Below are 72089 nucleotides of genomic sequence, written 5' to 3'. Positions count from 1 at the left end.
CACACGCATTCGCGCTCAACACACACACGTTCACTTAGCACATGCTACGTGCGCTAAGGAGGCACTTTAATTTTTAATTAAAATGAACCAGCCGTCACATGAGCACGCGCTGGCAAAAAAGTGCTCCACATCACCTTAATTTGTAATAAATGAACTTGCATTTAGAGACCCAGTCGGGTATCGCAGTCCGGGATTCGAATAAAAGCACCGTTTTAACCTAATAATTGGTAATTTAATTTCTAATAAGGAACCGCCGTTTTCTTGCTAAGGTTTATCACCTAATCAAAATTCACCCATTCTTAATAATTTATTACAATAAACCCTTCATTAAATTAATTCCCCCTCACTGCACTTAATTCCCCTTTTTAATGAACCGTTTCGTGGGATGGGTATGCGCCGTCCTTAGAGTTATTTTCCTGGTCCAGTCCTGGTTTATCACCGATGTAGTCTTGATATGTGTTGGATATGGTATTGTTTTGGTTTCCTGTCTTTGTTACGGTTATGAGTATGGTATGCAGTTTTTTCTTTTCTTGCCTGATACGGGGTTCTGGGTATTTGTTTGCTGCATCGCATGAAGCTTTCGGTCGTATTTGTCTCAAGGTCATGTCGAATTTTTTCTAGGATGTGGTTTGCTTGGGGTTAGTTGGTCGAGTCACGTTTTCTTGTTTGGTTATTCTCTTATCCTTGGTTTTTTTTGTTTGTTGCTTTGCAGGCATTCTCCTTGATTGTCTGTGTTCGTGGTGTGTGTGTAACCATCTGAATGGCGCCTTCTCATGCTCCTCCCCCTATCCAGTACGTCCCACTAGTTAGTAGGGATTACTCTTCCCTACTTACTTTTGAGCCTCTCACGAAGGCGGGCCTTGCTGCTTTTGTGGCTACTTCTTTTCCCCTGCTTCCAGCGGATCCGTCGTTATGTGATGAGTTTCTGGCCTCTTACAGCAAGAAGACAGGACTAGTCCAGGGCATTTCTATGACTTTGACACCTTGAGGCTTAGGGAAGGCTCTGTCTCTATCCTTCAAAGGTGAACCTTTTGTGACCACTCGTCAGCTTTTCTCTAATGAAGAGATTCTAAAGCTGTTGCAAAAGCAGACAAGGGAAATGCTGGATGTTAAGAAGGTGATAAACTCTTCAGGAGTTTCCTTTTCTATGATCACTGATCCCGTATGGAAGACGATCTGTCAGTTTCTTCAAGACAAGTTTATGCCTGCCAAAACGCCATCCCAGTATTTGTCCAAAGAGCTTTTCACAGCTTCCAGGATGGTGTTAAAAGGAGTTGCTATTGATTGGAGCACTTACCTCCTCACTAAAATGGATCAGCATTTCGTCAAAGTCACCAGGGGTAATGTTACCAATGTCACATATGGATCATATTTGTCTGCCTTCTTGACCTATTCAGGTTTACAGAAGACTATGCCTCCACCTCCTCCATCAGATCCAGTACCTCCTCCTCCACCTTCAGATGAGTCAGAACCTATTGACATAGAGGATGATGATTCTCCGCCTTCCCTGGTTATACAGCACAAACGCTTGAAGAGGGTAGCGGATAAAGCTCCTTCAGTACTTCCTTCAGTGCCCATTCCTGCTACTTTTGGCAGTGAACTCCCTGGGTATCTCACTTGTACTAACCTGTTCAGAGCACATCGAGAAGGATCATTGGACATCTCAGTTCCCTCCCTGAACAATCTAGTGTCAGGAGATGCCATTCCTTTCCTCTGTAAAGATATTCAAAGTTCCATTGAATTGTCAGTGACAGCCTGTGTTCAACAGCTGTACGCGTCCTTTTATGAAGAACTCATGCAGTCTAAGGACCAGTTGCATAAGGCAACATCCGAGTTAGCTTCTGCTAAGGATACCCTAGCAGATTTGTTTAAGCAAATGGAACAACAAACCCAACTGGTTGCCACCCAAAGCGATGAGATTTCTTCTTTGAAGACCCAGTTACTCGAGGCTCAATCCCAGGTTACTAGCCTTTCAGAGGAGAAGGAGAAAATGTCCAGAGAAGCGAAGGAGTTCCAAGCTATCTTAGATGACAAACTTTCAGCTTTACAGATTGCTACTGACACAGTGGCCAACCAAGCCTCCCAAATCAAGCAATTGCAAGATCAACTTGCAAAGTCCCGCTTTGTTCCTCCAAGCCCTCATGTTCCATTGATTCCTTCTCTTTCACAGCAGGACTTGGCTGCTCTTCAGAGATAGGCTACTTTGCGCCCTTTATTCCAAGATAAAGTGGAAAGATTGCAGTCCAGAATGGATTTGTTATGGTCTACCTTTGAGCAGTTTCAGGAATATGTTCTACCAGACCATTCTTTCTTTTTCCACTACCACTTACAGAAGTTGGTCTTCTACATGAAGCTTTCCACGATGGATTTACCTTTTCCAGAGGATGGCTGGAGTGGGACTTGGTCTGCTGAGTTGTTGACAGAGGTAGTCAGAATGGTCTTTGAAGATTCTGTCACGCCAGATACCATGTTGATGTCATGCATGTATCTACGAGGAGACTTGTTAATTCCAGATGAGGTGGATATGGCATGGTATGTGGGGGATGTGGTCTTACAGGCTATTTTGTATGTCAATCATTTGGAGTTGCGCATAGCTGACATGTTCCAGAGTTATTCCTCCAAAGTAGCTGATTGTCATGATAATTCGTGGCATCCCATGATTGATTCGGTGGTCCTAAATCAAAGGCACAATACAGCTCCTACCTTTGCCCAGAGTACTAATCAACTAAGGACGGATCTCTTAGCCTATCTTTCAAAACATAATCCATTTGATGCTACCTTCTTTGATGCCTATCATCGACGATCTCTCTTAGGACCTTCTGTTCCTACCCTCCTCTATTACCAACAAATGGGTCACCGCTATGCTATATATCTTTCCCTTTGTCAATCTAATTCCACAATTATTTTACCCCTTCTTTTCCAACCTTCATCTTTCCCTCAAATTCCCATTTTTACATACTGTTCCTTTATTGAGGATAGGGTATTTTCCCCTTCTCCGCCCTGTCCTTCTCCCTCCATTAATGTACCCTCCACATTTCCTATTTATCAGTTAACACCGTTCCTTAGTGATTCCCTCCAAATTTCTACCACTCCTTCTTTAACCTTTTCTTCTTTTTATGATTTTTCCTATCCCTCCCTTCATCCACTTTTCCTTATTCCACTACCCTCTCCTAACACTTCCATATCTCAACCACCTCAGTTGGTTAGCGACTGTGACGGGTTTGATAATCAGATTTCCAGAAGAAGGGGATGGAGTTCGGATGATTGCCTTACAGGACCGCAGATCAATTGGCCAGTAATTCCAGGAGAATGGACAGCTTCCAGTCAAGCTTATCAGAACTATGTTCATTTTGCCTAGCAATATTCACAGTCTGTAGATCCTTCAGTGAGATTAACTGCTCACTTTGCTTGGTACCTGGTGTATATGCATAGGCACTCTCATAATGATTCCAAGCCTATTCCAAAGTTGTGCATGAATGTCAATGTAAGCATTGATTCCCAACAGTTGGATATATTGTATTTTCATGCCCTTTGTTTGCCTAGCAGATACTTGGTCCTGTTGGAAAGGATGTGTTGTCTCCAATTTTTCAAAATCCTCCCAAAAACTTTGTAGATGAATCCTTGTCTATGGATCGTTTCCGACAACATCAATATTTTAAGAGGGATCATCTTCATTGATACCTTTCCAATGTATGGTGGAAGCTTTTTAATGAAAATCTCTCTTTTTGAAGGAGTCATTCAGATGGTTGTGTTGTGTATTAGTGTTTGTGTTGTGAGTTCATTTATGTAATACGAACGTGGTGGTTTCCTATTGGATTTTGTGTATGAGCTACATTTTGGAGAATTGTAGTGATGGGTTCGTGGTTGGAGAGTTGAAGCTGATGTTGATGAAGAAGAAGAAAACTCTTATATCCTTTACACATTTGTTGTGATTTTCTTGTTTGCTAAGAGGTGTTAATGTATAAAGGGTTTTCCTTTCGTTGTATTTTTATATTAAAAACAAGTTATAAGTTGGGGTCGTGGTGGATGGATTCTTTTTTAGGAGATGACGATCAAAGTTGAGCTTTTAAATGAACTTGTATTCCCTTTTTCCTGGGTCGCGAGGACGCTTCCTTATTAAGTGTGGGGATATGTTGAGTGTTGAAATGACTTGTTTTTTGGCTGATTTTTATTGTTTTTGAGAGCTGAATGGTTGATTTTATGAGATGATTGATTAGTTTGGAAGTGGTTTGAGAGTGTTTTGGATTATATTGATTGTGTTTTGGAAGTTCATGATGTTTGTTGGTGGTTCTATGATGTTCTGATAGGTTCTGTATACCTTCTGTTTTGCTCTGTTTTGGTATGTTTTGTTCTGATTGTCTTCTGTAAGGAGGGATGGAGTATTGATTAATGAAGATTGAGATCTTGTGAAAGTTTATTGAATGGTTTGTGAGAGTTTGGAATGGTTTGAACGTGAGTTATGTGGTTTTGATAACCTTCTGTAACCTTCTGTAGGTCTTCTGTAGAGCTTCTGTTTCTGTTCTGTTCTGTATTGTAGCTGTTCTGGTACTGTTCTGTGACTGTTCTGTATGCTTCTGTATGTGTTCTGGTGGATGAGAGTGTAGCTTGGGAAAGTTTTCTAGCCTTGGAAAGAGGTGAATACAAGTGCAAAAGAGCTGGAGGAAGTGGAAGAAGTAGCTGCTAAAGACTCAAGTGAAAACTAGAGTGAAGTGACAGTAGTGAGCTATGAAAGGACACTGTAGTGGTTCTGGTGACTTTTCATATCAGACATACCTCTTGGGAGGGGTATCCACGACCTAAGAAGGATTATTGAGAGTGATTTTTGAGAGATTGTAGTGAGGATATGATGTATTATTGATGAAGAGAGAGAGAGAGAGTCAGAGATAGCCAATTTTACTCAAACAGAGTGATTGTATATGAGAGATTGAGAGAGCAGACTATGAAGATATTGAAGATGAATACTATGTAATATATTTCCATTCAAAGATGGTGTATTCCTTTGCTTTCTTTGTTCTATTGATGGATTTTGTAAAGATGTTGAAGAATATGGTTGATTCTATCAAATCCGTGGGAGATCTACATAATGCTGCATGAAGATTTGTTGTGCCTGGTGTTCTTTTCTTCATTGTGATCATATGAAACATGATAAACAAGCTTGTTGATGTTACAAGATAGATTTTCTTGCAAGAGAATTCCTTTTTCCTTGGTGTTCCTCTTGGGGCTCCACACTGACTCATTACTTATTATATTCAGGTTGGTACACCTATTTACAAGTGGCATAGTTATAGCACCAGTCGACTAGTGTAGTCGGTTATGCATTGTTTGACTTAGTAGGCCACTTTCCTTTATGTTGTATCTTATCTATACTTTGTGTATATTGTAAAGTGTGTGGAAGAAGAAGAAGAAACCAGCAAGCAAACGTTTTGGCCTCCATCTCTCTTCTTGTCTCTTGAGTGAGCTTCTCCTTGTGCATTCTGTGTGTGTTCGGTGCAGCATCTTGAGCAAGTCTCCCCACCACGCGATTCTTGACATGGTATCAGAGCTGGACCACTGATTGAGGCTAGTTTTGAAGGCTAAAGCGAAGGAGGGGAGCCAAGGATTCGAGCAAGCAAGCAACGGGTAAGAAGCTCTTCCATTCTCTACTTCTTCTCTTGGACAGTGCCTGTGGAGGCACTGGAAGCAGCGCAAAGCAAAAATCTCAGATTGCAGTGAGATTTGGTGTGCGCAAAGAGCATTGTGTATTCTGCAGATTAACCCTTTAGGGCTTTCCCGCTGCTATTTTGACCCCGTTTTAGACTCGCAAGGTTGTGGACAGCAGTTCGAGGTATCTTGTAATTTTAGCTGTGTCTGCCGTATACAGGTGCACAGGTTACAGATTTCAAATCTATAAGTTCAAAGGTGTTTACTAGAAAATAAACACAAGGTTTATCTGCAAACTGGTTGCAGATTGCATATATTTTTTAGCAGATAGTGAAAAAGGTTATCTAGTGTATTGTTGTGCACTACAGGTCGAGGGTTGCAGAAGATTTGCTTGTTGTTAGTTTTGTGATAATGGCAGAGAATAGTGGAAACCCCATCATTGAGAAGCTCGACAAGAACAACTACCCTTCATGGAAGTTCCATGTCACGAACTCCCTTATTGGAAAATGCCTCTATGAGTTTGTTTCAGGTGAAGAAAAGCAGCCATAGGTGAGTGATCCTCCAACTGTAGAAGAGACAAAGGCACGGAAGGAATCAAATGCAAAAGAAAAAAAGGTCATGTATTGGCTGTCTGCAGTAATTGACAATAATATGCTGGGACATATTAGAAATGTAGAGAATTCATATGCAGCTTGGACTATACTTGAAAGTATGTTTTCCGTAAATACAAAGGCACGAAAGATTCAACTCAAGCAAGAGTTGAATACATTAAAGAAAGGGAAGATGTCTATCAATGAGTATGCAATGAAGGTAAGGAGCATTGCAAATGCCTTGGCAGTGATTGATGCAATGCCCAATGATGATGATTTGGTGTGATCTACCTTGGGTGGACTTAAAAATGAAAAGGCTTGGAAGTCTTTTGTAACTTTCGTATATGTTAGAAAGCCATTTCCAGATTTCGATGAGTTGGTCTCCCTTATGATCACTGAAGAGATCAACATGTAGAGTGAGACATCTGAAAAAAGTGGTGAACAAGTCCAAGCTTTCTACTCCAGTTCAGGAAGGGGATGTGGCATGTCCTCTTTAAGAGGCCGTGGTACAGGACCTGGTAGTGACAACCAGCAAAATAGATTGAATCAATAATTTGGCGATATGTAGGTTTCAAGAGGTCGTGGTAAGTTTAGAGGCAGGGGTAGCTTTAGAGGAAGAGGTGAATGACAGAACAGAGGTTCTAACAACTTTGGTATTGTGTGCCACTACTGTGGCAAAACAGGTCATATTGCAGCCCAATGTTATGCTAAGAAAGATGATATTCGCACTGGTAAGTTGCAGCAAGGAAACTATGCATCATCTTCACGACATAATGAAGACAAAAATGAACGTCTGTTTGTTATGCAGCATATGCTGAATACTGTTACAAGAAAGGGAACACATGATGATGTTTGGTATGTTGATTCAGATGCATCCAATCATATGACCAGCCATGTAGAATGGTTTGGAGAGATGCATGATTTGCAAAATACAGGTTATGTGCAGATGGGTGATGATTCATGCCACCCAATTTCACACATTGAAAAAGTTCCCTTGTCTTGCATGATGGTAAGACAAAGAGTCTTTCAGATGTATTACATGTGCCATCTATTACAAAGAAATTGGTGTTAGTTGGTCAGATGGTAGTGCAAGGGCTGCAAGTCAGATTTAATGCAAAGGGCTGCTTTGTAGAAGACTTCAATGACAAGTGCAGGTTGGTTGCAAAGGGAAGTAGAGTTGGACGTATGTTTACTCTGGATGCTGTAATTCCTACTATGAATGCTGCTATGTATGCTAAAGGAAAAGGTGTTGTTGTAGATATTGAAATTTGGCACAAATGCATTGGACATACAAATGTACAAAGGCTGAAATTAATGCAATCCAAAGGGTTGGTTACAGGTTTGCCTACATTAAGAGTTGCAGAATTTCATAAGGTATGCGAAGCATGTCAGTTTGGTAAGCAGGCAAGTCAACCTTTTTCACATGATAGAGATGTAAGCAGAAATATCTTTGATGTTGTGCATACAGATATTTGGGGGCCTACACAAAATGTATCTCTTGGGGGCAGTTCATACTTTGTCTTATTCATTGATAATTGTTCTAGAAAGCTGTGGGTATATTTTATGAAGGAAAAGAGTGAAGCGTTTGAGCACTTTAAAACTTTCAAGGCTGCAGTTGAAAGAGAAACAGGCTTGAAAGTAAAGTGCTTGAGGTCAGATGGAGGGGGAGAGTACCTCTCGAATGAGTTCAGTGATTTTCTGAGGTCTCATGGGATAAAGAGACAGTTCACATGCAGGTATACCCCACAGCAAAATGGGATTGCAGAAAGGAAAAACAGGCATATTGCAGAAGTTGCACGCGCCTTGATGGGGCTGAAAAGAATATGCCTAAGCATTTTTGGTCTGAGGCTGTCGATACTGCTGCCTACATTATGAATAGAACTCCCACAGCTGTAGTTCATGGGATGACTCCTGAAGAATGCTTTATTGGCAAGAAGCTTGATGTATCGCACTTGAAGGTATTTGGTTGTGTTGCATATGTTCATGTGCCAGATGAGCTACGGAAGAAGCTTGATCCAAAGGTAGAAAAATGTGTCTTTATTGTATACTCTTTAAAGCAGAAAGGGTATCGCTGTTATAACCCTGTCACGTGTAAGTTTAGATTGAGCAAGGATGTCACCTTTGATGAAATGAGTAGTTGGTATGCATCTAGTGGTGATGCATTGGATGATGATGATGATCATGACACTCATGTGCAGGCTGAAAAGCAATAATCACGGACGCTTAGTGGACCACATACATCATCTGGTAGTCCTTGGTCTGGGAGACTAAGAAGTAGCTCTACATCTTCAAGTCCATCTAGTAGCACTACAAGTAAAGACAAACGAAAGAATAAAGTGTCAAATGGCATTGATGCAGTTCTTGATGGAGGCTCCAATGGCTTATAGAGCTTGGATGATGAGCTTGGTATTCCTTCTGTCAGGACACCAGGTGTACAGAGAGCTCATAGTAATGTAAAGGCTCTATTAAGTGATCCGGTGGTACGGAGATCTAGCAAGGTTAGATACCATATTAAAAGATTTGGTTTTGAAGGTTATGCAACTCACCATTATGCTTATATAGTGAAACTAGTTGAGGATGTTGAGCCCACTTGTTTTGAGGATGTTGTTGGTCATACTCATTAGGATGCAACAATGAATGAGGAGATGGCTGCATTAGAGGCCAATAAGACTTGGGATCTAGTATCATTGCCGAAGGGCAAGAAAGCTATTGGATGTAAGTGGGTTTATAAGATTAAGCAAAATGCAGATGGTTCTATTAGTAGGTACAAAGCTAGGCTGGTTGCAAAAGGCTATGCCCAAACATGTGGCATAGATTATGAAGAAACCTTCAGTCCAATTGCTAGAATGGCAACTGTCAGATGTGTGATTGCTTTGGCAGCAGCCAAAGGTTGGAGGTTGTAGCAAATGTATGTGAAGAATGCCTTCTTGCATGGTGATTTGCAGGAAGAAGTATATATGGATCATCCAGTAGGTTATGAAGGTTTAGAGCATCCCACGTATGTGTGCACGTTGAAGAAGGCACTCTATGGGCTCAAGCAAGCACCTAGAGCATGGTCTGACAAGATCAAAGAGTATCTTGTCAATATTGGCTTTTATGTTTCTGATGCTAATCACTCACCTTATGTGAGAAAGGGAGATACAGGTTTGGTCATCATAGTCATCTATGTGGATGACTTGATTATTACAGGTGATAGTGATAGTGGGATTGCTGAAGTCAAGGATGTTTTGAAGAATAAGTTTGAGATGAAGGATTTAGGTGAGCTAAGGTACTTCCTTGGCATTGAGGTGATCAGATGTGATGATGGTATATGGATGTACCAAAGACAGTATGGCTTGGATATGTTGTCCAAGTATGGTATGACAGCATGCAAACCACTTTCAATCCCATTGGAGCAGAATGTAAAGTTGAGTGCTGATGTTGGGGATGAGATAGAAGACCCTACTATGTTCAGGAGGATAGTGGGGAGTTTGATCTACATGACCATTACAAGGCCAGACTTGAGCTACGTTGTTGGTCTTGTGAGTGAGTTTATGCAAGTACCTAGAAAGCGACATTTGGATGCAGTCAGATGCATATTGAGATATGTGAAATCCACATTACATTATGGACTTTTCTATGAGGCAGGTACATATGTACAGGTGTTTGGATTCACATATGTAGATTGGGCTGGTAGTATGTCTAATAGAAGATCTACAAGCAGATACATATTCTCTCTTGGTAATGCAGTAGTTACTTGGAGTAGCAAAAATCAATCTATAGTTGCTTTGTCGAGTATAGAGGCTGAGTATAGAGGTGCTGCTATTGCAGCATGTGAGGTAGTATGACTGCAAAAGTTATTGGCTGATTTAGATGTGCAGGTGGAAGGTTCAGTTTGTCATTTATTGTGACAACATGAGTAGTATACATTTGGCTAGGAACCCTGTGTTCCATGCCAGGATAAAACATATTGAGGTATACTACCACTTTGTGAGAGAGAAGGTACTAGCAAGTGAGATTGACTTGGTGTATGTCAACACACATGATCAAATAGCTGACATCTTCACGAAGGCATTGGGTACAGAGAAGCTTCAAAAGTTTTGAAGCTTACTTGGAGTTGCAGAGATGCAGTTGAGCTTGAGGGGGAGTGTTGAAATGACAAGCTCAACATATGCAGACATTAATGATGGACTGCCTGGTTAGATGGGTCCACACGTCTACACTTAGCACGTCAGTGGTCATTATGACTCTCACATGGCCACTGACTCATTACTTATTATATTCAGGTTGTTACACCTATTTACAAGTGGCATAGTTATAGCGCTAGTCGAGTAGTGTAGTCGGTTATGCATTGTTTGACTTAGTAGGCCACTTTCCTTTATATTGTATCTTATCTATACTTTGTGTATATTGTAAAGTGTGTGGAAGAAGAAGAAGAAACCAGCAAGAAAACATTTTGGCCTCCATCTCTCTTCTTGTCTATTGAGTGAGCTTCTCCTTGTGCATTCTGTGTGTGTTCGGCGCAGCATCTTGAGCAAGTCCCCCCACCACGCGATTCTTGACAATGGGGCCAGTGTGAGTATATGACTTATGGGTATAGAAGGGTTGGCATTCTAATCCCTCTCATTTCTTACTATCATTGAACCAAGTGTGTGCTTTCCCTACATTTGATGTTTGATTGATCAAACAAGAGACGTTCTTAACCAAATGTTACAATCACATTGCAAGACCTTAATTGAGTCAAATCCTAGGTCAATCCCCTCGCAAGTCAGGTCAATTGCTTCCCTTATGGGGTAGACTTTGAAGTGCTCTAACTAAATAAGCATGCATGTTCCACAGGATCTGGGTGGTGCAGCTTAGTACATCATGAACAGAGAGAGGGGGGGAGGGAGGAGAGTTAAGTGAGAGATGAATTGAAGCTAAGAGTGTGGGGAACAACGGTAAATAAATATTGACTTCTCTCTCTCTATCTTCTTTATTATCTTCTTCCTCCTTATCTTGGCTATGGAGATGGATCTCTAAGTGAGCCAACCATGGACAAGCTCTTGGAGTGGAGGAGGTTACACAAGGATAGTGAGACCATGTCAACCTTTGGATTAGAACAACCATAATGAAAAGGGACTAAGGGATGTGTCTACTACAAGGTCAAAGCTATTTGGTTTTCTTGCTTGCTTGGTTATGAACTAACGGTTGGATCAAAGAGGAGAGTGTTGTCAATAGTGTAAAAGAGGTTGAATTCCTTAAAAAATAGGAATTTCACTCATATCCCATGTTTAAGTCTGTAGGTAGCTTGACATGATTAATTCATGCTCATTAATAAATCTTCCAACAAACCAAATTTCACATTTCCAATAAAAAGGGCATCACTAAATAAATTAGTATAGGACAAAGTAGTCTCCACTTTGGACTAAGAGGAAGATGAAGAAGAGTAGCACAAGAGAGACTACAAGGAGGAAGAGCAAGAGGTTGGTCGCCATGAGAAAGGAGAAAGTGGGAGACATGAAATAGAAAAAGGAGAGTTGAGCAATGAAGAGGAAAATAGAGAGATACAATAACTTCACACTATTCAAAACAAGATAACAGAGTTAAAGAAAAGAAAGGCCAAGAAAGAAGCCACAATCACCTCAAAAACTAGGTGGCCAATTGACTCAACAAATGACACAAAATACCAATTTGGAAAGATAACTTGCACACTAGAAAGCATGTTTTATCTTGGAGAGTCCCTACAAAAAACTCGAGCTAAATAAAAAGTGAGTATTTTAGGAGTGACAAGAGCTCTAACTATAGCTAGATGAAGAATGGGTGGGCCTATTGGGAGTATGTACAGAAATCCACATAGTAGCACTTGGAAGTATACGTAAACCTAGAGAAAAGAACCAAGGAACTAGAAGAAAATTCAACTTTGGTTTTGCTCACACAACCATGTCTCAGAGGTTTCTTCACCACATTGATAGTAACTATGCATTTAATAGAGGATTTAATCCTTGGCAAAATCTTGCCACTTGATCATCAACATCCATGATAGGGGCATATTTCTTAAGAGTGACAAAGTAAGAGTATTATGATTTGAGGTAAAGGTTTCGCTACTTTGAGTTGAAAATTTTGTTCATCTTGATAGACTTGTATGTAACAGGTAGATACCTTCCATATATAGCCTTCTTAATTTCATCCCAAGTAATCATAACTTCACAGGTGCCACTAGCTTTACACTATAGTTTCCACCAAGGGCTTGCTTCACCAATCAACTTAAGCTTGATGACTATCACTCTCATCAAATCACTAAGTTTTTCAAGAGTCCCTCTACCAAGAACTCTTGTGCTCAGCCTTATCCCCTCCTCTCTAATTCATTATAAATATGAGGCATGGGGAGGCACAAGGGAGCATAAGGAGACCTTGAGAGGCTACGAGAGAGAGGTAGAGAGAAGGATACCCCTCCAAGAGATTGTGTGCGAGAGCTTGATAGAGAGAGAAAGAGAGAGAGAGAGAGAGAGAGAGAGAGAGAGAGACAGAGAGAAGAGTTACCTCGAAAGGCTTCACAATTCTCTCTATCTCGATCCTCGACTTAACCATCTTCTCTTACACTATCCCATCTCGAATCTATTATGACTTCTTAATCTCTTGAGTCTACTTGCGGATGATGGCCTCCAAGTGAAGAATGTCGCATGCGGATGGCAATCTTACAACCAACAATGAGGCTTCGGGCGAAGGCATCACTGCCAATCCAACTACGGTTCCGGTTGTAAGTAATGTATTTCTAAATTGATAGATGCTTGCTTTGATTCTTGCATGAGATACATTAGGCCCATGCTATGATGTACGAGAATAGGTCATGGAAAGGGATAAGCCTCTTCTCACATATTTGAAAGATGGAGTTTGCAAAGCACATGTATAGGGAAGTTAATTGCACTTAGTTGCATATGGCTTATTCATTGATAGAGCAATCAATTAGGGGCTATGAATAGCATAATCGTAAAAAGAATGACATTAAGAACTGTGCATACAAGTATTAAGTAAATTTTGCATTGAATCGCTCTTTGATCCCAAGGGGAACAGCGAATATGCAATGGAATTATTATCGCGTCTATTCTTGTATTGTTTGGAAAAAAATACAATTAGTTTTGTTGGTTGATTGAACAACACCCTAAATACTCTTAGACTGCATGTGGGTCAGGTGGAGCTCTGGACACCCCTTGCCTATCCAGAATAGAGTTGAAGATCCTCGTGAGCCCAATGTCTGGGATGTTGGAAGATCTTATTCTAGATAAAGGGTGGAAATTTGGTGCCATGTGATTTGTACCAAGTACTTATGTTGGACAAAAGGGATACATAATTCTCCTGTATGGGTAGGAGGCAACGATTAAATTGAAGATAAGTTAAGGAACTTGTTTGTCAAAAGGACTGCTTGTTTTTTTTTCGTTTCTGTGTTGTAAATTACGCAAACAAACCCTGTGCCCTATAAGGCTTAATTAATGAAGCTGATTTTAAATGTTGCACATAAATGTGGTAGGATCTAATTAAAAAACTAAAGCTATCAAGGGAAGTTGGTGGGCAGAATCCCCGACGGGTTTGTCCTACGGCAGAGTGGTCCTAGAGAACTAGGAGGATTCTCACAAGGATTTATCGTCATTCGACTTTAGGTATTTTTAAGTTAGAACCCGATTCATGCCATTTTAGGGGATCAGAATGGGACTATGCCCTATGGGCAGAGAGGTTGAGCGGCACATCCCTCTCGTTTCCCATTCTCTTTGAACGCAGTGTGGTATGGATCCACTTCGGAGTGGGTATCTCTATGTAAAGTAGGATGCCCAAAACTCGACACTAGAATCCTATCAGTAGACCTTGACAACTAGGAACCTAGATTTCAGGTCGATCCTAGTGGGTTTGGCCACCACGAATGTTCCATTGCGAGGCGGACTCGAGAAACCCTAGGCCACAAACCCTGAAACATTCCATTGGAGTGCCAGGCGGCGACGCTTAGATTGGTTTCTCGATGGACCGCTAAAACGTGCTTGGACAGCCAATAGGCAGACACGTTACATTAAGTGATTAACTGCAATTTGCAATTTGATGCAAGAGAAAAGACTTGTTCAATTTCAACATGAGAAGCAATTTTCTAATAAAAATCAGAGTTATTTTTCATTATTTTAATTTAAAGAATAAAAGGACTTAAAGGAGTCATTTTATTAAGATCAAGATGAGGTACAAAGAGTTCAACTATGGAACTTGTTACTAGTAATTGGACTACAAGAAGGTGACTTTACAAAGACATTGAGAATATAGTACTAAGTTGCAAAGTCAAGAAATCTCTCCTTGACATAATTATTCCACCTAGGTTCTTGTTATACTGAAAGTGAATCAAAGGGATAGTACATAAGTCAATCACTTATCAATGTAGGGACTCTGACAAACTCCTTGATCATTAAAGTAAAAAGGGAATTAATTGTATCAAAGATGAAAACCTTGACTAGCTTAAGCTCCTCCATTAAACATATTCACTTAAGGTTTGTCTCATTACGCTAGGTAGCTTATGTCAAAAAAGATGACAATGACTACCTTTTTGGCTAAAGAAAAATAACTTTTCAAGGTCCAATTGTTCTTTCAAGGGGTGATGCTGGATCCTTGAAGAAACTTTCATCCACCTTCAAAAGTGGAATCCAACAAATTGTTTCCATAGCATTGCCATGTCAACTCACACCCCTTTTCTCAAGATTTTTTTATTCTCCTCTAACTCCCTCCTTCATATATCACACACACACACACACACACACACACATGAAGCTAAAAAAGGTCCAAAAATTCACTCATGCTATCCTTATAGGGTTGGAAATCAATTCTTGGACATGATGTGGTGGGTGTTGCTACATGTGATGTGAAGGGAATCCACAGAAATGCACAAGCCTATTTGTTTGCAAAAAAGAGAAATAATGTGTGGATGCAATTTGATGTGCTTTTAGAACATCTTTCACCATAATGCATGTGTTTACATAAGATTTGAATATTGTCAAGTCACATGGATGTGTTGCATATTGACCTTAGGTTCACTTTCACATTTTTCTTATTTACATGCTTAGAACACCTATCAATTTCTTAATGATTGCTTTTCCAACTTGAATTTATGAGGCTCACATAAGGGAAATTTTAGGTTTTACCTATTTGAGGGCAAGAAAATGAGTGGAAGTCCTTATGGCATAGTGTAATAGTGCCACTAGAATGTGATCTCATTCAACCATAGAGAAGTGGAAGTGAATTGATAAGTTGAATGACAAATGAGTGTAAAAGAGCCAATAGAATGTGATCTCATTCAACCATAGAGAAGTGGAAGAGAATTGATAAGTTGAATGACAATCTCATCCACCCAAGGAAATTGGATTAAATCTACATTGTCCTTCTAAAAATGAAACCCTTTTGAGATATAGGGTTATTTTTTCAGGTAGGGTAGGTGGCCTTGCTAACATTGCTACCTTTTATATGCACCATAAATGGAAGAAAAAATGTGAGAAAATTTGTGCAGTAGTGTCCCTAATACCATGAATATATTAGTTGGTATTAATGTCACTATGTGTATCACTAGAGTGACATAGCGATGCAAATACCAATGTTATTGGCAATGTAAATAGCGATGTCATACTCTGGAAACAATAAAATTTTGAACGTAGAGCATGGATTTTTTTCTTTGTGAAACGAGTGTTGAGAGAGAGAGAGAGAGAGAGAGAGAGAGAGAGAGAGAGAGAGAGAGAGAGAGAGAGAGAGAGAGAGAGAGAGAGAGAGAGAGAGAGAGAGAGAGAGAGAGAGAGAGAGAGAGAGAGAGAGAGAGAGAGAGAGGGAGGGGGAGGGGGAGGGAGATAGAGATAGAGATAGAGATAGAGATAGAGGTAGAGGTAGAGGTAGAGGTAGAGATAGAGATAGAGATAGAGAAAGAGACTGAGACTGAGACTGAGACTGACTGAGACTGAGACTGAGACTGAGATAGAGATAGAGATAGAGATAGAGATAGAGATAGAGATAGAGATAGAGATAGAGATAGAGATAGAGATAGAGATAGAGATAGGGAGGGAGGGAGAAATGAAGGGGGGGAGAGAGAAATAGGGAGAGGGAGAGGGAGAGGGAGAGGGAGAGGGAGAGGGAAAAATATAGAGAGGGAGGGAGATAAATAGAGAGAGATAGAGAGAGAGAGAGAGAGAGAGAGATAGAGAGAGTGAGGGAGAGAGAAATAAAGATAGAGATCGAGAGAGGAAGGAAGGGAGGAAGGGGGAGAGAGAGAAATAGAGAGAGGGAGAGGGAGAGGGAGAGGGAGAGGGAGAGGGAAAGGGAAAGTAAAAGGGAAAGGGTCAGAGAGGGAGGGAGATGTGAGAGTACACAACAGAAGAAGGAACAAGAACACACACACACACACACGCACACAAAATCCACAAGGAAAGAAGAAAAGAAACCTACACTAAATAAGGAAGAAATGATGAATACATAAGAAAGATTGATCAGTCCCTACACCTAGCACACAACATCCGTGGCACAGGTACTATTTCTTTTGTTGTTGCAAATGGTGAAGCCAAAAATATTTCAAATGTGTCGTATGTTCTTGAAATTAGGAGAAATCTGTAGGGACATAAGCAAAAAATGAAGTTTAGGGGATTAAGACCTTTCAGAGTTTGGGCTATCAACTAAAACTGACAATGTGCAACTCAAAACCCTGGAAGGTGAGGACATAGGCTTCTTCAATGGCAGCCGCATAAAGAAGTACTACCCTCCCACGCACCCACTGCATGAACCTCCAATGCTAGAGTCCCTTGTCAATGTATGAGTAGCCACTATCACTAAGATGGACGATGAGGATGAGGAAGCTATCAAACAATCTTACCTAAGCATAACGGTCATTGCCAAGCACACTTGCACCTTCAATATATTGATCGATGAGGGAGCTAACTTTAATGTCTAACACATGATCATTGGACCCAAATTGGCAAACCGCACTTATATCCCACTAATGCTAAACTCAGTCCGTATGGGGGCCAATTATATGCACTCTTGGGAAAGTGTAGGGCTCCAATTTCTATCGAGTATGAAAGCATGCCGATGATCTTCTATGTGTTGCCCAACACTAAAGATGTAGGCATGAAGTTGCTATTAGGATGAACCTTTACAAAGAAAGCTCTTTGTAATGTTGACTACAAGTCACAGCATATCCACCTAGCCATGGGTAGTGTGCGTACAGTCGTCGCTTTCAGCAAGGGCTGCACGACTCCTTCAAAGTCCACTAAGCCATCGGTAGAGAAACCCAGTTCCAAGTCTAAGGAGGGGGTAGTGCTTTGTCACCACCCACCAAGCCTCAAGACTAGCAAATCATTGAAGTCAAAGATAAGGCCCATGAGCCAAAGCTTCAATGATGCCTAAACTACAAGGACCGCCACCTAGGAGTAGACACCCACAACCCCATAAGACTAAGAACCCCACCTCGCGCCCTAGGAGGCCAAGACACAACTATAAAATTGGACGTACGGTCGAGCCACCGCAATGGGTCCACAAGACCCTATTGCAAACGCAAGGCTATTACGAGGGTAATGCCTGGATCTGGATTTCTAAAGTCAAAATGGCCAAAGGAACTAAATCAAACACCGCCCTTGACCACTCAAGCCTACATGACACATCTAAGGCCAAGGCCACAAAAGCCTCTGGATTCAAAGCCTTCAGAAGCATAAGCACACAAACCAGTGAAGACTGAATGAGTCTGTCAACCCAAACCATAGCCTACTACTTGCACACATGCCATTACTAGTCCTACATCTCATGAAATGTCACCTGACTGTCGCAGCATCCTATCAATAGATCCACAACCCAGTCTACTATACAAAAGGCCCAACCCCAAGTTTAAGTACAAGAAAAGTGGCCACCATCATCTCTACTAGACTCTCTAGTTCTGTCAAACCCCAACCACCCACTAGCCTTAGACCCTCTTATGAGCAATGATTGATTTTGAATATGGCCCTAGACTTAGCGAAGAACATAGGGGATGACTTAGTTGCCTGTCTTAGATGCTTAGATGCCACCTTCATGTCGCTTGCTAAAAACTATGATTGCTTAGACTTGGGACTCTTGGACGCCTATAATGACGGAAGTACGGACACTCCCTTATTCTTGGGAAGAATCAAAATTTGTGTTTGTCAAGGCTTTCGAGGCAATTAAGGAGCTCATTGTGGCCACTGATGTTTCCCGCAAACAAGCACAGAACCAACACCTCATCATCTCATATGACAAGCGCACAACTTATGCCAATGATCAAGAGATAGAAGACTTGAAAAAATTTGCTGCCAATGACTCCCCTTTCTTGAGGAAATGGTACACTCTTCGCCTTCAATGGGATCTCGAAGGATGTCAAATCATGACAAATTCAAAGCAACGATGCGCAATCAAAACATCAGAGTACGACCCAACTTATGTCTCCCCAACCTCTTATAGGGTATTGACGACCATTCGTGACCAACCCATGGAAGAACACATTCAGGGACACCCCTATTTGTATCGCATACTCACTGAGGAGGAACTACACATTGCTAGTCGCAGAGACTCTAGTGACTTCTTGCTTGATGTCCTTACTTACATCACCTAGGTAGGCATCCGACCCTTCGACATGGATATGCTCATATGGAATATTATCCAAACTTCTATGTTTGGCTCATGCAAAAGTAAAACACTAGACCCATGTGTTGAATGCGCTCTACTCTCTAACCTTCAATCCTAGGAAGGATTCTTCTCAATTCCAAAGGGGAGGGGGCAAGGTGAATCAAAATCAAATCAACCACACAAGGAATAAAGAAAAGGAAAAACATACCTTGAAAGCCTCAATCCACACCGAAGAATAGAAAAGGAAGGAAAACATTAACTTGCGATTGAGGAAAATGTCACAAAATTTTGAAGTAAAGCTTGAAGGGAAAGTCTAACTCTGTACTAGAAATGTTTCAATTCAGCAAGCATGGAGTCTTTTCTTTCAACAAGTAATTGTTTTGGAAAGGACTAATTGTGAACTATGGTTCATGACAGGAGCTGAAGATGTCACAGCAAGACTGAGCCCATCGCCTTCCCTTCACAAAAGAGGAAAGGGCAAAGTGTGGCCTTTCCCTTGAAAACTAGGCCAGCTCAAATGCAAGAGCATTCACAACATCGAAGAGGTGGTGGACAATGAGGAGGCTACCAAGAGGGTTGTAGAACAGTGCAACCTCACCAAGTATATCAAAAAGTTTGGGTGTGTGGAATTCTTAAGGACATATAACCCTAACAAGGAGTGTGGGAGAGTAACTGTGGGGAGTAGAGAAGGAATCAAGAAAGTCCAAATTCCACTCAGTAGAGAAGTAACTGTGGGGAGTAGAGAAGGAACCAAGAAAGTACAGATTCCGCTCAGTAAGGCCTTGGTAGAGAAGGCGTTGGGACTGGAACCAAAGGTGGAAAAGAGACAGAAGAGAGGTGTTTATGCCTTACTGAAGATAAAAAAGGAGGATGTCTTGACAAACGATGACATAAGCATCCAAGACATCCCCCACTCAGAGGTCAGATTGCAGGCTAAGGTGATCCACTCCCTCCTCTCTAGCGAAAGGTATAACTCACTTATATACAAGATCAACATGCTCATACTGGAGAGCATGGCGGCTCACTTGCTAGATGAGGTGGATTGGAATGGCTACGTACAGAAAACCATTAACCAATCCACTAAAGCACTAGCCCTTGGAAGCAGACCCGGCAGGTGGAGAGTCCCCAGCGTCAAAGGAAGCTGAGAGGAATAAGCCTTCAGCCAAAGCCTCGTTCATTGGGTATGGAGGAATCTTGATCACTATGATCCAAGAAGTGGTAAAGGAGGCATAGGATGGAGAGGAGGGAGTAAATGAAACATGTGATAGGTCACCCCCCATCATGAGCAAGGTCTATGAAGCAAAAGAATGGTTAGCAAAGAGGAGGGAGAGCTAGAAGCCCATCGGTCTAGCAAAAGGAAACCAAAACAACCTAAGAAAATGCTAACACAGGAGAAAGTAGACCTACAAAAGGCAAAGAAGGAGTCGAAGCAAAAGAAGAGGAAAGAGAAAGAAGAGTCTAAGAGATTGGAAGAAGAATCAAGGAAAGCCAAAGAGGAGAGAAAAAGAAAAGCTACTAAAAAGGAGGAGGACTTGAAGAGAAAGGAAGAGGAGGAGATTGAACTAGCCACGCGCTTGTCCATCGAACAACAAGGCAGGCAAGACAAGCTGGGTGCCTTGAGCCCATGAAGAGATGAAGGCTCAAGCTCAAGTGCACATGTGCCAGACATAATCCCACCAGACTGAAGGCAAGGGCAAAGCCCCTATTGGCCCCATCCCAACCCTCTTGATACCTACCATTGCAGCACAGCAATGCCCACTCAAGACACCACGGCCACAATAGATGCCAGCAATCTCATGGCCTGGGTGCAGTACTTCGTCAATAAGAAACTCACACAGGGGAGGAGTGTAGAAACCACAACCATTGGGCAGAAGAAACCGATGACAGCAGATGCCAAATCAAGACAAGACTCGAAACGACAAGACTTGAAACGACAAAGACTAGAAACCTCCACGACTCCCATCTCTACAATGATGACGCCAACTGCTGACTACGATGAATATGTCAAAGAGCTTCTCTCATAGCAGTTAGAAAAAGCTAAGGACGAGAAGAGAATAGCAGTGGTTGAGTTGGAAGCTGAGAAGGAGTCGGTGGCTTCCTTCGAGCTGGAAAAGACCATATAGGTGGCTAAAGGGGATGTAATGGCAGTGGAGAAGGAGAAGAGGAAGATGCGGGAGAGAAGAGCACACACAATGTAGGTGTTGTCAAACTGAACTAACACCCTTATTGCACTATCATATTATATATGAATAAATAATGGGCAGTCACAGTGTACATGGGCAGGCCCAGAGGCCTTTTACTCCAACAACCTCCCACTAAAAGGCCAATGTGGCTGGGGAGTGAAAACAAAGAAAAGAAGAGAAAAAACAAGGTGAGGAATCATGATATCTCACCCAACGCCCAATCGAAAAGCGAGTTGTGCAAGAAGTATCAGGAACCTCTACAGAAGAAGAGTCAAGTATCCTCGAGTCCATGACATCTAGGAGATAACGAATCCCGTAGCTCCATGCAATGGAGCAATACAAGAATGCTTCTCATGACGCAAGCACAACTCATTAGTGCACAGCTATAAATCATCAGAGTCGCACATAACATCAGCGTGGCGCATACAAGACAGCAAAGAGCAGTCAAACTCTCTAGAGTCAATCACTGAAAGAGAGCCAACATCCCGATCGTCCAACAGGGTCTCAAGACTACATGTGGCCTCAACGAAGCGGAAGACTAACATATGGCTGGCTGTCCAGCCTACAAAACTATAAGAAAACGGCTCTCATGAGCCTGCAAGGGATCTAGCAACTAACCACCAACATCCTAACCCTAACTGCTATGCATAGCTACGTCATTTGGGCCAATAAGTGCCTCATTTTCAGCATAAACAACTTGCTGTAATGGCATTGCAGTTGCTCTAAAATCAGCCATAAAGCGTACTGAACGCTCATCAAGAGGCCTGAGAGGTGTCTGCATCTCATACAAGACAACATGGTGGCTACGTATGACCTGTTGGGCATCCAAATCCCATAATCTATAGGCCTTAAAGTCACCATCTCCATAACCAAGGAGGATACATCTATGTGACATAGGCTCATGTGACATACAGATGCCTAGTAGCCAAACATCCTCAAGTAATCATAGGAGGGCTACATGCCACTCCATGCCTCATGGGGTGTACTCAGAAAAAAGGGGAGCACCACCTACTTTGACGAGGTCCTCTTAAGGATGAGGGAGGCCCTGTCAAGGATAAAGGATGCTCTCTTAAGGATGATGGTAAGCATTGAATATTCTAGCAAGCCTCTCTCAAGAATGAAGGAGAACCTCTGAAGGCCCTCACAAGGAAAGCACGAGGTGCAATGTAATTCATTTTATGAGGAATATAGGTTTCCTCTTGTGTGAATGGTGACCTCTGAATAGACATAGATGAAGAGATAAGGAAACTTGAAGGGAATGGGGAAATGCCAAGTTCCACTCATGTCATTGCAACCTCGACCGATGAGAAGGGCGATCCATCCAACACCATATTCAAGGGACAGATCCACTCCATGTCAGTGTCACCTGCTCCAACTATGTGATCAATTTCAAGACCAGTCCACCAAACACCATCCCCCGCAAGTGCTTATATATAAACTCAAAAAGCCATGCAGCCACACCCATACCAGCTTTCAATCACTACCCATCAGTGCCTTGGGACTAGCACTAAACTAGGAGGGGGTAATGTTAACCTCAGCACAAAAAGAAAGCACAAAAAAAAAGGAAAAGCACAAGCTAAGTCAAAGGTAGAAGCACATTCTTAAATGCAAGGCATCCCCAAAACTTTTTACAAAAGAGCACCAAGCTCCCTCTTGTGCAAATTGTAAAGGAAGATGGGTAGTGGAAAGGAAGCTAGGAAGATAGGAGGACTATGGGAAAGAGGGCCTAGGCGGCCATGTAAAAATAGGGATGACTGCCCAAAAGGGATTTAGGGTTTTTTATATAAAGTTGAAAAGTGAATGAAGAGCTCATTTTTTGGTGTGTGGCAAAGTGGACTCTTCTTCTTCTCTTCTTCTCTTCTCTTTGCTTGCTTGTGTGTACTCGAGAGAGGGAGTGTGGGAGTGTGAGGAAGTGAGTGTGTGAGGGTGAGGGATCAAGGAGGATGGAGCTTAGAGGAAGAGGCTTGAGGATGCTTGATCTTGCATGATGAAGGAGCTATCGGAGTGCTTGAGAGAGGAAGCAACTCAATTGGGCATCAAGGTAAGCTCACTACACTTGTAGAGAGGGATAGTGCATCGCCTATGTGAGAGGTAGCCATTAGTGCTCCTTGAAATGCTTGAACGAATAAGCAGTTCATGGATCTTGGTGGTTGAGTGTGAGCTTCCTTTATATCTTTTGTATGAGGGGTTTGGAATAATGATTGATGGAGTTTGAGAGTGTTTGGAAGCTTATTGATTGATTCTTGATGGTTTTGAATGATTTAAGTTGAGCTAAAGTCTTTCTGAGATGACCTTCTATATGGTTCTATTAACCCTTTGTTGAGCTTCTGTAAAACCTCTGTTTTCTGAGAGATAGAGAATACCCTCATTCTGACCTCAATCCTATATGATAAGAGCGAGAAATTTTGCTAGATCTATATTTGGATAGTAGTTTTCCTAATTTGCTAATCCTTTAGTTTGAGGTTCTTATCTTAAGGTCACAGGTCTTAGATGACTCAAACTAGGATTTCAATAGGTTAGTTGGTAACCATTTTCCCACCTTGGAACTTTATCGAGGTTTCTAAGTTTACCCTAGGGTTTCATTCCCTCAAGATAACAGGAAATTTTGTTCATTCCTCTCATAAGTTAAGAGTGGATAGAGAATATCCTCATTCCAACCTCAATCCTATGTGATAGGAGCAAGCAATTTCGCTATTAGATCTATATCTGATAGTTTTCAGATGGTAGTTCCCCTAATTTTCTAATCCTTTAATAGTTGCGAGCATCGAATGTCATGTGGCAAACGTTCATTCTTTCTTGTGGAAACAACATTCGAGTTTTCTTGTATTGGCTTCGAGATGTATCATATTTTAAAAATGATATCTCGAAGGGTGTTTTGGACTCATCGCGGCTAATTGTTAGGATAGAGACCAAAGAGCATGTTTACTTGACTCTAAGTTAACATAAAATTGTAACAATAATTTGGCTTATTTACAATTAAATCCTAATTGAGTCAAATTAAACCCTACCCTTATTTATCATATAGGATTTCATTTACTGAACTACCTCTTGCAATTAAGTTTAGCAATTCACATGTGCATCTTAAATCTATCTTTTAAGATGAATCCTATTATGTAGTGCAATTGAAACTATCCATGATGCCACGCAAATCTAGATGCAAGTCTTTCCTGAGTTGATGATATAATGCGGGATTCCTATTCATGAAAATTCATTCTAGTTCATTTATGCAAATCATAAAGCGTGACCTAAGTATTTAAGTACGAGTGTACATGAGTTCATCATATCTAATGTAAATGCGAGTAAATTCACTCTAATGGTCTATAGGATGCAATCAACCTACACAAAATATTTATATACATTGGCAATCCAAGATGCACTTGCAAAAATTCAAACCTAATACTCGGCTTAGTATTGCAACAACACGTAGATGCTTAATCAATTTGTGGTAAATCATGGTCATTAAGCCCTTACAACTACCTTTCCAGTCAAGCAATTTACGCGATGCAAAAGTAAAATTTCTTTTTGCGATGATTAGGCTTTACTGTTCTGTTCATTAGACATCATAACTATACTTGTTTTTGGAGTGTCGAATTAGCGTTTAAACCCAAAAACCCATTCATGTTAGTGATGACATCCTTGCCTGATCCTCCTTCCGTGGTTGCGGATTTTCTGGTTACTTGGGAGAGTTTGCACTTTGGGGCCATTTCAAAGCTTGGAATATGGCCTTCACTTCTCTCAGAGCACTCCTTTGAGTCAGAGTTCCCTATGACTTGCCTTGACTTTCACAATCTTTTTGTCAAGTAGAGGTGGTCGATGGAGAGATCTCAAGAAATAGCGATGGGGAGAGAGGGTACTTGAAGCTTCGTCCAAGAAAGGAATTGCCCTTGAGCCTCTTCTATCTCTCTCTCTCCCTTTCTCTCTTAATCTAAGTTCCCCTTCTCTCTCTCTCTCTCTCTCTCTCTCTCTCTCTCTCTCTCTCTCTCTCTCTCTCTCTCTCTCTCTCTCTCTCTCTCTCTCTCTCTCTCTCTCTCTCTCTCTCTCTCTCTCTCTCTCTCTCTCTCTCTCTCTCTCTCAAACCAGCCAGCAGAGGGGAAAAAAAGAAGAAATTTATCATGTTTTTTTCCTTAAGGGGGGGGGGGGGGTTTAGGAGTGAGATGGGTATTGATTGGGGCTTTTTAGGAGTGTGATAAGGGCCCTTAGCTCCACTCTAATGGCATGTGTACTTGTCACCATGTGGCCTAAAAAGAAGGGTAGTGGGGGGGTTGGAGGTGGCATATGTGTCCCCCTCCCCCCCATCAAAGTCGTTGTTATCGACATCTTTAAGGATGTTGCAATGATCCTCATCACCACGTCATCTCCCCCTTGCCATCACGATCTCCTCCCTTACCTTCGTCAACTATGTGTTTAGCTCCCCCTCTCCCTCCACTAGTTGGCGGCGTGAACAGGGGGGAGCCATAAAAAAAAATTTGTTTGAATTTGTTTAAAAGGGGGGGGGGGGGTCTCACTACCACGACGAAGTGTTACAATATATTCCTTCTTTGTCATATTGTTTTCTTGCTGGGGAACTGTCACCTTTAGATTGTGCTTGAGTACCTACTTGGTGAGGGGCTAGTGAGTTGCATCTTTTTCTTGAGATTGTCTATCATGTCATCTTTGCATGGATACCACACCTCAAGTAATGTGTTAATCAAGCCTTGCTATTAAACTTGTGTCACTACTTCAATTGCCTTAGCTCTTTCCACTGCTAGACTTCTTTCACATTCTCCTTGCACTAAATGGATAGCATGTTTTGCAATGCATCCACATTCTTTTATTCCCACTAACTCACCTTTTTCTTTGCTATCTCTAGCCTTTTGTTTTATCATTTAGCAAGGATTTACACCATGATTTACTATTCTTGCTAGGTTTGGGCAAGGATATTCCTATGCTGCACTTCATAAAGTAGTTGCTTTTGGAGTTGGGTATAGTTATATGCAAATTTTTTGTCTCATTTTCCAATTCCACTATAGCTTCCAAATCTTTTGTTTCCTCTTGGATTGCTTTGCCTCCTTCATCTCCCTTATTTTTTGTCCTTGGACCTACTTCATCTCCTCTAATTCTAGTTCTAACTTAGCTTTGTCTTTACTTGGGCATGCTAGCCTTCGAGTTGCACACGATTTTCTCTTTCTACTTCACATTGTTCCTGCAACTCTTCATATCATTTTCCCTTGTCATTGCCTTCCCTAATCGCAGCCAGTTCTCCTTTGAGACTAAAAATATCTCTCATTTTCTCTTGTCAATATGTGGAATGGGCTCTCTTTTTTTTTCTAAAGCTGTTAAGGCTGACTTTCTCTCCTCATCCAGCTTACCTCTTTGCTCTTCCAACTCTTTGAACAACTCTTCAAAACCTGGTGCTTGGCTTAGGGTGTGTTCATAGGTAAGGAAGCTTAGGACCCTTCCACTCTTGGCATTTTAGGAACTTTTTTATTAGAGTCTAGATCTACAACTTCCAATTGTTTGATACTAGTGACAAGGGCTTCTTCTAACACCCTCCCAACTTGAGGCGCATCAAAGCTAGCTCTTCTACTCTTGAGGGTCCTGATTCTTACCACAGGGTTTAAAATAGGCTCTCTACTGTGCTAAGGCCATGACTTCCTACTCTTTCTTTCTAAGGCACTCGTCGTCCTCTTGTTGTTTTTTCCTTCATTCATCTTCCTCTCTTTTGGAGGCTTCTTTCACTTTTTTGAGTTCTTTCTCCTCTTCAATCATGCCCTTCTCTTGTTTGGTTGATACCTTGATGATAAAATTTCTCCCTTCTTTTGTTCTAATGGATATGGATTGTGCCTTTTGTTGCTATTGCTAGGTTTTCATCCTCCTATATTGTGGATCTTGTAACCTCTTTCTCCTCAACTAAGGTGGTCTCTCTAGTGCCATGGCTTGAGCTTGAATATCAGTTGTTATGGGCCCTGGGGGGAGTCACTTCATGTTCTCTAAGTGGGCTTATCCTAGGGGTTTCAGTTATAGCTCTTTTACTAGGTGCTTTCTTGTTTTGGAAAATTTTCCATGTGGCAAAAAACCTACTTGCAATCTCCTCTACCTCATATTACAATCTCATGATTTCCTCTTCCTCTTGCTCCCTTGAGGGTCCATACTCTAGAGTTTCAATGCATGTGGATGTCACCTCTTGTATTGCTATGATTGAAGGTTCTTGTGCTAATGGTTCTACTCCTAGATGTAATTCCTTGGTGACTTCTTGTATAATGGCTATTAGTACCCCACCAAATCCCAATAGAGTGGCGTTGGTTATTGCCTTCTTCCTTTCTACCTCTCTACTTGCTTATTGACATGGGTCTTGATTTTTTGGACTCTTGTGCACCAAAGCTCATTGCCTTTGCCACATCATGGATAATTTTTATGATGTATAAATTGAGGGTTTTGTTATCCATTGCCCAAGTAGCCACACTTTTCAGCATTGCAACTTGGATCTTATTAGGGAGTTGTACTTGTTTCTAAGGAATAGGGCATGTATTAGTTTAGCTTAAATTTTAGTTTGAGGGATCTAGGATATCTTCTAGGCCAATGTCATCACTAGTGAAAACCTTTTTTTTAATCCATCCCTTAGCATTGCATAAACATCTCTCTTTGGTTGCTTCTCATACTTATCTGGTAGTCCAAAGCTTTGCACACCACTATTGGATTAAGAGGGGTCTGAGGCTGTTTCTTTCCATGGTTATTACTCACTGTGATTGATCCATTATGCCTGTCAGGATCATAGGTTGTGAGAAACTATGTACATTTCTCAAAATTTATTCCCCTTTAAATCTCTCCATGTATTGAGATATGCAAGCTTAGTCAATACTTTTGCCGACTCTATCCAACAGTAGATTTTGGTTGGATGAAATGTGTGTGTAATAAAGTCAGTTAGACTGTCTCTTTACACTTCTTGTTGACTTGGGTTGTAGTACATTGTACTTTGTGTTACTCAATTAGAGTAAGAGTGATAAATAATGAAGAAAGAGTATATTGAGAGCTGGCTACTCTCTATTGCCCCTCTCTCTCTCTCTCTCTCTCTCTCTCTCTCTCTCTCTCTCTCTCTCTCTCTCTCTCTCTCTCTCTCTCTCTCTCTCTCTCTCTCTCTCTCTCTCTCTCTCTCTCTCTCTCTCTCTCTCTCTCTCTCATTCTTCTAACATGGTATTAGAGCAATGAACCCATGACCCCGTGAAGTGTATGAAGCCAAGAAGCTTGGTATTGGAGTTGGAGGAGCTAGAATGAAGAGATCTGTGAGTGGTATATAGGAGGAAAGAGCTATCCTAAAGTGTTGGCACCCAATAGCTCAAGTTCTAGGTATGTTTTTGTGGTGTACCTACCAAACAATGCTCAAAGCTTATTGAGGCTTGTTTGCAGGGGTTATTGGCAATCATTGGACCTCTTCACAATGAGCATTGACCTCAACAATTTTAGTAGCATAAAAAATGTGGGCAGGACAGGTTGTGCCTATTTTTAGACTAACAAGAAGAGGGCAATAGTAAACACAAGCTATGCTTGCATTTGGAGCTCCATGTTGAAGAAAAATGCCATGCAAATCTTGTCAGGGATTGAAGAATACTCCATAGCATTGGCATTTTGGGTCTCAGCCCATGTGTGGGATGTTTGAATGAAACATTGGCTAGAAAACAAAGCAGGTCTGATGTTAGTCATACAAAGACAGCATACATCTACTTGGTTGTAGCTCATTAGGAGCTATATTGAACTCCATTGTTGTCTATTGATGCTTGGCAATGTATATGCCTTTACTCTCATTCATTTGGGGATGGCCTTGAAGAGTTTGAAACTCAGATTTGGAAGGCAAGAGAAAATTGAAATCTATACGTGAATGTATGACAAATTATGCTTGATAGTTGAAGCACAGTGATGCTTACTTGATACCTATCAATGTCTAAACTTTGCCACATGGGATGTGGATGTCTCGTGAGATGTTGTGGGTTGTAAATACTCCAAATCTAGACTAATTTCACTATTGTGATATAGTGAATTGGTTGGTTATAGCTTGTGGAAAGCTTGTTTGGCATTGTTACTAGTAATATAAACCACTGTTGATGCTTGTATGCACCTAAATTGAATCCCAAGGGTTATGGTACATATCAAAGATGTTTTGAGGCTGTTTGAGCTTAAAATACTTTAGTTTGCAAGACAATACACTGTTGGTTATAGCATTGAAGTGGTTGAAAACTGTCTATTACAGTTATGGAAAACTAAGCAAGCATTTATGCCTATGTGATCATCTATTGTTCCCTACATGGGTCATGGCACATGTCTAATGTGATTTGAGGATATTTGTGGCTTGAAATTGCTTCATTTTTGCACAGAGAATTGCTGGAAATTACAAACTGTGATCTATAAATGTTTTTGGGAACATACATATATGTCTTGCATGCTGTGAATGAAACCTACTTAGCATGCTACTAAACATGGTTATTGTGACATATGTCTGGAGATGTTTGCCATGTTTTTGGGAAATGAGAAATCATTGCTTTTTGAAGTCAACTTACTATCATAAATATGAGGACTAAAACTATCATGTGCAAAGTGTACTTGGTATGTAGGGAGTCACACACTATCTATTTAGACTGCATTGAATACATAGAGTTGTCGAGATGGCAAATACTCAGAGAATTGATAACATAATTAAAATAGTGGGGGTGACAAATTAGACAACAACTATGCCATTTGGAAGTTCATGATGGAGAACTTTCTCATTGGAAAGGGATACTAGGATTTGGTCATAGGTGCGGAAGCTAAACCTAAGCTTCCTGAAAAGGCTCAACTAATTATTGATGGTTGCTTCATAGTGGAGTATGGCAGAGGATGTGGATTGGTTGCTAAAGGCAAGAGACATGATAGGATGTTTAGACTGGATGAAAACATACTTGAAATGAATGCTGCTATGTTTGCTCGTGATGGGGCAAGTATATGAGACATTTATATTTAGCATAAGTGGTCCAAAAACTAAAAAGTATGTGGCATAAGGAGCTTGTTACAAGGATACCAAGGTTTAAGTATGCTAATTTGGGACATGTATGTTCAATAAGTCAGTTTGGGAAACAAGCCAGATTTCCATTTGCCAAGAATACACAAAATAGTAGTAGACCTTTATAGCTTGTGCATTCAGATATCTAGGGACCTACGCATAATGCATCACTCGGTGGGTCTCGATACTATGTGACTATAGCAAGTACAAATGGATATACATCTTAAAGTATAAAGATGAGGTGTTGGAAAGCTTTATGGATTTTAAAGATCATGCTAAAAAAGAGCTTAACTATCATGTCTCATGCTTATGGTTTGATGATGGTGGTGGCAAGTATGTCTCAAAGGATTTTGATAGATACTTAGCAAAGCATGGGATCAGGAGGAGGAAATGGACTTGTAGATATACTCCACAATAGAACTTGCTGAAAGAAAGAATAGGGTAATTATGGAGCCAGCCCCACAAGGCCATGTTAAATGAGAAGGATATGACAGTGCATTATTGGGCTGAAGCAACACTTATGGCTATCTATGTGATGAATAGGATACCTACTACAGGAATACATGAAAAGACACCTTATGAGAAGTTGTACGGCTACAAGCCTAATATTTGACATTTGAAAGTGTTTGGCAGTATTTCATATGTTCATATTCGCGACAACAAATGTAAGAAACTTGACCCTAAAGCGGTGAAGTGTGTTTTCATTGGATACTCATAGGAAAGAAAGGCATATAAGTACATTGTTTCAACTACATGAGAGATATTTCTTAGCCATGATGTCATGTTTGATGAGTTATCATCTTGTTATGGTGCTAAGAAAGATACATTATATGATGACAATTCATAGGGCATGTGTGCTGAAAAATGGATAGTAAGGCACTATTTCTATCAATGGACCTACTCAGGATGCATCTAGCAGTGTAAGTCCTTGGATAGAAAGGCTTTGCAACCATGGGTCTCCATCCACTCACATGGATACATCAATGAGGGGGAGATATACAGGAAAAGAGAAGGTTTCAGATGATGCTACATGTCCATTGGCTTCAAGATATAACTCCTCTAAGAGTCTCGATAGCGAGTTTGGCATGCCTACAGTGGTTACACCTGGAGTTAAGCAAAGATACATACCGCCTCATGAGAGAGTGGAATCTAATTCACCTCCATTGCAGAGATCATAAAGAGAAAGGAAGCCAGTGGATAGCCTTACCTATAGTGGATATTAGGTGAAACATTATGCATACATGACAAAGGTGTAGAAATATAAAGAGCCTGCATCTTTTGCAAAAGCAGTTGAGGATGAGAACTAATGCAAGGCTATGGAGATTATGAATATGAGGCTTTGCTGAAAAATAGAATACGAGATTTGGTTGAGTTGCCTAAGGTAAAAATGCCTATTGGATGCAACTGGGTCTATAAAGTAAAATGTAAGTCTGATGGCTCACTAGCGAGGTACAAAGCCAGATTGGTAGTGAAAGGATATGTCCAATAGTATGGGTTGGATTATAAGGAAACCTTTATTCCAGTTACTAAGATGGCAATGCATAGACTGTTATTACATTGGATGCATCCCAAAGGCTAGAATATTTATCAGATGGACATTAAAAATGCTTTCATAAATGGTGATTTGGTAGAAGAGGTTTATATGGATCAGGTAGAGGGCTATGTGCATCTTGACTATCCATCGTATGTATGTAGATTGAAGAAAGCATTGTATGGCTTAAAGCAAGCCCCACGAGCATGGAATGCTACTATTACATCCTACTTGTTGCAAAAACTTGGATTTCAAGTAGGTAAAGGTGATCACAACCTATTTACTAGGAAAACCAAGATAGGATATGTGAATTTGGTGCTCTATGTAGATGATTTGGCGATCACATGTGATGTCATACCGAGCATTGATGGCATAAAAGCTACGTTGCAGAAAGAATTTCCGATTACACACTTGGGAGAGCTGGAATTTTTCTTAGGGATTGAAGTTATGCATACACCTCATGGGATATGGATGATACATAAACAATATGCACAGAATGTGTTGGAGAAGTATGGCATGTAGGAATGCAAACTATTGGATACACCATTGGAATAGAATGTAAAGCTAGTTGTTGATACAGGGAATGTGACTATGTATAGACAGATGGTTGGGAGTCTAATCTATCTCACTATCATTAGACCATACATGAGTTATGCGGTTGATTTGATCATCCAGTTTATGCAACAATGATGGAAACCTCACCTAGATGCTGTGAGGAGGATTTTGAGATATGTGAAGGGTACATTGTCTTATGGTTGGTTCTATGAGCATGATAAGCCTATTGACTTTACAAGTTATAATGATGCAGATTGGGCTAGCTGTATGTATAATAGGAGATCAACTAATGGATATGAATTTGGTCTTGGAAGTAGCATGGTCAGTTGGAGTAGTAAAAACCAACCTAATGTTGAGATGACAAGCTCAACACATGCAGACATTAATGATAGACCACCTGGTTAGATGGGTCCACACGTCTATACTTAGCACGTCTGTGGTCATTATGACTCTCACATGGCCACTGACTCATTACTTGTTATATTCAGGTTGTTACACCTATTTACAGCTAGCATAGTTATAGCGCAAGTTGACTAGTGTAGTCAGTTATGCATTGTTTGACTTAGTAGGCCACTTTCCTTTATGTTGTATCTTAACTATACTTTGTCTACATTGTAAAGTGTGTGGAAGAAGAAGAAGAAACCAGCAAGAAAACGTTTTTAGCCTCCATCTCTCTTCTTGTCTCTTGAGTGAGCTTCTCCTTGTGCATTCTGTGTGTGTTTGGCATAGCATCTTGAGCAAGTCTCCCCACCACGCGATTCTTGATATGATATCAGAGTTGCACCACTGATTGAGGCTGGTTTTGAAGGCTAAAGTGAAGGAGAGGAGCCAAGGATTCGAGCAAGCAAGCAACGGGTAAGAAGCTCTTCCATTCTCTACTTGTTCTCTTGGACAGTGCCTGTGGAGGCACCGGAAGCAGGGCACAGCAAAAATCTCAGACTACAGCGAGATTTGGTGTGCGCGAAGAGCGCTGTGTATTCTATAGCCAAGCCCTTTAGGGCTTATCCGTTGCTATTTTGACCATCTGAGGTCATTTCAGGCCCTGTTTTAGACTCGCAAGGTTGCGGACAGCAGTTCGAGGTATCTTGCAATTTCAGCTGTGTCTGCCGTATACAGGTGCACATGTTACAGATTTCAGATTTGTAAGTTTAAAGGTGTTTAACAGTGAATAAACATAAGGTTTATCTACAAAGTAGTTGCAGATTGCATGTATTATTGAGCAGACAGTGAAAAAGGTTGTCTGGTGTATTGCTGTGCACTATAGGTCGAGGGTTGCAAAAGATTTGCTTGTTGTTTGGTATTAGTTTTGTGATAATGGCAAAGAATAGTGGAAACCCCATCATTGAGAAGCTCGACAAGAACAACTACCCTTCATGGAAGTTCCATGTCACGAACTTCCTTATTGGAAAAGGCCTCTACGAGTTTGTTTCAGGTGAAGAAAAGGAGCCGGAGGTGAGTGATCCTCCAACTATACAAGAGACAAAGGCACGGAAGGAATGGAATGCAAAAGACAAAAAGGTCATGTATTGGCTGTCTACAGTAATTGACAATAATATGCTGTGACATATTAGAAATGCAGAGAAATCATATGCAGCTTGGACTATACTTGAATGTATGTTTTCCGTAAATACAAAGGCATGAAAGATTCAACTCAAGCAAGAGTTGAATACATTGAAGAAAGAAAAGATGTCTATCAATGAGTATGCACTGAAGGTAAGGAGCATTGCAGATGCCTTGGCAACGATTGATGCAATGCCCAATGATGATGATTTGGTGTTGTCTACCTTGGGTGGACTTAACAATGAAAAGGCTTGGAAGTCTTTTGTAACTTCAATATATGTCAGAAAGCCATTTCCAGATTTCGATGAGTTGGTCTCCCTTATGATCACTGAAGAGATTAATATGCAAAGTGAGACATCTGAAAAAAGTGGTGAACAGGTCCAAGCTTTCTACTCCAGTTCAGGAAGGGGACGTGGCAGGTCCTCTTCAAGAGGCCGTGGTACAGGACATGGTAGTGACAACTAGCAAAAAAAATTGAATCAGCAATTTGGTGATATGCAGGTTTCAGGAGGTCGTGGTAACTTTAGAGGCAAAGGGAGTTTTAGAGGAAGAGGTGGATGGTAGAACAGAGGTTCTAACAACTTTGGTATTATGTGTCACTACTGTGGCAAAACAGGTCATATTTCAGCCCAATGTTATGTTAAGAAAGATGATATTCGCATTGGTAAGTTGCAGCAAGGAAACTATGCATCGTCTTCACGACAGAATGAAGACAAAAATGAATGTATGTTTGTTATGTAGCATATGATGAATGCTGTTACAGGAAAGGGAACACATGATGGTGTTCGGTATGTTGATTCAGGTGCATCCAATCATATGACCAGCTATGCAGAATGGTTTGGAGAGATGCAGGATTTGCAAAATACAAGTTATGTGCAAACGAGTGATGATTCATGCCACCCAATTTCACACATTGGAAAAGTTCCCTTGTCCTTGCATGATGGTAAGACAAAGATTCTTTCAGATGTATTACATGTGCCATCTATTACAAAGAACTTGGTGTCAGTCGGTCAGATGGTAGAGCAAGGGCTGCAGGTCAGATTTAATGCAAAGGGCTGCTTTGTAGAAGACTTCAATGACAAGTGCAAGTTGGTTGCAAAGGGAAGTAGAGTTGGACGTATGTTTACTCTGGATGCTGTAATTCCTACTATGAATGCTACAATGTATGCTAAAGGAAAAGGTGTTGTTGCAGATATTGAAATTTGGCACAAACGCATTGGACATGCAAATGTACAAAGGCTGAAATTAATGCAGTCCAAAGGGTTGGTTACAGGTTTACCTACATTAAGAGTTGTAGAATTTCATAAGGTCTGCGAAGCATGTCAATTTGGTAAGCAGGCAAGACAATCCTTTTCACATGACAGAGATGTAAGCAAAAATATCCTTGATGTTGTGCATATAGATATTTGGGAGCCTACACAAAATGTATCTCTTGTCACATTCATTGATTATTGTTCTAGAAAGTTATGGGTATATTTTATGAAGGAAGGCGTTTGAGCACTTTAGAACTTTCAAGGCTGCAGTTGAAAGAGAAACATGCTTGAAAGTAAAGTGCTTGAGGTCAGATGGAGGGGGAGAGTACCTCTCGAATGAGTTCAGTGATTTTCTGAGGTCTCATGGGATAAAGAGACAGTTCACATGCAGGTATACCCCACAGCAAAATGGTGTTGCAGAAAGAAAAAACAGGCATATTGCAGAAGTTGCACGGGCGTTAATGGCTGAAAAGAATATGCCCAAACATTTTTGGTCTGAGGCTGTTCATAGTGCTGTCTACATTATGAATAGAACTCCCACAATTGCAGTTCATGGGATGACTCCTGAAGAATGCTTTACTAGCAAGAAGCCTGATGTATCACACTTGAAGGTATTTGGCTGTGTTGCATATGTTCATGTACCAGATGAGCTATGGAAGAAGCTTGATCCAAAGGCAGAAATACGTGTCTTTATTGGATACTCTTTAGAGCAGAAAGGGTATCGATGTTATAACCCTATCACATGTAAGTTCAGAGTGAGTAGGGATGTCATCTTTGATGAAATGAGCAGTTGGTATGCATCTAGTGGTGATGCATTAGATGATGATGATGATCATGACACTCATGTGTAGGCTGAAAAGCAAGAATCACGGACTCTTAGTGGACCAGAGATATCATCTGGTAGTCCTTGGTCTGGGAGACTAAGGAGTAGCTCTACATCTTTAGGTGTATCTAGTAGCACTACAGGTAAAGACAAAGGAAAGAATAAAGTGTTAGATGGCATTGATGCAGCTCTTGATGGAGACTCCAGTGGCTCAGAGAGCTTGGATGATGAGCTTGGTATTCCTTCTGTCAGGATACGAGGTGTACAGAGAGCTCATAGTAATGTAAAGGCTCCATTAAGTGATCCGGTGGTACGGAGATCTAGCAGGGTTAGATACCATATTAAAAGATTTGGTTTTGAAGGTTATGCAACTCACCATTATGCTTATATGGTGAAACTAGTTGAGGATGTTGAGCCCACTTGTTTTGAGGATGCTGTTGGCCATACTCATTGGGATGCAGCAATGGATGAGGAGATGGCCGCATTAGAGGCCAATAAGACTTGGGATCTAGTATCATTGCCGAAGGGCAAGAAAGCTATTGGATGTAAGTGGGTTTATAAGATTAAGCACAATGTAGATGGTTCTATTAGTAAGTACAAAGCTAGGCTGGTTGCAAAAGGCTATGCCCAAACATATGGCATAGATTATGAAGAAACCTTCAGTCCAGTTGCTAGGATGGCAATTGTTAGATGTGTGATCGCTTTGGCAGCAGCCAAAGGTTGGAGGTTGCAGCAAATGGATGTGAAGAATGCCTTCTTGCATGGTGATTTGTAGGAAGAAGTGTATATGGATCAGCAAGCATGTTATGAAGATTTAGAATATCCCACGTATGTGTGTAGGTTTTAGAAGGTGCTCTATGGGCTCAAGCAAGCACCTAGAGCATGGTCTGACAAGATCAAAGAGTATCTTGTCAATCTTGGCTTTTATGTTTTTGATGTTGATCACTCACTTTATGTGAGAAAGGGAGATGCATGTTTGGTCATCATAGTCATCTATGTGGATGACTTGATTATTACAGGTGATAGTGATAGTAGGATTGCTGAAGTCAAGGACTTTTTGAAGAAGAAGTTTGAGATGAAGGATTTAGGTGAGCTAAGGTACTTCCTTGGCATTGAGGTGATCAGATGTGATGATGGTATATGGCTTTCGCAAAGACAGTATGGCTTGGATATGTTGTTCAAGTATGGTATGACAGCATGCAAACCACTTTCAGTCCCATTGGAGTAGAATGTAAAGTTGAGTGTTGATGTTGGGGATGAGATAGAAGACCCTACTATATTCAGGAGGGTAGTGGGGAGTTTGATCTACATGACCATTACAAGGCCAGACTTGAGCTACACTATTGGTCTTGTGAGTCAGTTTATGCAAGTACCTAGAAAGCCACATTTGGATGCAGTGAGACGCATATTGAGATATGTGAAGTCCACATTACATTATGGACTTTTCTATGAGGCAGGTACAGATGTACAGGTGTTTGGATACACAGATGCAGATTGGGCTGGTAGTATGTCTGATAGAAGATCTAGGAGTGGATAGATGGTCTCTTTTGGTAGTGCAGCAGTTATTTGGAGCAGAAAAAAGCAATCTACAGTTGCTTTGTCGAGTACAGAGGCTGAGTATAGAGGTGTTGCTGTTGCAGCATGTGAGGTAGTATGGCTACAAAAGTTATTGGCTGATATAGATGTGCAGGTGGAAGGTTCAGTTGTCATTTATTGTGAGAACATGAGCAGTATACAGTTGGCTAGGAACCCTGTGTTCCATGCGAGGACAAAACATATTGAGGTACACTACCACTTTGTGAGAGAGAAGGTACTATCAGGTGAGATTGTCTTGGTGTATGTCAGCACACAGGATCAGATAGCTGACATCTTCATGAAGGCATTGGGTACAGAGAAGCTTCAAAAGTTTCGAAGCTTACTTGGAGTTGCAGAGATGCAGTTGAGCTTGAGGGGGAGTGTTGAGATGATAAGCTCAACACATGTGGACATTAATGATGGACTGCCTGGTTAGATGGGTCCACACGTCTACACTTAGCACGTTGGTGGTCATTATGACTCTCACATGGCCACTGACTCATTACTTATTATATTTAGGTTGTTACACCTATTTACAACTGGCATAGTTATAGCGCCAGTCAACTAGTGTAGTCTGTTATGCCTTGTTTGACTTAGTAGGCCACTTTCCTTTATGTTGTATCTTATCTATACTTTGTGTACATTGTAAAGTGTGTGGAAGAAGAAAAAGAAACCAGCAAGAAAACGTTTTTGGCCTCCATCTCTCTTCTTGTCTCTTGAGTGAGCTTCTCCTTGTGCATTTTGTGTGTGTTTAGCGCAGCATCTTGAGCAAGTCCCCCCACCACTCAATTCTTGACACCTAATGTGGCTCTCTCAAGTACGGAAGCAGAATACAGGGATGTAGCATTAGCTACATGTGAGGCTTCTTGGGCTAGTTAAGTTAATGGATGACTTGGGGATTCATGTGGATACACCATTCAAGCTATATTGTGAGAAAATGAGTAGTTTGCTCCTGGCCAGCAATCCAGTTTATCATGTCAGGTCAAAGCACATAGAGGTACATTACCATTTCATCGAGGAAATGGTGCTTGGAGGCAGGATAGACCTCATACATGTGAAGACTGAAGACCAAGTGGCAGATTTGTGGCAAACATCTTTACCAAATCACTTGGTAGAGATAAGTTCACTCATTTTAGATTGCTGCTTAGGATACATGAAGTGAGTTGAGCTTGAGGGGGAGTGTTGAGATATGCAAACTCAGTCAATACTTCTACTGACTCTATCCAGTAGTAGATTAGCTGGATGGCATGTGTGTGTAATAAAGTTGGTCAAACTTAGCTAGTACATTTGGACTAAGTCTCTTTACACTACTTGTTGATGTCAGTTGTAGTGCAATGTACTTTATGTTACTTAGTTATAGTAAGAGTGATAAATAATGAAGAAAGAGTATACTGAAAGTTGACTATTCTCTATTGCCCCTATCTCTCTCTCATTCTTCTAACACCATGTACTTGTGCAATTTACACTGGTCTACTAATTCTCTAGCATCTGGATTTTTGGTCGTCACTTCTTTTAGGTTGTGAATATGTTTGTACTGCAAGTGGTGATATTCTGGAACTTCTGTACTTAGCTTGTAGTCCACATGTTCTCTTTCAAAAAATTGTATTTCGGGCTTGGTCATCCTTTCACATGTAGCTTTGTCTGCTTGTTCTACCATATACCAAGTCTAACAACATCTTGTGGTGAGTTTTCAAGTAGTATTAAATTTGTTAAGAATGAAATATACATGTACAACTTGTTAAAAGAAACTAAATATTCACACATCACATATAAACAAGGAAATTTTTGCATAAAGGCTTCACACGTCACACAAATAAATTTTTAAATATCAAGAAAGTCCAAAAAATGATCAATGTGTAATGCTATGTAAACCCCTCCTCCTCCCAATGAGTTGCAATACTTCTAGGATTATGCAAGGGATCATGGCAAGAATTTGATTTTGATGTGCTAGCCTACTAGTGTATATACAAGGAGAGTTCAACTATGTTTGCAACCACCAGTTGTAGAAATGCAAATTGTATTCCATGGCAATGTAATGGTCCATGTCGTATGGAAGGATATGGATATGGATAATATCAGTCAAAACATTAGTGAGGAGAATCCTTGAACCAATTTGACTAGCAATATGACGCTCTTCCTCACTAAGGACTTGATCCGTGTACAGATGTAGCATCACATTTTCTTCTAACATACATTTATGAGCTAGAGAAAGTGCCCAAAATGATGTGGGGGTAACATAAGTAGGATCATACTCTGACATCTTAATGGCACACCACTACTCTATGTTGGTTATGATCCAACATCCCACTCTTTCTCATTATGCTTATAGAGTAAACCAATGCTACAGGAACAAGGAGTTGGTCTATGCAAGACGATCAAGGGTGGCTAGTTCATTAGACATGGTCTCAATACTGCTTCATTTCAAGGAGGTGATTACTCTTCCTTTCAAGGCCTACTCTTATGAAACCTGAGTTGCAATAAGCTCCTCAATGATTGATGTAGCCTTGGTGAAGACGAGTTCATATTCTTGCCATGAGCATGGTAGAGAACCCCATCGTCTATAGTATTTTCATCAAGGAGGCCTAGGTAATTCATTTGTAGCTATAGGAAAATAGAGTGAAAGTGTTATCTAGCTATTAAATACTTAGTATACGTAGCCATGTTGGCAGCTAGTTCTAAGAGAGACTGCCTCTCATAAGAAGGTCTGAGTCCATGAGAGATATCTGTCTTTTGGTTGTGATTTGATCAAGCAGTGTGAATGCTTGACCTTGTTCGTAGGCATATTTATGGCTTTCTTAGGTTTAGATGGCGGTTTGGCATCTATTGGTTGGATTTGGTCTTGTGGATGAGATTGGGGTACAATTCTAGTGGTCTTCAACATTTCGTTGCAAGTGGGGACAACTAGTCTATGTGGTTCCATCAACTCATTGGAATGTGATTCTTTGCAAGTTATTGACCAATATTCAGAGGTTGTAGGATTAACCAATGGTGCTTGTGGCTCTTTCATTTTGTAGGCTTGTTGAAGACCATGATTGGGTAGAGGTGGTCATGATGCTTGTCTCCTTGGTTGTGGGGGGTTTAGCATCCCAAGATTTTATCTATGGGAATATTAGGGAAGCCTTGTATGTGAGCATTGACAACCTAAATATAGCCTTATGCTCTAAGAAAAGCTTCAGGAACCCATCGAGTTGGATTTGAGATATAATGTTTGCATTGCCAGAGTACTTGGTTAGAATTTGGTATTCACTTGTGATGAGGGTGTGAGTGAGCATGTTGCCTTTGCCTATTTAGTGTCAACATCCACTCGTGATGGTTCATATTTAATGGATGTACATGATTGGCTGGTCTATCATGGTATGCCTAATCTTTGAGCAATTTGTTGAGGAGAGCATCATTGATCTTTTTAAAGGGTGAATTGGGGTGTGGAGAGCATGGATGGTATTGTCTTCTCCATTGAGGTGTGAATACCCTTGCTAAAAGTTGTGATGATCCTAATATTGGGTAACTCCAAATGGATACACACCTTTATCGATCAAGTCAATGACATGGAAACATATCCTTACAGTTAGAATGATACTCAAGTAAGCTATGTGTATGGGGCTTTTATACTCAGGGTCGAGTTTGGTGATCCTAATTGCTCATATTGATGCCAAGAGGTATATTTCACGGTGGATTCCGTGCCACGGTTCAGATTTCGTGAGGTTTTACGGTAGATTCCGTAAGCTTTGATGACCGGGGCTCATACACAAAGTGGATTCTTTGTGCGAGAAGTTTATGGGGATGCCTGTCCTTTTCGGGCGTTTCATTAATTTAGTGTGTACATGGGTGATTCCATAGCGGGTGATTTTGCAAAATGCATATTAAATTAATAAATGTTAATGAGTTTAGAGTGCACACTCGTAATAAATTAAGGTTAGGATTGATTTCTAACCAGTTGATTTATTTATGTAGCTGAAGACTGCTAGGTATTCACTTTTGTCGGTTTAATTGTATTATTTTACTAACGATTGTGAATGCTTCAGTTGATGTGTAGAGATAGCAGTAGTGGCGGAGGAAAGCATTGGAGGATAGCGAGTATTCGATTTATCATTTATATTTTGATGGGCGCATACCTTAGGCATGGCGCCTATATGTTGTCATGCCTATTTATTGAGGCGTTGGTTATTTATTTATTATTTTGTATGCGCATGGGCACACGATTATGTTATTTCTACTTGGACATTGTATTGGGCATGCCAGACTCTTTGGGCACCGTCCATTAGCTTTATTCCTATTTTGTGCTAAAGCAAACTCAAAAGCTAAAAGCTTGCTATTTTGTAATTTGGGCTATTATTTGAGCTTAAAGAGGATTAATACATAAAATACATGCTTTGTGGAGCGCTCACACAAGGCATGGGGGGAGATTGCACCCAATTGGTCTCTTGTTCATGTCATTTCATGCTTTTTACCTTGAATTTTGTGCAAAAAGTAGAGTTCTATTGTTCTTGGGGACCTTCCGACATTCACCACGCGAGCGTACAGCATCCGATTTGCGCACCACGTATAGCAATGGGTGGTAGTGCCACTAGGGCTTCATATAGTGAGGTGTGTAAGTGGATAATATTTTTTTACTTGGTTTCCATTGAAGAAGCTTATGCCTTCATCATCCAATGTTGCAAGCTTGATGTTATCGATTTTACTAATTGCACGCACTTAGAAGGGGCCTAGACCTTGGAATTTCATTTTCTACTTATGTCCTCAGATGGAATAGAGTAACACAAGGTCATTCTTCCCAAAATCTTGTTGTTTGACATGTTTATCAAACTAGGCCTTTCTTCATGCTTGTTCATAGATAAGAACGTGTGTCACTACTAATCAGGTTTTCAACAATCATCTAATTTTGTTAAATGGAAAATCCAAGCTTTCTTTCCTTCCACCTCTCATGCACTACCACTCTCAAGCTTGGGGCAAAAATTTGACTCTCAAGCTTGGGACAAAGAATTTGATTGCCACAATTTTATTGGTACCATAATTCAATTTATAGAGGGAGGGTTTGGCCACTCATGGTCTTGTAAGCTATGTGATCGGCCCATAGTGCTACCATTAACTTATTGTCCCAAATGCTTTGAGAGGTGGAGATGGTTTTAATTGAGACATTAATCAAGATTTTTTTGTGGCTTTGGCTTGACTATTTGCTCTTGTGGGTAATATGGGGAGGATTTTTTGTGTATGATCATGAATGTGGACAACAAGTGTGAAATCGCTTCATTAATGAAGTGTGTATCTTAATTGCTCATGATTTCATGGGGTAGCTAAATCGTAATATTACTTGCTCCCATAATAACTTTGCCATCATTCTCTCATTACTTTTCCTTTTTGGCCCTAACCTCAACCCACTTGGTCAGATAATTAATAGCAATAATGATGTATCTATTGTGAGAATATTGAGCTATAGGGCTTATAGGTCATGCGAGATCTATTGTCAACCTTTCACAGGGTTGTTGTGTAATCACTAGTGTTAGCTCCATCTTGTCCTTCTTGACTAGAACTTTCGTGCACTGGCATTCATCACAATGCTTGTCAAATCTTATAGCATTGCAGAATTGAGTAGGCTACCATAGCTAAGACTGCAATATTTTTTAAGATGTGGAGTCTCCATCAAAGTGAGACCCCCCTGCAATTCTAGTGCACACTTCAACCAAAACTTTATGCATCTCATGATCGCAAACACAAAGCCATCTAGCCCCTAAAACCTTAAGGTGATGTATGACCTCCAGTCTATCCAATTATGGAAATCTTCCTCCATTTGCTCTAGGATTCAAACCTAGTCTCAACACATCACCACTGCACCAATTTGAGTTATTTTTCTCTAGCAAGTGTGAATTCCATTTCCAACACCCCCCCTCAAGCCACACCTTGGTTATCTTTCACAACATAATCTAAGCCCTAACTATTATGAGCCCTCTATGGATTATGTCATGGTGTGACAGATCTAATGAGGCCCTTAACTGTGAGGAGGCTTTGCACAGAGGTGATAGTTCTTCTTGGGAGAGGGCTGTGCAGTTTGAGTGTGACTCATTGTAAAAAACCATGCTTTGGATTTGGTTTCATTGCCCAATGGAAAACATGCACTGCCATGCAAGTGGGTGTATAAGTTAAAGAGCATCCTTGGTTTCCCTAAGCTAGCATATAAGGTACGCTTGGTTAGAAAGGTTTTTAAATAGGAAAATGTTAACTTTGATGAGATTTTCTCTCTCATGGTTAAAATAACTACCATTCACTCAATTTTGGCCTTGGTTGCACAATTAGATCTAGACTTGTATGAGATGGATGTTAAGACAACTTTTCTATATGGAGATCTGCATTAGGACACTTATATGCAATGGTCAAATGGCTTTGTGGAAAGGGGCATGGAGCACCTAGTGTGCAAGTTGAGCAAAAGTCTTTATGGACTTAAGCATACACCTTGTGATCATAAGTTTCATGCCTTTATACACGCACAGGCTTATTCATGTAGTGCTATGGATCCATCTCTATAGAAGAAGGCCCATGATGGTAGCCTTATTATTCTAATACTCTATGTTGATGATATGTTGATTGTTAGGAGTGCTCATGATGAGCTCGATGCTTTAAAGACTCATATCAGGAAGAGCTTTGAGATGAAGGACATGAGGCATGCTTCTTATATTCTTGGTAGGTGTTCTCTCTAGAGAAGATTCAACTCCTCCCTTCCTTTGTGGAGCCCTCATAGCAACAGGCAAACTAGGTGCAAAGTACCAATAATAGAGTTTGTGAGAACAACAATAGTGCTTGATGGCTACAGTCTCAATCAATCTCTCTCAAAGCGACAAGATTCAAACTACATGGGAGAGGACACTTTATAGTAGTTTAAACTCCACTCAATTTCACACCCCATCATAATGACACCATGCAGAAGCCTACCATATAAGGGTACGAGTGATAAATATTTGTAAGCAGAGTCAAAGGACTCATCACATTTTATAAGTAACATTTATTTTCAATGGTGTAAATTTAAATATATCCAATACTTATGAAGTGGTTTTCAATGGTGTAAAGGGCGGATGGGCCCTTCACACCCCATCATAATGACACCATGCAGAAGCCTACCATATAAGGGTACGAGTGATAAATATTTGTAAGTAGAGTCAAAGGACTCATCACATTTTATAAGTAACATTTATTTTCAATGGTGTAAATTTAAATATATCCAATACTTATGAAGTAGTTTTCAATGGTGTAAAGGGCGGACGGGCCCTTCACACCGGACATACTATGTGTGATCTTGCCCAGCTTTCTTTCTTTACTGTATCTCAAGTTAGTTCTTTCTTTTTCCATAGTCTTTTTTAATGTAATGCGATTTTCCGTTATGCCACCCTTGTCCCTTGGTTGCAGGATGACGATGCTCCATGGATGCTCCGGCACGGCCTGTCTCTCGACATATTACAGCTTCCATTGGGTACTGCAATTAGGGGTATTTCCGAGCAGGTGAGCCACCATGAACTTGAACAGAAAAGTTAGCAGCCTGCGCCAGTCATCAACATGCCCTTTCTTTCATTCGAAAGGGTCAAATTTTCCAAGCAGATGAATTGCATCCGTTACGCGCATTGACGCGAGAGGCTGTAGCCTGCCTCCCATCCCAGACAACAACGGTTTGCACACCTGCCATTTCTGTGTCCGTTTCGCTTCTCCAGCTTCGCGACTTGTTGAGCACCATGAACCGCCCGCCTTGTCTGTTGGCATACTAGTCCAGTATTTCTGTTTTTTTATCCATGTTGTCGTACACAGACATGGCCGATGACTATGGAGAGGGAGACATGGGATATACAGACTTACAGCCAAAGTCTTTGCAGCCGGATCCTACAATGGATGCCTTTGGAGACGATGACATGGCAGCTAATGAGCAGTATGAGGACCTTTACGATGATGTCAACGTAGGCTACTTTCAAGCCCCTTCGGAACTGGAAAAACAGACAGGCAATGGCTTAGGGCTAGGTTATGAGCAAGAGCAAGGGTACAATGGAATGGAGGGACAAAGGACTGGTGCCTACACAATAGAGAAGGCCAACGAACCCATGGAGGGAGAGGGTGCTTTTACCACCACCTCTTGGCCTGGACAAGTGATAGATCAGCGTTGCAGGCAGATTAAAAAGGTATCTCCACCTGTTACACCGATCAACAGGAAGGAAGCAACACAAGCAGCGCATGGAGATCATGCGGTGAACGAAGAAATTGGTGATGATATTAATGGATTTGGAGTACCTGGAGAGCAATCAATTGCTCCTGCTGAAGATGATGAAAGTGTAGCCACTGGAGCCAGAGAGAGCCATGAAACTGATCTCTCTCTTGCAGCAGCAGAGAAGATTGGAAGTGACCAAGGTGTCAAATCCACTGTAACTTTAAACTTCCAAGAGAGAGGTGGTGTGACTGATCCAATGTACAAAAGTGAGATCATGTATGACAAAGCAAGGGGTGCAGCAGCTGCTCCACCACGGCATTCTCAGTCTTCAACACAGAAGGATTCTTCACCAAACATAACCCCTGATAAAGCTTCCAGGCATCCTGTCCAGCATACTTATTTAAGTGATGGTGGCTCCATGCTCTTTGTTGGTGATCTACACTGGTGGACAACTGATGCAGAGTTAGAGGCTGCTTTGGCAGAGTATGGCAGAGTGAAGAATATGAAGTTTTCCGAAGAAAGAGCCAGTGGAAAGTCTAAGGGCTATTGCCAGGTGGAGTTTTTTGATCATTCAGCTGCAGTTGCTTGTAAACAAGGCATGCATGGAAGAAGGTTTCATGATCGCCCCTGCATTGTTGCACTTGGAAATATGAAGAGTATCCAGCAAATGGGATATCAACAGGACAGAAAAACACAAGCACAAATTCAGGCTCACCAGACACAGTCTGCCTCAAGAAGAATGCACAGTGATATAGGAGGAAGGGGAGGGTCTTCTTATCAAGATCGAGGCAGCCATCGTGGATATGGAAGGAATGGAGCTAGTAGGACTGGGCATGGGCAGGGTATGGTTACCAAATCAGGGCAAACAGGTTCAGGAAGGGTTAGAAACAACTATATTGGAAAGGGTATGGTTGATGTTGGTATTACTGGAGTAGCAAGTGCACCTTATGGCCAAGGACACTCTGGACCTATTGGAAGTCATCAATCTGCCATGATGATACATCAAGGGATGCTGGGGCAAGGGTATGATTCAGGCTATGGTCCCCCTATTGGGAGGGGTGGAGCTAATTATGGTGGCTATGTTGTACCTGGACCTCCCTTCTCAGGAATTGTTCAACCATTTCCTAGCATGGGTCTTGGTGCTCTCCCTGGAGTCGCACCTCATGTCAATCCAGCTTTCTTTGGGCGATCGGCTCCGGCACATGGTATGGGGTTAATGTCTAGAGGTGGTTTAGAAAGTTCTCATCAAGGAATGTGGGCAGAAGCAGCTTTGAATGGATGGGGTGGGGAAGACCATGACAGAAGAGTGAGAGATGAAACTTACAATGAGGACATGGGTAGTGTAGACTATAATTATGAAACGGAGATAGGATCTGAGAAGGCCAGAGGAACTGAAGGTCAAGAGAAAGATATCGGTGATTGGGTAGAGAAACGACGGAGAGATGACAGGGATATGGATAGGGAAAGAGAGTGTTACAGAGAACGGGATAGGGATAGCTACAGGGATCAGAGGGAGAGGGAGAGGGAAAGTGATGATTGGGAACGGAGCAGACCAGTCAGGATGAGAAACAAAGCCCGTGTGTTGGAAGAAGAGGAGGAAGATTACTACAGAGTAAGATCAAGGGAGGAGTATTATGGAAAACGCCGGCACACTATGATTGAGCGATAGATATAAGGTGCTCAAAGTCAGTGTCAGCACATGGTTTCAATGGCTTAGGTATGCCTTTCAATGCGGTACCTGTGCGTCCTGTAGCTGGAAAGCGATTAAGAATCTGGAAGGTCAGAAAGATGTTAACTGACTGTTTTGCTGTAGGATCACTCTCTTTATACAGTGATTTGTATGATGTGGATTTTCCAAAGCTTCTACCTGGATCTGGGAATCAATCAGATTCTTGCTGTTGGGGAGGAAAATTGTAGCTATCTGCCTTTTCTGGATGCAATCTTCCATGCAGCAATGGACATCCCTTTTATGCGTCTTCCAGAATGTGCATCTCAGAGCTGCTCACAATGATGCTTGTATATCTCAGCCTTTACCCTAGCATTGTGGCAGCTGATGATGTGGTCTGGAAAGAGCAACTGTTCGATTATAGCCCTCTAGGGAACGTGGGTTAAACCTGGGAACTCCATAATCCTTAACAACAAATTGCTAGTTACTGTTAAACCTTTGAGAATCTCCTTTCAACTTTGTGGGACTCTTCTGTCCCTGGTGCAAGAAGTACAGTTTTATGCTCTTGTTGGTGATTATCCTCATACTTTTTCCATGTACATACTGGAATTAACAGTGTATCACTAGTTTAATTTACATAGATTGTACATATCAACATAGAAGGATACACTGATCTGCATGCCATCGATGACAATTATGCCTGTTGAGTGTTACATTATTCTTTCTCTGCTGAGATGCAGAACACTATCCTTCACAGCCCCTCTGTATAGCAATATGTTACGCTGTGGGTTTTAAACAATACATGGTTGCTTTGTTGTGCGTTATCATTCTTTCTTGGTGTTCGATGCTTGAAGCAGATCTTTGCAGCACAGCATTTTCTTTTTACTTTTGTTCAGTTCTTCATGGAGTAGTTTCAGGTAAGCACATGCATGAATGCACCATATACATGCAAAAAATGTCTAAACATAGTTGTTAAAGGTGGATTTACAGGTTTGGGCTGGCACAAGTCAAAGAGGTCAAATTATATTTAAAAGTGGGTCGTAAGCCCAAAAGCAGTAGGGATCTATCACAATCTCTGCACCAAGAGTGCTGTTGATCAGCTGCAGAGTCCTTTTTGACTGACTAGAGGTGATCTCTTAACTCTAATTTATCATAGGAGCTTGTTATGTTGATTGATATGTGTAGGTACAGGGAGTCTTGCTTGTTAAGCTTGATGTATGTGAGTTTTCTTCTACTTGTAGGTGCACTCTGTCAATGATCAACGTAGTAACAAATTGCTGTTCAAACTTAAGGTGAGTGGTCTTTCAATGCCTCATGCCTATGATATAAATGTCAGAGGTGGACCTTCAAAATGTGATCATATCATTCTATGCGAAGTCTGCCAGAGTTCGAGCTCTATCGCTAAAGAGCATTCGCTAATTTGACAATTGTGTTTGTAAGGGAGATTTTTCAGGGGGTATGTTAATAAATAATGCTTATGTACATCATCTTGTGATTGATAGACTGTTACAAGCTTAAGGGCCAGGGCAAAAAGTTTCCTCACAATCCCATAGGAGGGCTTCTCCTCTCCCTACTTGGCTTCCTAAAGACATTCTTAAATTTACAAAAAGGCTTTTGGCTTCATCCAGAATGTGACTGACATACTTCTTTCTCCCAAGCATTTAATGTTTTGGGCTCGCAGCTCGCATTTAATCAATTATTTTGGAGTTTAACTTCATGTTTCCTTTTTGGTTTAAAACTACAAAGGCTTTACACTTTCAGCAATAAAAATTTTAAATGGGAACTATTTAGGCTAGTGTGACTTGCTGACACTAACATGAGAGGTGATCATGCTATTGGGTAAAGTGAGAGAGGTTTTTTATGATGAAGATGCAAAAGGGAGGTTGAGAGTGATAAAGTATGATATCAACGCTATAGATAATGGTTAAAAAAATGCACAAGAGAAAGGACCAAAGCTTGGGCTAACATTAGAGACTTGAGTATAAACATGGCAAGGAAAATAATTATCATGACTTTAATATTAAACTCTTTTAAGCATTCAACCAATTAATTTTTGGATATGTTCTCTCTTTGTATTTTCAAGGCCAACTATTTGCTCATGCAAGGAAAATCTCACCAAGAGAAAAAAAACACAAAGGCTTATCTACAAAGACACCAAGATTGATCAGTCGTACCAATAAAAGGTCAAAGACAATGAGAATGAAGATTATAGAAAGCTAAAGATAACAAATGAAAATGAATTGTCTGCCAAGTAATGAAAGGTCAAAAGAAGTCCTTTTTAAGGAGGGTTGTACAAACATGATACTTGCAAAGATAAAAGAGGCGCACACTAAAACAAAGACACATAGAGACATATAGGTGTAAACCATATGTTCAATAGTGCTTTTGAACAAAAGAAAATTGAAAAACATGGTGATATGATATAAATGATAGCTTTTATAGAGTCGGGCCAAACAAGCAAACAAGTTGTGAGAGAATTTGATTAATTTCTTAATCACATCCTAGCAAGGTGCATAGAGGGCTTGTCCCAAAAATAATATGATAATAGGTTGAAGTTAGATCCTTTGTCAATAAGATAATTAACGTTGACCTCTCATTTTGTAGTTAGTTTGACTTGAAAATGTGCAAGTGGGATGACTAACTCTACCTTTGGAGGTAAGATTGGTGATGAAAACGGCCCTAACATGGAAGTTTGATGCTCTAATTTTGGGCCTATGGAAAGAGTCAATTGGATAAGTATACTAATTGAGTTTTGCTTATTGTTCATGTTGCTCACACTAAGTTTCTTCTGTCATTGTGATGGATTTGACACGAATGTTAATATAATCCATAGAAGGATCATATTTATAGTGCCATTGGGGGACGGAGTAAAACATTTTGATTTTAGTTCCATTAAAGTGCCCAATGCTTTCCCTCTCTAAGGTCTCTAATTCCACAATAATTGATTGGCAATATTGTGTTGAGGTCTCTAAACTTATCTTTTACTTATGACCTTTAATGGAACACAATATCATTGAATCGGCTCTTTTAAAGTTTCTCTATGATATGTCTCTTCTAAAACTCAGAGGATTCCTCTTGTAGTCAACTGAAACTTGAGTCTGTTGGGGGTAAAGGCGCATCCGCCTAGCCGCTCGTGTATTACTACACTGACAGTCACCGCCACTGCACACTGCAGGTGGCAGGCGCCCGTCACCATCACTTTATTCTTTATTCTTTTAGTCACAGTTTGAATAAATGAAGGCTTAGTCACACATTGTGACTGTTGGAGTTTCCATTTCTTGTCTCTCTCTTTCTTACTCTTGCTCTCCCGCCATAGCTCTCGAGTCCAAGCTTTGATCCTTCTCTCCCTTTCAACTGGTATCAGAGCTTTGCTTTCTGACTCTTGAGCTTGATTCATGGCATTCTCAAAGGAGTCGGATATGGCTGCCGGGAAGTGAGATATGATAAGTCTTGTTTCCGAGCTCTTGTCACTTCCTCAGCACCTTCCCGGCATTGTTGGACACCTTCAGGGCATTACATCAGAGGTATTTGATCATTTTCTTCAGGGTTTACTTCAGTTCTCAGGTCTCACAGGATGTAAACAAGATTGGGACAGCCACCATTAAAGCTCCCTTGCTTCATATCTTACTTGCCTTTGAACAAGACTTGCTGGAGCTTGTTTGAGGCCTTCCTTGGCTTTAACCGGACCCCTCTGAAGCTTGGCCACCAATTTTTGCAGCCCCAGGACCAACATTTACAATTGGCGGAATCACACAATCCTCCCATATGTGTTTTCAGCATTGACAGTCACAACAGCAGCTCTCCCCCTGTATTGGCATTTGGAAAGTCTCCATTTCCGGCATATGAACATACTTTGATGCTTGGTTTTTATGGTTGATGTGTTGGCATAGCATTTGGACTGATTTAACACTGTTTTGGGGCTATCATAACAGTCCACAAGTAGTTTATGACAGTGTTACACTGACATTTGATGCTACAACTTGTTTGGCATTGTCATTTGATGCCCGGTTGGTCCTGTTTGATGCCCAAATGTTAGGGGAATGTATGCCTATTGTTTGGCAACCATTTGGAGCTGATTTTGGTGCTGAAATTCTCAGTTTTAAACAATAAATCACTGCTGTACACAGTTGGGCTGAAGTCATTTTACTCATGTATACTTATGCCTATGCTTTTCGGGCTATGTTTCAGACATATATGGTGATGTATTGACACTTGGGGCTCGACACAGAGCTTGGTTTTGATTCGGGATTGTTGGTTGAGATTGAGCTTGCTTTGCAAAGCATTTGGATGCTACGTCTTGGATGTACTTGATGTCTTACATGCTTATGGATACTACATACGGATGCTCTACCGCTTACATGTTCGGGATGTACCATTGATACTTGATCTTGGACACTTGTCACTGGTGCTTGTACATGCTTTGTTCGAGCTTTGTTGCTTGATATTTACGGCTTTTGCACCAGTGGGAGCGTCTTTGAATGCTTGACATCCATTGAGCAAGTGGTCTATGCTCTTTGAGCTTTTGAGACTATTTGGGATCTTTTACCCTTCAAGATGATGCATGATTTATATGTCTTGGTTCCTCTGATGCTTATGAGTTGACTCTTTGCTTTGGGTCCCTCTCTTTGTGAGCTGACACCTACTTGTGTCAAGTTTTGGTAGTGGCAGGAACACTTTGCCCGGTTGACTGGGGGTGTGCCTACTTACTGGCAGATATTTGTATGACATACTTGGGTGTTGGATTCATGCTTATCGACTGTCATATGCTTATGCTATGCCCACATGATGCCGGATTTGGTCTTGGCAATATCTGATTGCCTTGGGATCCGATTTTGGCACTGTTAGCTCTCTTTTACTGAAATCTGAAATTTATTACAAGCAGCATATATGTATGGACTGACATGGATTTTTCATGCTGAAACACTCTAAAATGACGTACTTTCACTAGTACTTGGTAGGCAGCAGATTTGGTTCCACTTTTTTGTCAATTTTTCTCGATTTTAGTGATTTTTTGGTCATTTTCTGCAGTAAACAACAAGCAATTTTGAACTGTCTACGGTCTTCCAGCCTGCATTATGGCGAGTTCATCCACTGATCATGCTATTTTCAACATCACTAAGCTTGATGGTATGAATTACTCTTATTGGAAGAGCCAGATTTGGCAGATGTTGGTGCAGAAATCGCAGATTAAACCTTTGATGAGTTATGCAAGTCCACTATTGTATTGTCTCTCACAGAATAGGTTCACTATAATGTCTTTGAGGAAGAACAGACTGCATGGCAGTTGTGGAAAAAGATAAGAAATCTCTATGACAAGAAAAGTCTAGCGAGTCAGACGTATTGGTTGAAGTAGCTTATGGATCTGCGCATGAAGGAGAATGTGACTATGTCTGCTCACTTGAGCCAGTTCCATGCTATACTCAAGAACTTGACTTCGCAGGACATCACTTTTGTAGAGGATGTCACTCCTCTTTTCTTGCTTGGTACTCTTAATGAGTCATGGGATGTATTCTGCACTGCATTATGTGCCTCTACTGCTACCTTGAAATTATCTGATGTTGAGAGTGCTCTTCTGCAGGAAGAGGTTAATTGTAAGAATTTGGATGCCTCTCGTGTGTCTCATGCTATGACAGTTAGAGGCAAGAATGATGGATATGGAAAGCATGTCAGTGGTAGTAGCCATGGATGGGATTCTCAGAAATCTCGGTCTAAGTCTCGTGGGAAGTCATATAGCAAATCCCGTGGCAGGAATGCAGATGTTACTTGTCACCATTGTGGAAAAAAGGACCATATTAGGCCACAATGCCATGAATTGCGTAGTGAAAGGTGCAAAGATAAGGGAAAAGACAAAGTGCAGGATAAGTCTTCTGATCGTAGCATAGTGCCTACAAAGTCCAGTGTTAAAATTGAAGAGATTAATGTTATGCAGCCTGAGGATGTTGATGATGATGATTAAATCCTTGCAGCTTCTTCTAGTGCTTTGCAGATGACAGAGATACACTCTATGTATGTACAGTGTTGGCTCTTGGACTTAGGTGTGTCCTTTCATGTGACATCTTGCCGAGAGTGGTTTCATTCATACCGTACTGTTTCGGGTTCTGTGCATTTGGGTGATGACAACTCTCTTGACATTGTGGGCATTGGTGATGTTAGGCTACAGTTTCCTTCTGGCAGCAGTTTTGTTATGCAAGATGTATGTCATGTACCTGCTTTGATATGTAGTCTCATGTCAGCTAGACAACTTGATGATGCAGGTTATCATGTATCTTTTGGAGACTCTACATGGAAGATCACTCGTGGCAGACTTGTGACTGTGAGAGGTGCCAAGGCTGGCAGCCTCTATCCCTTGATTGTATCCACTTCTTCCCTTAATCATATTTTGTCTGTGGGTTCTATCCCACATGTATCTCTTTGGCATGCCCGTTTGGGCCATATGTCTTTGAAGGGAATGAAAATGCTTTCTGGATTGCAATACTTACCGCCCCTTGATTATGCATATTTTGATTCATGTGAGCATTGTTTTTATGGCAGGCAGACTAGGTCTACGCATAAGAAGTTTGGTAGGCCACGCATGAGTAACCCCTTGGCATTGGTACATTCGGATGTCTGTGGACCCATGCCTTATCAGTCTATGGGTGGTGCCAAGTATTTTGTTACTTTCATAGATGATTTTTCATGAAAATTTTGGGCTTATCCCATTAAGATGAAATTGGATGTCTTGGCTGTGTTTCAGAGTTGGCTTGCATTGGTTGAGAACCAGTCTAGGTATAGGCTAAAATGCCTAAGGACAGATAATGGGGGTGAGTATGTCTCATATGCTTTTGAGCAGTTATGTGATCAGAGAGGTATTAAGTATTAGTTGACCGCTCCCCCCCCCCCCCAGAATGGTTTGGCTGAGTGGATGAATAGAACCATCTAGGAGCATGTACGTAGTATGCTTAGCCAGGCATGCCTACCACAGAGCTTTTGGGCTGAGGCAGTTAGTACATTTGTACATATCATAAACAGATCACCTTTTAGTGGTTTGGATTTCCAGGTTGCTAAGGAGGTATGGACTAGAAAACCTCCCTCTTATACGCATCTCTGTGTCTTTGGATGTGAGGCATTTTGCAATGTGCCCAGGGACAAGAGAAGTAAGCTGGATCTTAAGAGTGTCAGATGTATTTTCCTTGGTTATGGGGATGTAGGTGAGATGGGTTACCGTCTCTGGGATCCGCAGGCGCGGAAAGTCATCCGTAGTCATGATGTAGTCTTCCATGAAGACAAAATGGATAGGCAGCCTGAGAGAGTTGTTGAGATCCGCAGGGTCATATTTTAGGAGGAGCCGAGAGCTCCCACATAGCCAGTTGGACAACCTACAGCTGCAGCAAATGCTCATGGTCAGGGTGTTGGATAGGTAGTTGGGCAGGCAGTAGCTCCTTGATGCATACGTCCACCTGATAGATTTCAGCCCTTGATGCATTATGCCTTGGTTACAGATGCATGAGAGCCTTTCACCTATGATGAGGCTATGCTCAGGGGTGACAGTCACTCCTGGGAGAGGGCTATACAGTCTGAGATAGACTCCCTACATAAGAATGATACTTGGGATTTGGTTTCCTTGCCTACAGGCAAAAAGGCATTGCTATGCAAGTGGGTGTACAAGCTAAAAAGTACCCTTGGACACTCTAAGTCACTCCTGGGAGAGGGCTATATAGTCTGAGATAGACTCCCTACATAATAATGACACTTGGGATTTGGTTTCCTTGCCTATAGGCAAAAAGGCTTTGCTATGCAAGTGGGTGTACAAGGCTAGATTGATAGCAAAGGGTTTTAAGAAGGATCATGGTGTGGACTTTGACGATGTATTTTCTCCTGTGGTTAAGATGACCACCCTGCACTTATTCTTGGCTTTGGTTGCTCGGCTTGACTTGGATTTATACCAAATGGATGTCAAGACGGCTTTCTTATATGGGGACTTGCATGATGAGATTTATATGGAGCAGCCTAAGGGCTTTGCAGAACCTGACAGACAGCACCTAGTTTGCAAATTGAAGAAAAGTATTTATGGCTTGAAACAGGCACCTAGGGAGTGGTATCATAATTTTGATGCCTTTATGCAGTCATAGGGCTACAACAGGAGTGATATGGATCCGTGTCTTTATACGAAGAAAGCCTGTGATGGTTCTTTATTGATTTTGGTACTCTATGTGGATGATATGTTGATAGCAGGGAAAGCTCATGATGAGCTAGATGCTCTTAAGGCTCAGCTAAAGAAGAGCTTTGAGATGAAAGATCTGGGACATGCCACTCACATACTTGATATGCGCATTACACGAGACATGCATCATGGACTCCTTTACTTGTCACAGAGGGAGTACATTCATAAAGTCCTTAAGCACTTCTATATGCAAGATGTAAAGCCTATTGGCTGTCCATTGCCTTCTTATGTGAAGGTATCATAGGCTGATTGTCCGCAGACAAAAGAGCAGAAGGCCGAGATGGCCAAGATTCCCTATGCATCTGCTGTGGGCAGTCTTATGTATGCCATGATAGCCACTCGTCCGGATATTGCCTTTGCAGTTGGTGTTGTGGCACGCTATATGGCTACACCTAGCAAGAAGCATTGGGATGCCGTGAAGGGTATCATGAGGTACCTGAAGGGCACTGCAGATATGTGCATATGCTATGGTAGCTAGGATACAGGAGTCGTGGGGTACACTGACTCTGATTATGTAGGATATGCAGATAGTAGGAAGTCCACTTCCGGCTATGTATTCACATATGTTGGAGGTGCTATTTCTTGGATGTTCAGGGTGCATAAATGCACGGCCCTTTCTACTACAGAGGCCGAGTATGTTGCAGCCACTGAGGCTTGCAAGGAGGCCATTTGGTTGGGTCATTTGGTTACTGACCTTGGTATTGATGCTATCCCTACACTGCATTCGGATTCTATGAGTGCTATTCAGTTAGCCGAGAACCTGGTCTTCCATGCGAAGACGAAACACATTGAGGTGAGGTATCACTTCATACGTGGGGTCGTTGAGGACAAGTTTGTTGATCTCGTCAAGATCTCGACTAACAAGAATCCTGCAGATCTGCTCATGAAAAGCCTCTCTACAGAGCACTTTGCCTTCCTTAGGAGGTTGATGGGCGTGGGATGAGATGACGTCTTTCCTCATCCTGCTGTATATGTGTACATGTTGAGATTCGCCTTTAAGTGGGAGGTTGTTGGGGGTAAAGGTGCCTCCACCTAGCCGCCCGTGTATTACTACACTGACAGTCACTGCCACTGCACACTGCAGGTGGCGGCGCCCATCACCATCACTTTATTTTTTATTCTTTTAGTGACAGTTTGAATAAAGGAAGGCCTGATTACACATTGTGACTATTGGAGTTCCCATTTCTTGTCTCTCTCTTTCTTGCTCTTGCTCTCCCACCATAGCTCTCGAGTCCAAGCTTCGATCCTTCTCTCCCTTTCAGAGTCCATGTGCATTATTGTCCAATCTCCCCTTGGAAAATAATAGACCTAGTTGGGTATAGGAATTACAGTCCTACTTCACAAGGGAACAGTGAGAAGGTTACTCCTAATAGTAGTCTAATGCCTACCTAAAAAGGGTCACTTCATAACCAATCAAAGGTGAGGGTGGACTAACACCAAACTTGGTTCAAAGAGAGTGGAACTATATTTTAAACTTCCATGAAAATTAGGAACAATACTCTCTAGTACCCTAAAACAATATTAAGTTAGTTCTATACTTTCAAATTAGAGAGTCTTTTTTAGTAGCTATATCTAGTGTTTAGGGAAGCTACTTGACTTATTAGGTCTACCTAGCCATAAGCAAGGATTGAAGCCTCCTATTTTGCTTGATGGGTTTGTTTTAGTTATCTAATTAAGCAAGGCATGCTACCACACTGTTTGAACATACAAAAACTACTTTCTTTTATTAACCTATTATATAGCATTCGTTAACATAACCTTGAGCACATAAAGAATACTTTGAAAAATAATAACTTATATTAATTCCAAACTTCATATAAAATCATCACTTCCACAAGAGTAGTCAAATAACATCCTGCCTAGGATGGGACCTTCCAACCTTGCAAGTTCTCACTATATGTAATTGAATTTCTTTCATGGTCAAAAGGATCTTATGAGCTTAGAGCCTTACTAAGTTTTCTCGAGTCTCCAAAACTCTCCTACATCACAAGGGCATTTATCACTCCTCTTTGCTCTATCAAGCACTCGAATAATCACGAAACAAAAAACTTAGTTCTCGTAAGAGCCTAGGACTCTCACTTCATAAGGTAAGTTTTTTGGGCATTTAGTGAGATGATAACAATTCCATGAATCACCATGATCTCTTTTCTATCCAATCATTACAAGCACAAATTTCTAGGATAAGATAATAGATTACATTTAGAATACAAAAACAATTATACCTAAATTAGAAAATATCAATATTTAAGACTTTATAACCATGCTATGCATGAAACTACCCTTGCTTTTAACCGTTTTACATTCTTAGAAAGAAATATTCAATTAAATTTTGTTTTGAAATTTCTAAGGTTCCTTTTAAGTGAATTCTTAGTTAGTGTACTTTTTAGAGACAAAATACCAATTCAACATGCCTTTTAAACAATTCTCAAGTTTATTTTTATAATCTTGCTAATGAATGTATGCCCATCCTTATAATTAAACAAGGAAAAAAAAAGTGGGATTTGAAATGAAATTATGTAACCATAATTTACCCAAACCTAGTTATCCTCGACCATTTGTCATTGCATGGAACCATCATGACTTCATGTTGTCATGCAACCTTTGCTATCTTGGGTTATGTAGGATACATGGGCTCCTTGGGTTGTACTTTAGCTTTGGGATACACCTCAATGTCAACAATGGACTTGTTGAGGAGTACAACCGTTCTCTTTATGTCTGTTTAGAGCTATTGAAAATAATGTGTGGGACAATACATGTTCATATGCATGAGACATTTTGGAGTCTTTTTGGCACTCGAATTGCCTTCCATGACCGGTCGGTAAAATGAGGCTTAAGTAAGTGGCTTCAGAGATAGATCATGTGTAAAAAGGCTTGAGATGATATGCAACATGAGGTGCTTAACTGATATGAAAGTTTGAACAACAAAAGAGAGGGGGCCATATTTCAAGTAAGTGGCTTGAGGGATAGATCATGTGTAAATAGGTTTGAGACGATAGGCAACATAGGGTGCTTGATTGATATGAACGTTTAAACAACAAAAGAGAGAGGGCTATATTTCAAGATGTCAAATGTTGCATCTAATCAGATTTGTCTCATCATAAATGGATAGCATTACTCGAATCCTTGCGATCTTGATGCCTTGTAACTCTAAGGATTCACCCTATCTCACAATGTGGAGAATCCATGGTTTTTTGTCTAAAAGGGAAGGTTTACATAGATATTTGAAAGGAAAGGGGGGGACCTGCTATGTTTTTTTTCTCTTTTCTCTTTTCAAAGTATAAAACATTACTCTATTTTGAGTTTACCTTTGTTAAGCGTGCACTCTCTCCCAAAAAAGCTCATTCTTTTTAGCCCCCTCTATTTAAACCCAAAAGCTAAATTCAAATTTATTTTCCCTTCTCTTATTATATTTGTGGACAAAAAGTGTGTTCTTTCTTGTCCCTTGTTTTGTGGGTTTGGTCTAGGATGTTCCTAGTATTGGATTGATATGTTGTAACATTGTAGAGTGACTACATTTTCGAGACGAATGCATTTAGAAAATTAGTTTTTCTCAGTTTCAACATTAAACAACCACTTAAAAATAGGTAATGTTTTTGGAATTTAACTATACACGATAAATTTAATTAATTACTATGTCTAATAATGTATAAATGTGCAATTGTGGTAATAACTCACTTTTTTGTTGGAAATATTTATTAAATACTTTCAAATCCATGTTAGCTTATCAATACTTGCTACGAAATGGGAATATTACATCCTCTCTACCTTAGAGAAATCGAGATGTCCTTATCTCGAGAGACATTGGAGGTATTATTTCAAGAGATTAGCCTCATCAACCTAAGTTGCAAAATTTCATCATAATCCTTCCATTGTACAACATGTTTGCTTAAGGTTCTTTTTTTGGGAGGCCTTTCTCCTATCTCAAGGACCCTTTCAAGTTGCATTTCAAAAATCCTATGAGTGAGCATTGCTATATCATTAAGTACATGCTTAGGATTAGGGCTTAAGTTGGCTCTCATATGGAATACATTATGCACCTTGAGATGGGGTGGTAGTTTAAGTTTGTAGGTTTACTTTCCCATCACCTTGATTACTTCATAAGGTCCATAGTATCTTGAATTGAGCTTCTTGTATCTACTTAGGATAGTGAGCTTTTTAGGACTTACCCTTTGGAAAACCATATTGTCACCTATCTTGAAGGTATTTACTATTCTTTGGAGGTCCATGTAGGACTTTTTCTGATTTCGGGTAACTTTGATGTTGTGCCAAATATCTTGGATCTATTGATCCATCTCTTCAAGCATGGATTTTGATGCTTCCACCTAGGTCTAACAAGTTCAATGGTGAAATGCACTCTTGCTAATATAAAGCTTGGAATGGAACATCTTGATTGTATGTGCTAGTTTAGGCACCATTGTAACAAACTCTATAAGAGATAAATGTTCAATCTACCATCTTAGCTCTTGGCAATAATGGAATCCTAATATATATTTAATGGTTTGATTCACCCTCTTAGTTAGGCCATTAGTTTATGCATGATAAGTGACATTGAAGCATAGCTAATTTTTGATGGCTTGAATAAACAAGTCCAAAAATTTAACTTGGAGTTTCTATCAATGACTATACTCATAACATATATAAGATGATTTGTAATTAGTCTTGATTAGAATCAAGTGAGTTACTTTTGTCAATTTGTTTAGCACTACCATGATAGAGTCATATCCAAACCAATAACTATGGATAATCTAACTAGATAATCTAATTGTAGTCTATGCTTGTACATTCTCACTTCATTTATGGAATGTCCAAGGGTTGAAGTTCCCCAAGTACTTTGATTCTTTTTGCCTTGACTTGTTGGGAAATTAGGCATTGGATCATGTATCACAACACTTCTCTCTTCATCCTATAGCTATTGTGAACTACATTAAGAGTATTTGCATATCTCCAATGTCCAACAATTGCTATCATGGGTGTTAAAGGCAGAAGCACTTAGTGACCTTTAAAGCTAGGGCCACCAGTAGTGCATTAATGAGCCAATGGGTGTAGGAGCAATGAAGTCCATTTGGCATGGTACATGGGTAGAGAGAATATCACAGTAGGTAGCATGCATGTAAGGAAGGGAGGGAGGAGATTAAGGGTTACATAGAGAGAGAGAGAGAGAGAGAGAGAGAGAGAGAGAGAGAGAGAGAGAGAGAGAGAGAGAGAGAGAGAGAGAGAGAGAGAGAGAGAGAGAGAGAGAGAGAGAGAGAGAGAGAGAGAGAGAGAGAGAGAGAGAGAGAGAGAGAGAGAGAGAGAGAGAGCAAAGGGGATCCAATATCCAAGGGAAATTAGGATTTGAATGTTCAAGGGCTTCCATACTCGACTATTAGATCTTTCAGGTGTGCCTTCGATTAGTCTTTTGACTGGCATTCTAAGTGCTATCTAGTAGCAAAGCTATCACTTGTATTGTTCTCAGTCATAACATTTGGCACTAGTACTACCATCATCTTTGTATTCATCAGTTGTCTTGAGTTCATGAAGGTTCTATTATCCCTCATTGATTGTCCTCAAGTATTGTGTCATCATCACTTGTCTATGTTGAAACAATTGTATTGTTTTTATATAGCAATATACATGCAAGATTGTTCTGTTGTTGAATACATTTGGTATTTGTTTTCATTGTTGTGGTTATGTTGAGCTATACACATCGGATGCTAACAATAGAGTAGGATGTCTCTGTCCACCTGTGCCGACTCTGAGTATTACCGTAGTTCACTCTGTGGCTATAGTGCTCGAACCCAATTACACATGTCGACCACAATCATCGTTCCTCTGCATGCTAAAGTGAATGCATATGTGCTTGCAAGGTCTTCCCCTAGCTCTAGGCTAGCTCTATGCCAAGCACTGTAGTCCAAGTCTAAGAAATGCTAAATGATACCATCTCTTGAGGCTTCTTCTATCCTCAACGATGATGTATCCTAAGTGCAACACCCTTGTCCATAGTTGTGAAGGTGCCATTTGAATTCCACTGTCAAGAATTGTGTGGTGGGGGGGACTTGCTTGAGTTGCTGTACCAAACACACACCGTATACACAAGAGGAAGTTCACTCTCAAGAACTTAAGAAGAGAGATGGAGGCCAAAATGTTTTCTTGCTGGTTTCTTCTTCTTCTTCCACACACAATACAAAAGTATAGATAAGATACAACATAAAGGAAAGTGGCCTACTAAGTCAAACAGTGCACAATTGACTATACTAATTGATTGGCGCTATAACTATGCCAACTGTAGGTAGGTGCAATAAACTAAATATAATAAGTGATAAGTCAATGGCTATGTGAGGATCATAATGACTATCGACGTACTAAGTGTAGATGTATGGATCCATCTAGCCAGGTGGTCCATCATCAATGGTTGCACGTGTTGAGCTTGCCATCTTAACATCCACTTCCGTGATTGGTAGCAAATCTACCCTTCTCCCCATTTCTCTGGCTTCTATTCAACTGGTTCTTGTCCCCTCAATACTTTCAACTCTATCCTCACTTTCGATTCCAATGGCCCACCCACCCAGTATTTCCTTTTCAAAGTTCTTTGGATCTTCCTACAGATGCGTTTATCCATTAGCTTGATGTGACATACACGGTCAACTTCCTTGGTCAAGTCAATGAGCCTCACAAGGTTATTGTATTCGAATCTTCAATGTGGAAAAAGGCTACGATGTGGCTACCGGTAGAACATGGTTGGCCTACATGGAATGATGCACTCACTGCATTTTGTATTTGATTCCAACTTGACAGAACAAATGTACAAAATCTTGAAAGGATCTGCAACCTTAAGCAAGGAGAACGATTAGTCCAGGTGTATACCGCCAAGTTTACTATTCTCAACAATAGAATTGACTCAAATGCTTAACCAAAAGATGAGATGTTGAATACATTGTATGTTCAAGGCTTGAATAAACCTATCAAGGAAGCATTTCTTTTGATGACTTGTTAAGTGATAGCATAGACCCATCCTATAAGAAAGCCCTTAGATTAGAGTAGTTCCTATCCAAAGAAAAGCCAGGAAAAGGAAGGATATCCAATAAGTCAACTCAAAAACACCACAATGATAGTAGTAGTGATTTAGATTCTGATTTTAACCTCAATGGAGAATCTAGGAGTGAGGAGTCTGACTCCAAAGAGGAGGAGAAAAATCTTGCCAAGAGTAAGAAGAAGAAAAAGGACAAGAAAACGTTAGAAAACACTAAGAAAAATGAGATTAAAAATCTATGGTGCACACAATGCAATAATCTTGGACTCGTTCAGGTTGAATGAGGCCTAAACCAGAGATGATATAGTATTTGCAACATGGCCACTTATAACATTGGGTATTGTTGGTACAATGGTAGGCCTCTAAAGATGGGGAAGCTCTCCACAAGTTGCTTTTGCTCCATCAAGTAGAAGAAGAAGACCTAGATAATTGTCACAACAATGATAACAAACCTCAGCCTTCTTGTTTCAAAGCTGCCCTATGCACCCTCCTCATAGAACTCCTTTGCTTGGTTGATCTCATCCACTGGCTATACCTTGATTATGCCATGGAGCCTGACTAGTGGTACAACATTCGGGGTTTTTGGATAGGCTTTGCAACTTTCCTGGAAGATGGTACTCCTGTGATCATCTATACAAGATCTACTAATGAATCCATACAAGTGCAGGCTGTAGCATTTCTTGAGGATACTTCAAATTTCCTTCTCTAAAAACTGGACCTCTTGGCCTGCCGTGTCCTAGATTTGAGCCTTGATCTTCTTGCCATTGATGATGAGATTCTGCGAGACTGAAACTCGATGCTTCTCTATCTATTACATCCTCTTCTTCTTTCTCTTCTTTGTCAATCCAAAAAAGCACACCCTTTCCTTTTTCTTGAAAGCAAAGCCCTTGCTTGCAATTGAAAGCAAGCCCTCAGCTTGGCCTTAAGCAGACCCCTCTTCTTCTTCTTCCAAATGATAGCTTCTGAAATAAGAAATGAACCTTAATACCTCTAATATGAACTCCAAACCGAGCTTCTTGAGTAGCACCGCAACACCTTCTTTCTTGAGCTTCTTTGCTTCATACACAACACTGGAAGTTGGCTTGAAAAATTGAAATAGAGACATGCGTGTACAAGGAGAAAAACGAGATGGAAAGGGCTTAGAATATGCAAGGAAGAAGGGAATGCTAGGAAGCTATGCTCACTAGCTATCTAGCTTAGCCATGGCTCTGATAGCATGTAAAGAAACACGGATCTAGAGCTAGTTAGCTATGGTGGATGCAAATCAAAAACATGATACATTATCAAAATTAGAGATTGTAACTCAAGGGAATTAGGCTCCAAGATAGATTAGCTTGGACTCATAAAGAAGTCTTGAGTAACTCAAACTAATAGTTCCATTTCATTGAAATGAGTGTCAAGTACATGCCTTTATAGCCTTTTGAATAGTACCACTCTCCTCACTGTGCATATGGGATTCTGAACCCTCTTCCTAGAGCATACATCATTTGTCTATCTTCTAGCCTCTTCAGGGCATACATCTAGCCTCTATGGGCGATCATCATTTACTATTCTCAACAACTCACTATCTAACTTGACCATGGAATCCATTGGATCTCCCCAAATTTGCTAAAAATATTGTATGTGTCTCGACCAAATACAACAACAAGCTCCAATGCTCACTAAGTTAACAAGGAAAAACAATTATTGGCAACGTGCTCACTTAAGGTCTCTTAAAGATATTCTTTAACAGTCACAACATACCTTTGATTATAGGCCACATAGATGATTTTAGCGTCATCCAGCCTGATAGGCCTGAACCAATCAAGCTATATCGGATGAACGCTTGTGCATCATCATGCAATGCAATGGAGAACAGAGGGCCAAGAACAAAAGCGTGTCTTTCATATTCCTCTACTAGAGACACCAAATTGAACCACTACCTAATAACAATTGGACAAGTAAGACTCGAGCATTTGATCAAATACTTACTAAATAGAAGAAAATTGAATAGAATACTTACAGCATTGCCACATGCACTATTATGTCCGTGGTCATCGAACTTTCAAAATGTCACATTCACTGCACGTCATGTAGGTCCATCGATAAAACCTCTTTGGCCCCCAGAATGGTAAAGCCACAATTTATAGAAGAAGAAGAAGAAGAAGTGGAGGTTAGCATACTCTCATAATCCTAGAGGCCATCCTCCACCTCCACCTAAGCATGCTAATCATGCACTCATTATCAATATCTCGGTGCTCTTCAGAGGGACAGGCTCCTAAGTCTTGTGGTTGGGTCATGGGCTCTGGCTCTGGGTCTGGGGCTCCGAGAATTACTGGGGCTGGGGCTCCTAGGGATGGGACTCCTAGGGCTGGGGTTGCTCTTGCAAAACTTCCTCAACAAAAATCTACGACTCATGCCCTCTTTGCGACCTTGTATTTAGAGGGTGGAATGCTTGATATAGTTATGCGTTATGGCGCCTTGGATGGACAGGAGGGATTGCGAGGATGTCATGCATGCGAGGGTCACGGATGGGAGGAGGTTGAAGTAGTTGATCATATCTATAGTGGAGCCTCCAGTTAGTGTCAAAGTCTCTTGCCATCACAGTAACCCTGTGTGTGTGTGCAGCAAGCGTGTAGGAATCCTCCATGAGTTCAATCAAGTAATCTTCACAGATCTCTTGAAGGGAAAGGAAGGCAGAGGTGGTCCACCTCATCCCTATTCTATAATGCTCACAGATCTCTTTGACAACCCTCTGGAAAGGGAGCCTTGGGATTGTAGGCTACATGCGGTGAGAAATGCACCTAAGCTCGTCAAGAACTCCCCTGAGTGCATTGTATCTTTGTCTTCTGGAGGACTGAACCTGTAATGTAGCGTCACCTTGGTTTGACGCGAGGCTTTGTTGCAGTTGACCTTTTTGTCATGCCATTTGCAAGCATAGAACAGTAAGTCCTTGGGCATTGGATTAGACCGTGATGGCCTAAAAAGGGGAGGTCATCACAGGGCAAGTGGGGCACAGTCGATGGATTGATGGGCCTCTGGCCCAAGAAGGGAGGTCATCACAACGCGAGGGGGGAGTGGTCAATGGATTGAGGAGCCTCTCTTGCACCGTGATGACCTAGGAAGGGAAGGTCATCATGGGGCAAGGGGGTGCGGTCAATGGATTAAGGGGCTTCTCTGGCACCATGATGGCCCAAGAAGGGAGGTCATCACGGGCCGAGGAGGCATGGTTGACAGATTGAGGGGCCTCTCTCGCACCATGATGACCTAGGAGGGGAGGTTATCATAGAGCGAGGTGGGTGCAGTTGATGGATTGAGGGACTTCTCTTGCACCGTGATGGCCCAAGAAGGGAGGTCATCATGGGGCAAGAGGGGGCGCGGTCAATGGATGGAGGGGCCTCTCTTGCACCATGATGACCCTAGATGGGAGGTCATTAGGGGGCGAGGGGAACAAAGTCGACGGACTGAGGGGGCCTCTCTCGCACTGTGATGGCCTAAGAAGAGAGGAAGAAAGATAGAGAGTAATGGAATCCTACTGCAAAAAAGACAACCAGACTTGGAAGATGAGAGGCTTAACATACCTTGATAGATGAGAAGCTTTTTGTTCTAACGGTGAGCAACTTGAAGATGCACGGATGAAGTGGTAGGGGACCAGGCGAGCAACACGAACATGAAGAGGAAAGGGAATGAGGTGAGCAACACGAATAGAAGAGGAAAGGAAGGGATGACAATATAAAGAAGTAACTTACCTTGTGCCTATTGTTAAAAAATAAAATAAAAAAATCAAAACCACTCATCAAATGACAAGCCCAAAACCAGTATTTCTAAATTTCTTGTACCTGCAACGAAATAATAATAATAATAATAATAATAAATAATGTCTTCTGCAACAATCTTGGGATAGACTCTGCGACATTAGGGTTCCTTGATTCTCTTTAGAAGGGGAAAGGGAAAGTATGTTCAGCATGACCACATCCTCTTGACTTCAAGCTGATTAGAAAATTCGGTGTCCAATTCTTGTGTTTTGTCCATAGACTCATCCTATTATGTGCTTGGTTCTAAGCCTATTATGTACATTCCAAATTGGGTCTCATCCGTATTATGTGCTTGGTTCTGAGCCTACATGCATGGTTAGTATGTGTCGCTACTACGAGTCTCGCCATGGACCTTCCTCATGGCACTTTTTTTTTCCTTTTAATCAAATTCTCTCTCTCTCTCTCTCAAAAAAAAAAGGAATGAGCTTCTGTCGAGACTGTGGCCCGTAACAAACTTGATGCAGGTCACTTCAAGTGGCATTAAGTGAGAACAATATCGACACACTTCCCAGCAAATCAGTTTCGTGAGTCGTGTTCCTCCATCATCAATGCTCACATAAAACCTTCATTTAATGTATTTTTTCCAAGAAAGATTTCTTTTTTTTTTGGGAAAAAACATTGATTTGTATTAAGTGAAAAGGTTTTTACAATGGAAGGAGTAAGCCTTGTTAAATTGCGGCGGAGATGTCAAGAATTGTGTGGTGGGGGGACTTGCTTGAGGTGCTGCGCCGAACACACACTGTATACACAAGAGGAAGCTCACTCAAGAACACAAGAAGAGAGATGGAGGCCAAAACTTTTTCTTGCTGGTTTCTTCTTCTTCTTCCACACACTATACAATGAACACAAAGTATAGATAAGATACAACATAAAGGAAAGTAGCCTACTAAGTCAAATAGTGCATAACCGACTACACTAATCAACTGGTGCTATGCCTTTGCCAGCTGTAGGTAGGTGTAGCAAACTAAATATAATAAGTGATAAGTCACTGGCCATGTGAGTATCATAATGACCACCAACGTGCTAAGTGTAGACGTGCGGACCCATCTAGCCAGGCGGTCCATCATCAATGTCCGCACGTGTTGAGCTTGCCATCTCAACACTCCCCCTCAAGCTCAGCTCTATCTTTGCAACTGCAAGTAAGCTTTGGAAATTTCGAAGCTTCTTTGCACCCAATGCCTTTGTGAAAATGTTAGCTATTTGATCATGTGTGCTAACATATACCAAGTCAATCTCTCTTGCAAGTACCTTCTCTCTCACAAAGTGGTAGTGCACCTCAATGTGTTTTGTCCTAGCATGGAATACTGGATTCCTAGCTAACTGTATGCTGCTCATGTTGTCACAATGAATGACAATTGGACCATCTCCCTGCACATCCAAATCACCTAATAAATTTTGTAGCCATACCACCTCACATGCTACCATATCAGCACCTCTATACTCAGCCTCTGTACTCGATAAAGCAATTGTAGGTTGCTTTTTGCTACTCCATGTAACTACTGCACTACCAAGGGAAAACATGAATCCACTTGTAGATCTTCTGTCTGACATGCTACTAGCCCAATCTACATCTATGTATCCAAAGACCTGTATGTCCTTACCTGCCTCATAAAAAAGTCCATAATGTAAAGTGGACTTCATATACCTCAATATATGTCTAACTGCATCCAAATGAGGCTTTCTAGGCATCTGCATAAAGTGACTGACAAGGCAAACAACATAGCTCAAGTTTGGCCTTGTGATAGTCATGTAAATCAAACTCCCTACTATCCTCCTGAACATAGTAGGGTCTTCTATCTCATCCCCAACGTCAGCACTCAACTTCACATTTTGCTCCAATGGTACTGAAAGAGGCTTGCATGCTGTCATACCATACTTGGATAACATATCCAAGCCATACTACCTTTGGGATAGCCATATACCATCATCACATTTGATCACTTCAATACCAAGAAAGTATCTCAGCTCACCCAAATCTTTCATCTCAAACTTCTTCTTCAAGAAGTCCTTAACTTCAGTAATCCAATTGTCACTATCACCTGTAATAATCAAGTCATCCACATAGATGACTATGATGACCAAACCTGCGTCTCCCTTTCTCACATAAAGTGAGTAATCCGCATCAGAAATACAAAATCCAATATTGACAAAATACTCTCCAATCTTGTTAGACCATAGGTGTTTGCTCGAGCCTGTAAAGTGCCTTCTTTAACCTGCACACATATGTAGGATGCTCTATATCCTCATAGCCCACTGGCTGATCCATATACACTTCTTCTTGCAATTCACAATGCAAGAAGGCATTCTTAACATCCATTTGCTACAAACTCCAACCTTTGGCTGCTAAGGCAATCACACACCTAACAGTCGCCATCCTAGCAACTGGACTGAATGTCTCGTCATAATCTATGCCATATATTTGAGCATAGCCTTTTGCAACCAGTCTAGCCTTATACCTGCTAACTAAACCATCTGCATTATGCTTGACTTTGTAAACCCACTTACAGCCAATAGCTTTCTTACCTTTAGGTAAGGGTACCAAATCCCAAGTCTTATTGGCTTCTAATGCATCCATCTCCTCATCCATTGTTGCATCCCAATGAACATGACCAATAGCATCCTCAAAACAAGTGGGCTCAACATCCTCAACTAATTTCACCATATAAGCATAATGGTAAGCTGCATAACCTTAAAAACCAAATCTTTTAATAGGATATCTAACCCTGCTAGATCTGCGTACCACCGAATCACTCAATGGAGCCTTTACATTACTATGAGCTCTTTGTACACCTCGCGTCCTGACTGAAGGAATGCCAAGCTCATCATCCAAACTCTTCGAACCACTAGAATCTCCATCCAATCCCAAATGACTGGTAGATGCATCATTACCATCCAACACTTTCTTCTTTCCTTTGTCCTTCCCTGCAACACTTATAGATCCACCTGAAGATGTGGGGCTACTCCTTAGTCTCCCAGACCAAGGGCTCACTGTAGGTGTAGTACTAGATGATGTTTCTGGTCCACTAAGACTCCGTGATTCTTGTTTATCTTTTTGTACATAGCTGTCTTGATCATTATCATCATTCGAAACATCACCAGCAGGTGTATACCAACTTCACATCTCATCAAAGATAACATCCTTGCTCACTCTGAACTCACCTGTGACATGGTTATAACAGCGATACCCTTTCTGCTCTAGAGAGTATCCAATAAAAATATATTTTTCTACCTTTGGATCAAGCTTCTTCCATAGCTCATTTGGCACATGAACGTATACAACACAGCCAAATACCTTCAAGGCTGAAATGTAAAGCATTCTTTAGGAGTTCAGTTCATAATGTAAATAGTAGTATGGACAGCCTCAGACCAAAAATGTTTGGGCATATTCTTTTCAGGCATTAATGCCCATGCAACTTTTGCAATATGCCTGTTTTTTCTTTCTGCAACACCATTTTGCTGTGGGGTATACCTGCAAGTAAAATGCCTCTTTATCCCATGAGTCCTCAAGAAGCCACTGAACTCATTAGAGAGGTACTCTCCCCCTCCATCTGATCTCAAGCACTTTACTTTTAAGCCTGTTTCTATTTCAATAGTCACCTTAAAAGATTTGAAGTGCTCAAACACATCACTTTTTTCCTTCATGAAGTGTACCCATAACTTCCTTGAACAGTCATCAATAAATGTGACAAAGTATTTGCTGCCATCAAGAGATACATTTTGTGTAGGCCCCCAAACATCTATGTACACTACATCAAGTATTTTTCTACTCATTTCTCTATCATGCGAGAAGGAATGTCTTGCCTACTTACCAAATTGGCATGCTTCACAAACTTTATGCAATTTTGCAACTCTAAAAGAAGGCAATCTTATAACCAATCCTCTGGACTACATTAATTTCAGCCTTTGCACATTTGCATGTCCAATACGTTTATGCCGTATTTCAATATCTGCAACTACTCCTTTTCCTTTAGCATACATAGCAGCATCCATTGCAGGAATTCCAGCATCTAAAGTGAACATTCGGCCAACTCTACTTCCTTTTGTGACCAACTTGCACTTATCATTAAAGTCTTCTACAAAACAACCTTTTGCATTGAATCGGACATGCAGCCCCTGCTCTACCATTTGGCCAACAGATACTAGATTCTTTGTAATTGATGGCACATGCAATACATCTGTCATACTCTTTGTCTAGCCATCATATAAGGACAAGGGAACCTTTCCAATGTGCGAAATTGGGTGGCATGAATCATCACCCGTCTGCACATAACCTGGGTTTTGTAAGTCCTACATCTCTCCAAACCATTCAACATGACTGGCCATATGATTAGATGCACTTGAATAGACATACCATATATCATCATGTGTCCCCTTTCCTGTAATTGCATTCATCATATATTGCATAACAAATAGACGCTCATTTTTGTCTTCATTCTGTCGTGAAGACAATGCATAGTTTCCTTGTTGTAATTTATCACTGCGAATATCATCCTTCTTTGCATAGCAATGGGCTGCAATATGGCCTGTTTTGCCACAATAATGGCAAACAATAGCAGAATTTCCAGAACCTCTATTCTGCCATCCGCCTCTTCCTCTAGAGCTCCCCTTGCCTCTAAATTTTCCTCTGCCTCCAGAAACTTGCATTTCACCAAACTGTTGATTGAATCTGTTTTGCTGGTTATCGCCAGCATGTCCCATACCATGGCCTCTCGAAGAGGATCTACCACATCCCCTTCCTAAACTCGAGTAAAATGCTTGGACGTGTTTACCATTTCTTTCAGATGAATCACCCTGCATATTGATCTCTTCAGTAATCATGAGAGAGATTAGCTCATCAAAATCTAGAAATGGCTTCGGTACATATATTGAAGTAACAAATGATTTCCATGCCTTCTCATTGTTAAGGCCACTTAGAGTGGATAAAACCAAATCATCATCATTCGGCATTGCATCAATCGCTGCTAAAGCATCTGCAATGCTCCTCACCTTCAACACATACTCATATGATAGACATTTTCCAATGAGGAAGTTTGTCACAGGAACTTCCATGAAGGGTAGTTATTCTTGTTGAGCTTCTCAATAATGGGATTTCCACTATTCTCTACCATTATCACAAACAAGGATGTAACACAGCAAGCTAGTCTTCTGCAATCTTTCAACAACACGTGCACAACACTACACCAAGCAACCTTTTTCATTGATTGCTTAATAGTACATGTAATCTGCAACATGTTTGCAGATAAACCTTATGTTTGCTTCCTGCAAACACCTCAAAAATTACAGATTCGCAATCTGCAACCTGTGCACCCACTTTCGGTCAATACAATCAAAATCACAGTGGATCCTGAAACTGTTTTCCGCAACCTTGTGGCTCTAAAATGGGGCCTCAAACGGCCTCAGATGCCCAAAATAATTGCCGGAAAGACCTAAAGGGCTTATCTACAAAATATACAGTGCCTTGCTCACACAAAAAATCTCACAGCAATTTGAGATTTTTGCTCGACCTTGCTTCCGGTGCCTCCACAGGCATTATCCAAGAGAGAGAGTGGAAGAATGGGAGAGCTTCTTACCCATTGCTTGCTTGCTCGAACCTTGCTTCTTCTCCTTCACTTCAGCCTTTAAAATCAACCTCTCTCAGTGGCATAGCTTTGATACCATGTCAAGAATCACGTGGTGGGGGACTTGCTTGAGGTGCTACGCCAAACACAAACTGTATACACAAGAGGAAGCTCACTCAAGAACACAAGAAGAGAGATGAATGCCAAAACGTTTTCTTGCAGCTTTCTTCTTCTTCTTCCACATACTATACAATGTACACAAAGTATAGATAAGATACAACATAAAGAAAAGTGGCCTACTAAGTCAAACAGTGCATAATCGACTACACTAATCGACTAGCGCTATGTCTTTGCCAACTTTAGGTAGGTGTAACA

General features: G+C 40.9%; 1 protein-coding gene across 2 annotated transcripts; it reads left to right on the top strand.

Annotated features, from left to right (window-relative positions):
- Positions 1 to 44665: 44665 nt before the first annotated feature.
- LOC148009183 (uncharacterized) lies at positions 44666 to 48715 on the top strand. 2 transcript variants are annotated; one of them, XM_087673731.1, is made up of 3 exons: positions 44666 to 47204; positions 47301 to 48281; positions 48395 to 48715. In XM_087673731.1, exon 1 carries the CDS (start codon positions 45081 to 45083, stop codon positions 47154 to 47156), a length of 2076 nt encoding a protein of 691 aa, XP_087529857.1. In that variant the 5' UTR covers positions 44666 to 45080; the 3' UTR covers positions 47157 to 47204; positions 47301 to 48281; positions 48395 to 48715. The 2 variants fall into 2 exon arrangements, with proteins under 2 accessions (XP_087529857.1, XP_087529856.1); XM_087673730.1 differs by having other exon boundaries at positions 44666 to 48281.
- The last annotated feature ends 23374 nt before the right edge of the window (positions 48716 to 72089 follow it).

Source organism: Lygodium microphyllum, unplaced genomic scaffold (genome assembly GCF_053477565.2).
Source record: "Lygodium microphyllum isolate KBCC unplaced genomic scaffold, Lygodium_microphyllum_v1.1.10 scaffold_34, whole genome shotgun sequence".
NCBI classification, from domain to species: Eukaryota; Viridiplantae; Streptophyta; class Polypodiopsida; order Schizaeales; family Lygodiaceae; genus Lygodium; species Lygodium microphyllum.
Note: the sequence above shows the minus strand (reverse complement) of the source record. Positions and strands in the feature narration are given on the sequence as shown.

Bases quoted from the DNA above. Each gene is read 5' to 3' on its own strand.
- LOC148009183 (XM_087673731.1), top strand. From the start codon at position 45,081: ATGTTGTCGTACACAGACATGGCCGATGACTATGGAGAGGGAGACATG.